Source organism: Lathyrus oleraceus, chromosome 3 (assembly GCF_024323335.1).
Source record: "Lathyrus oleraceus cultivar Zhongwan6 chromosome 3, CAAS_Psat_ZW6_1.0, whole genome shotgun sequence".
NCBI classification, from domain to species: domain Eukaryota; kingdom Viridiplantae; phylum Streptophyta; class Magnoliopsida; order Fabales; family Fabaceae; genus Lathyrus; species Lathyrus oleraceus.
In genome coordinates, this window is record NC_066581.1 from 221,544,936 (window position 1) to 221,617,024 (window position 72,089).

The following is a 72,089-nucleotide window of genomic DNA, read 5'->3' on the forward strand; positions in this document are numbered from 1 at the left end:
ACTTATTATATGGTTAACCCCTCACTAGTATGTTGAAACCTTCCTCACATGGCAGAATGTTGGTTTAAGTCGAGTTTTCTCCCTTTGATAACAAAAGACCTTAAGGCTTTTGTTCAAAATCAATTCACCAATAATTGTGATTTTTACCCCGAACTATGAGGTTTTGATCCTACCTTTGTGATGGTACGTAGGCAGTGGGTTCATCCATTCAAACAACAAAATTGTAAATATAATCTATTCTCTTCTCATCCCTCCAATCTTTTGCACATATTTTCACAAATACCAACCTACAACACATATTTGCAAAAAGAGGTTCCCTTAGAGTACTTAGGATGTTTTGGGTGCGTAAAATCTTCCCATTTCATAATCAACCCCCTTACCTAGATCTCTGACATTTTTATTAGTTTTTGATTTGATAAAACTTCTTACTTGGCTTTTGTTCGCTATTTAGCCTTTCCTTTGGACAAATAAATGTGTGGTGACTCTGCTGGGGAACAATTTCCTAGTGGGTTTAGCCTACTTTTTACTTATGTGTGTTGTATGTTTATATTTATTGGTGACATACTTTTGTGCAAAATTGGGATGACTGTATTGTTTGTAATGTATGAATTACTTGATATATTAATTGCTTGTATGCTTGGTGGTTTCTTGTGAGATGAGTTCTATACCCAAACTCGAGTGAACATATGATAAGAGAATGGCATACATAGTCTTGTTGACTTCTGTGGAGTTATTCCTTAATAAGTTGACTTGCAAGCCCATTCACTTGGTAGAGGTCTTGTTGGGATAAATAATGTCACACGAGTAGTCGTGGTTAGGCATTACTCTTTCCAATATAAACCTCAGAAGCCAAGGACCTTAGATACCTAGCCCATCTTGCCCTATTTTAGGATGTAGTGCGAAGGTCGTTCAAGTGTAAGATTTGATACGATTGTTATGTGATACTACACTCATAAGAGTCTCTCTTGAGAATATTTTTGGAAAACGAGTAGTCGTTCTATCTCATAATATCCGATAGATGAGATAATGACTATGAGGCCCTTTTTTAGAACATGATTGTCAGGTTTAACCATAGTACACTCCCTTTGGGTGGTTCTTAACCGAGACTCCATGCTCGTGACTTACAACAAACCCTTGATTCGCAGTTGATCCGTTCTCGTATATCCTCAATATCAATGGAACTTGGGTGTTGATAAGTTGTAAACCATAACCGACCAAAATGGATGATTGATATTGATGATGACGTGAGCCATCCCGTGACCTTTGTGTGGTGTACTTGCTTCATCCTTGAGTGTGATTGTTGCATCCATGCATTCATGCATTCATTTGCATCCATATTTTCAACAATAAATTCTTTAAAGGAACTTAAGAGGTATATTTAAAGATTTCCAAAGACATGGATAAGCAAAGAAAGAATACGAAGAAGTACAGTTTCAGACAACCCAACTTTTAAGAATTAAGGAGTTTGACATCTTATGAACTAGAGCCCTTGGAGTTCAAAGCTCGCCATGTGAAGTTTCTGTCTATTCTTTCTACCAAGGTGGATGAAGGTTTGATGAGTGTGTTGGTGCAGTTCTATGATCCTCCATATCATTGCTTTTGCCTACACTTGAGGAGTATACCTATCATGTGAGTATACCTATTTTGGATCAGTTGTCGTTCAGTGGCCTGGAGAAGATCCCGTCTTCTCAAGAGATTGCTGATATGCTTCACATAGATGTATTTGATATTGTTGCTCATTTGACTACAAAAAAAGTGGAATTCAAGGTATCCCATCTGATTTTCTCATTGCCGAAGCTACTTTGTTTGGGAAGGCCATAAGTGAGGACGCCTTTGAAGCCATATTTGTACTTCTCATCTATGGGCTAATGTTATTTCCCAACATCGACAATTTTGTGGATGTGAACGCTATTAGGATTTTCTCTTCTCTTAATCTCGTTCTGAATCTGTTGGGTGACACTTATTTCTCTTTGCACATGAGGAATGCAAAAGGTGGTGGTTCCATTGTGTGTTGTCTGCCTTTGTTGTACAAGTTGTTTATTTCGCACTTGCCTCAGACGCTTGCCTTCAAGGAGAACAAGGGATGTCTACGGTGGTCTACGAGACTTATGTATCTCACTAATGATGATATCTCTTGGTATAATCGTGTTTATGATGGTGTTTAGATTATCAATTCTTGTGGTGAGTTCCCCAATATGCCTCTTCTTGGTACATGTGGTGGAATTACCTATAACCCTGCTTTAACTCACCGTCAGCTTGGGTTCCCCTTAAAGGATAAACCTACCAACATTTTTTTGGAAGTCTTTTTCTTTCAAGAGGGTAAAGATCCCCAGAACTTGAAGGGTAGAATAGTCTGCGCATGGCGCAAAGTTCATAAGAAGGGAAGGAATGAGCTTGGTCCGAAGAATTGCATTGCTTTGGAACCCTACACCTCTTGGGTGAGGAAGAGAGGTTTTGAGTACCGTATGTCGTACGACTATCCGAGACCTACCCCTATGGTTATGGTTGGGCGTTCAACCCTTCCTAACCAAGGAGTAGAGGAGTTGAGAGATGAAGACCGGTCGCGTGCATGGGTTCGTGAGCGAGAGGAACTTCATCAGCAGCTCAAAGATAAGGATGCAGTGATAGAATTTCTAGAGTATCAGGTTATTGATGAGCTTGATGATGTGGTTACTTCTCTTCTTCCTTATTCATCTAGGTTCTGGAAGAGGAAGTATGATCAACTTGCCAAGGAGAAGGCCGATATGGAAGCAGCTTATGAGAGAGAGGTGAAGAGACTTCGTGCAGCTTATCTTCCGATCTCGAAGGCTTTGGACGATTATTTTTAGGGCTCCATAGGATGTTCATTCTCCTTTTGTCTTGTATTGTATTTGGTTACCAAAATTGTACTACTTCTTTGGTGTAAAAAGTCCCCAAATACTATTGCTATGAGTATTCTATATATGTTTAATATTTTCAAAATATTTGCAAATAGATCTCTAAAAGTTCCTTTAAGAAAAGCAAACCATATGCACAAACATTGCATGCATCATATGCATAAGCAACTTTTGTTCTGAGCTCTTGATCAGTGGTCTAACTCTTTGCTCTTCATTTATTTTGAAGACAAGCTGACGCACCAGTACAATACTAGAGCCAATCATCCAAGGATAATAGAGCATTTAGAGCAAGAGAACAGGGAATTGAAAGAAGAGATTTATTGGCTGACTGCCATGATGGAGTCAGTCCTGGTTGCCCAAAGTCAAGCTTCACCAACTCCTACAACTTCTCCCGCGAGGACAGTTATTTCTGAACTAGCAACGTCAACTGTCCCTGTTGCAACAACCCATTTTGCGCCGTCTATGCCAACCGGGTTCCCTTGGGGAATTCCTCCGAATTTCGTACCAGAGGGATTTGCTCCTACTCTTGCTTCTCTGCCGGCATCTAGCCCGATCCTGTCTGTGCCACCTCCCGTTGTGCACACCTTACCCCGTGTTGAAGACACCATCTATCATTCCGAGCCATCAGAGGGCCAAGACGTATATGAGAAGATGGATGAGATGAAAGACCAATTCCTTGAGCTACGCAAGGAACTAAAAACGTTGAGGGGGAATGACCTCTTTGGTAAAAGTGTTGCTGAGTTGTGCCTAGTGCCCAACGTGAAGATCCCTATTAAATTCAAAGTACCTGACCTTGAGAAATACAAGGGAAACATATGCCCGCTCAACCATCTTGTGATGTATGCTCGCAAGATGTCAACACAGACTGATAATGACCAACTGTTGATCCACTACTTTCAGGATAGCCTTATAGGTGTTGCGCTCCGGTGGTATATGGGGCTAGAGGGTGCTAGCATCCGCTCTTTTAATGATCTAGGCGAGGCTTTCGTCAAGCAGTATAAATATAATGTGGATATGGCTCCGGACAAGGACCAATTGAGGGCAATGTCGCAGAAGGACAAGGAGACCTTCAAGGAGTACGCCCAGAGATGGGGAGAATTGGCATCTCAGATAGTGCCACCCCTAGAAGAGAAGGAGATGACAAAGATCTTCTTGAAGACTTTGAGCTCATTCTATTATGAAATAATGATTGCTAGTGCTCCCTCAGACTTCACCGAAATCGTGAATATGGGGATGAGATTGGAAGAAGGGGTTCGTGAAGGACGCCTATCCAAAGATGAAGGTTCCTCAGCAAAGAAATATGGGGGCTTTCCAAGAAAGAAAGAGGGAGAGACATATGCAGTATCGTCTCATACAAAAAGAAGGCCCTCCGTAAGGAGGAAGGATGTGCGTCCTGCCAACAACCAACACCAGGTGGCTCATATAGCACCTGCTTTTAGAGAAGTTCAACAACATTAACAACAGGCCTACCAGCCTCGCAACAACAATAACACCAGCACCAACAACTACGAGAGGAAGAGGGTAACTTTTGATCCGATTCCGATGACATATGATGAGCTCCATCCTTCTTTGATCGATAGAAAGCTGATAACTCCACGAGACCCTCCTGCTGTACCAACCAATCCTAAGTGGTGGTACAAGCCCGAACTTCATTGTCTATATCATTCTGGTGCTCCCGGACATGACGTGGAAAACTATTACCCGTTGAAGACAAAGGTGAAAGACCTTGTGAGAAATGGGATATTGTTTTTCGAGGACGAAGGTCCGAATGTGAAGAAGAAACCATTACCCGAGCATGGGAAGGCAATTGTTAACATGTGCCAGGGATGCCCTGGCAAGTACAAAGTCCTGTATGTTAATGATATAAGGCAATCTTTTGTCGGGATGCATAAGTTGTTGTGTGAACACAGCCATTAGAGCATGACCATGATAGGTGCCAGGTGTGCACTATCGACGAGAGAGGATGTCGACAAGTAAGAAAGGACATTCAGGAGATGCTTGATCAGGGAATGATTGAAATACTTCAGAATCACAATGAGGACGAAGCTGATGTTATCACCCCGTTGTTTATATTCCTGAGCCTGTTGTCGTCAAGTATGATGGCAGCAAGAAGAAGGTATCGCCAACTCTTGTGATCAAGCCAGCGGGCCGTGTCCCATATGTATCGGACAAGGTTGTTCCCTACCGATATAGTGTAGTCATACTGGAGGATGGGAAGGAGGTGTCGTTGCCCTCTACTTCTGTGGTGAGTATTTCTGATATCAATGGTGTGACCCGTAGTGGTCGTGTTTTCTCGGTGCAACCGAAACCCCATGAGGATGTCATGAAAAGAACTGTTGTTAATCCTGTCGGTCCCGTGGGGACTTCTTCTTCAAATTTTTTTGTTCCTGTTATTAGGGTGTTGACCCTGTTGCTATTATGAAGAATAATACTCCTATCCTGGTTGGCCAGTCTGGCATATTGAAAGAGGATTGTGATGAGATGATAAGGCTCATCAAAAGGAATGAATACAACATTGTTGATCAGTTGTACAAAATCCATCAAAGATATCTGTCTTATCTTTGTTGATGAATTCTGAGCCACACCGTGAAGCTTTGCAGAGGGTGTTGGACGTGGCATACGTGGATCACGATGTCACAATAGAATAGTTTGATAGCATCGTTGCAAATATAACCGCTTGCAACAACTTGAGCTTATGTGATGCTGATCTTCCCGAGGAGGGAAAAGACCACAATTTGGCTTTATACATATCTATGAACTTTAATGACGATGCCCTATCCAATGTGTTGATGGACACAGGATCATCGCTTAATGTGTTGCCAAAATCCACTCTTGCCAAACTTTCATACCAGGGGCCTCCCATGAGGCAGAGTGGAGTTGTTGTGAAGGCATTTGATGGATCGCGCAAAACTGTGATCGGCGAATTAGAACTCCCGATCAAGATTGGGCCTAGTGATTTCCAGATCACTTTTCAGGTCATGGATATTCATCCGTCTTACAGTTGTTTTCTTGGCAGACCATGGATTCACGAGGCAGGCAGCGTGACATCCACCCTACACCAAAAATTGAAGTTTGTAAAGAACAAGAAGTTTGTTGTGATAGGGGGAAAGAAGGCTCTCTTGGTCAGCCATTTATATTCCTTCTCCTATATTGACACTAAGGATGAGGTTGGGACTCCGTTCCAAGCCTTGTCTACTGCTGAGCCTTCAAGGAAAGGACTTTCTTCATTTGTCTCCTATAACGATGCGAAGTTTTCCATTGAGCATGGCGCAACTACTGGTTTGGGGAAAATGATCAAGTTGGAGGATAATAAGTTCCGAGCTGGCATAGGGTATTCTTCCGATGTTTCCAATGAGCGTGGGCTATTCCAGAGTGGAGGTTTCATCCACACAATTGAAGATCAGGAAGTTGCTGCCATTGTTGAAGATGATGAAGAGGAAGACCTTGGCAACTTTGTCATACCTGGCGGGATTAGCAATAATTGGGTCGATGTTGATGTTCCAACAGTTATCCATAAGTCAGTGTAATATATTCATTTTAATTAAAAACCCTTCTCCCACGCCAAAAGGAGAAGTGAAGACATTGTTGGCACAATTTGATTAATACAATGATATTCATTTAATAATCGCATGTGAAATGTTTGTTTTTCCAAAATTATTTTTTCTTTTTGCTTTTTGCATGAAGTTGGTGATCACCCTAAAAAGAGAATAAAATCAATCTTTTCATCTGCATAATGATTTGCTTTGTTCGAATTTTGAAATCTCTTTTATACTCAAAATCATTATGCAGGTTAATCAAACCCATTCAACATAATGATCCAACACCATCTCCCAACTTTGAGTTCCCTGTATTTGAGGCAGAAGAAAATAATGTTGAAGAGATTCCTGATGAGATTACTCGTCTGCTTGAGCACGAAGAGAAGATCATTCAGCCGCATCTTGAGAATCTGGAAACAGTCAACTTGGGGTCTGAAAACTAAGTTCGTGAAGTGAAGACTGGGGCACTCCTTGAAGAGTCTATTAAGAAGGGGTTGATTGAGTTGCTACGAAAATATGTCGACGTCTTTGCCTGGTCATATGAAGACATGCCTGGTCTAGATACTGATATCGTGCAACATTTCTTACCGTTGAAGCCTGAGTGTGTACCGGTGAAGCAGAAGCTCAGAAGAACTCATATTGATATGGAAGTGAAGATTAAAGAAGGACTTTAGAAGCAAATTGATGTGGGGTTTCTGGTGACTTCTACATATCCTCAATCGGTGGCCAATATTGTGCCTGTGCCTAAGAAAGATGGAAAAGTCCAAATGTGTGTGGATTACCGTGACTTGAATAAAGCTAGTCCGAAAGATGATTTTCCTCTACCACACATTGATATGTTGGTAGACAATACAGCTAAATTCAATGTCTTTTCTTTTATGGATAGATTTTCCGGTTATAATCAGATTAAAATGGCACCCGGGGATATGGAGAAGACAACATTCATCGCACCTTAGGGAACATTGTGTTATCGAGTTATGCCTTTCGGTTTGAAGAACGCTGGAGCCACGTATCAAAGCGCTATGACTACCTTGTTTCATGATATGATGCACAAGGAGATTGAGGTGTATGTCAATGATATGATTGCAAATTCGAAAACGGAAGTTGAACATGTAGAACACTTGTTGAAACTTTTCCAGCGTTTGAGGAAGTACAAACTCTGCCTGAATCTGAACAAGTGTACATTTGGAGTCCGTTCTAGAAAGTTATTGGGCTTTATTGTCAGTGAAAAAGGTATTGAAGTTGATCCTGCCAAGGTCAAAGCAATACAGGAGAGGCCTGCGCCCAAAACTGAGAAGCAAGTTCGAGGTTTTCTTGGCCGCTTGAATTACATTTCGAGATTTATATCCCACATGACTGCCACATGTGCGCGTATATTCTAGCTCCTCCGGAAAGATCAGTGTCATGATTGGACCAAGGATTGCCAAAAGTCCTTTGACAGTATCAAAGAATATTTGTCTGAGCCTCCGATTCTGTCTCCCCCTGTTGAAGGGAGACCATTGATTATGTACTTGACTTTGCTTGATGATTCCATGGGATGTGTATTGGGTTAGCAAGATGAATCAGGGAAGAAAGAGTATGCCATATACTATTTGAGTAAGAAGTTTACTGATTATGAGTCTCGGTACTCAATGCTTGAGAAGACATGTTGTGCTTTGGCTTGGGCTGTTAAGCGCTTACGCCAGTATATGTTGAATCATACGACTTGGTTGATATCCAAGATGGATCCAATCAAGTATATCTTTGAGAAGCCTGCTTTAACTGGGAGGATTTCCCGTTGGAAGATGTTGTTGTCTGAGTATGATAATGAGTATCGAGCGCAAAAAGCTATTAAAGGTAGTATCCTGGCTGACCATTTGGCACATCAACCAATTGAAGATTATCAGTCTGTTCAGTACGACTTCCCTGATGAGGAGATTCTGTATTTGGAGATGAAAGATTGTGATGAGCCTACGCTCGATGAAGGGCCAAAGCCTGGTTCCCGATGGAGTATAGTATTCGATGGTGTTGTTAATCAATATGGAAATGGTATTGGGGCAGTGATTATTACTCCTCAAGGCACACATTTTAATTTTACAGCAAGGCTAACTTTCAAATGCACGAATAATATGGTGGAGTGTGAGGCTTGTATTATGGGTTTGGAAGAGTGTATTGATCTTAGGATCAAACATCTTGATGTTTATGGCGGTTCGACCCTGGTTGTTAATCAGATTAAGGGTGAATGGGAGACGAGTCAACCTGGCCTCATCCCATATAGAGATTATGCGAGGAGGATTTCAACTTTCTTTACTAAAGTTGACTTCCATCACATTCCTCGGGATGAGAATCGGATGGCGGATGCTCTTGCTACGCTAGCTTCAATGATTATAGTGAAGTACTGGATGAAGTCCCCAATATTACTGTGATGCGCTTGGATAGACCAGCTCATGTGTTTGCAGTTGAAGAAGTGAAAGATGATAAGCCATGGTACTATGATATCAAGTGTTTTATTCAGATCCATACTTACCCGCCTGGGGCATTTGTTAAAGATAAGAAGACTTTGAGGAGATTATCCGGTAATTTTTACCTCAATTGTGATGTGCTTTATAAGAGGAATTTTGACATGGTTCTGCTCAGATGCGTGGATAGACACGAAGCAGACCTGTTAATGACTGAAGTCCATGAAGGTTCATTTGGTACTCATTCCAATGGACATGCCATGGCAAAGTAGATGTTGAGAGCAAGCTACTATTGGATGACAATGGAGTCTGATTGCTGCAAATATGTGAAGAAATGCCATAAGTGTCAGATTTATGCGGATAAGATTCATATTCCCCCGACACTTCTGAATGTTATTTCCTCACCATGGCCTTTTTCTATGTGGGGAATTGACATGATTGGCATGATTAAACCAAAGGCGTCGAACGGTTACCGTTTTATTCTCGTAGCTATTGATTACTTCACCAAGGGGGTTGAAGCGGCGTCATATGCAAATGTGACCAGGCAGGTGGTTGTGAAGTTTATCAAGAACCAGCTTATATGCTGAAATGGTGTGCCAGACAAGATCATTACTGATAATGGATCTAACTTGAACAACAAGATGATGAAAGAACTGTGTAGCGAGTTCAACATTACACATCATAATTCTTCTCCTTACAGACCTAGGATGAATGGGGCTGTTGAAGCTGCTAACAAGAACATCAAGAAGATTATTCAGAAGATGGTTGTTATGTACAAAGATTGGCATGAGATGTTGCCATTTGCTTTGCATGGCTATCATACATTTGTCCGCATTTCAACAGGGGCAACCCCTTTCACTCTTGTATATGGCATGGAAGCAGTGCTCCCCGTGGAGGTCGAGATCCCATCAATGAGAATCTTGATGGAAGCCAAGTTGATTGAGGCCGAATGGGTTCAGAGTCGTTTTGACCAGTTGAACTTAATTGAAGAAAAGAGATTAACTGCCATGTGTCATGGTCAGTTGTATCAGCAAAGGATGAAGAAAGCCTTTGATAAGAAGGTCAAGCCTCGTGTGTTCTGGGAAGCAGACCTTGTGCTTAAGAGTGTCTTGTCATTCACGCCCGATTCTAGGGGCAAGTGGACTCCAAACTATGAAGGTCCATATGTTGTTAAGAGAGCCTTTTCAGGCGGTGCTTTGTTACTTACAACTATCGATGGGGAGGATTTGACTCGTCCTGTGAATTCAGATGCAGTCAAGAAATACTTCGCCTAAAATAAAAACAAAATAGCTCGCTAAGTTGAAAACCCGAAAGGGCAACTTAGGCAAAAATGAGTGTCTCGGTGGATTGAAAACCCGAAAGGTCGGTCCAGGAAAAAGTTAGAAACATAAAAAATGAATATATGTATCCCGCTAGATTTAGTACCTCACTCTGGGGAAATCTAGGCAAAAATTAGGGATTTTACAAGTAACTGCATCCTAACAAGACTTTGTTCTACAACAGTCATCTGTCAAAGATTCTCTTTCAGTCATCATCAACTGAAGCTTCAAATACAATGGATTCAGAGTTGGTGGAGAAACGGTCATTATGTTCAATGTATCCTTTTTTCCAATGTATATCACCTATTTCAAATTTGTAAAGATCCATGGAGTCGCGCCATTTGTGGACTACCATTCCATTAAATAAATTTGGGCCTTTATCCAATCCTTTGCACTCTTATTCGTTTCTGTTTAACAAATGTTTTCATGTTTTAATTGATAAATATCATTGTTTTAAACAAATAATGTTTTATAAACTGTGTTTAAGCAAAACGAACATTCACAATGTATGAAAGGATAGTCGGAACGTCTTCAGTGCTCTCCCAAGGATAATACGATTTCCTAAAGGGTAAGACATTTGTTCATATTCTAGCATGTTTATGTCCTCTTCATCAACTTTCAGGTTGACTCCTTACCAGGAAGTGGTTTAGAGCAGTTGGTGGAAGGTCTGTTTCTCTTCTACCCCGCAACATTTTGCCTTCGGGAGTACTAGCAATTTATCCCCAGTAGGGTTGCCTATAGTTCATCCCCTGCAGGTTTGCTTGACCCAAGTTTGGTAATTTGGTTTCCCTCTGTGGTTGAAGATTTCTTCAAGTTAAGAGATACTGAGAGAAATGTGTTGCTTCCTTCCTCAGTGGAGAAATTTGTTTTGTCTCCCCTTAGCAGAGATGGTCTATCCGGCACTTAGGAGGGAATATTTTAATTAATAAGTATCTGTCCGGCGTTAAGCCCCACGGATTTGTATACCTTTCCTCGATAAGTTCCCCAGTAGAGTTTCTTCTACGACGAATCTTATCAATCTTCAGTCACTCGTTCCTGAGAATGGACGAGAAGTCCTTGGCAGTCGGAAGTTGTGACCTTTTCCTGTCCCTGGCGGTGGTCAATGTCTTCTAGTATTTGATCATCCCCACTAGAACTGATTTCACTTGTAGGTTGTGTCTTTCTACTTAAGATGTTGTGTCGGTTGTCTATCCATTGAGTCTCCGACCCGTTTGTGTTAGATATATCTGTCTGTCAGCATTAATCATACACAAGTCATGCATATACACGCATAACCATATCATTCAGATATTCATATTGCATTCTTTTCCATATATCTTTGCTTGTTATCTCCTGCTATTGGTGAAATGTTCTTCCCCAAGCAGATGTTTGTGTCTGATCTCTGCACATAGAGTCAGGCCCATAGGCAGAAAGTGTCTATCTTTCCTTCTGTATTCCCCACTGAGTTTTGCTCTCGTGGATGATTATTGTTTCAGTTCCCACCCCAATTATGTATTGGGATGGAATTATTCCCCTGAGTTATATCCTCATAGGGTTGAGTCTTGTTTAATTGTGTCTTTCTAGTATAGATTGACTTCTTTCTTGTTATCCCTTGCAGTTCCTTGTGGTTCAGTTGTTCAGTTGCTCGGTAACCAGTAATTGTTCATCCTTTTCCCTAATGGATCTTGCGCACTTCTACCTAGTAACCCGTAGTTGTAAGTCCTATTTATGTGGTTTTCTACCTAGTAACCGGTAGATGTAATCCCCTTTTTGTTGGTTTTCTACCCAGTAACCGGTAGATGTAATCCCCTCTTTGTTGGTTATCTTTACCTAGTAGCCGATATTGATATTACTTCGATCTTGAGTGTACCACCTAGTAGTCGGTGATATATCTCTTAGATATTTGCTTTTTATCAAGCAATTCATCCCTATCGAGTCATCTTTCATTTACCCTTTTGTTTGGTAATGATCGTTTTTCCTCCTGATTGGTCATCATTTTATACCCAGTAACCGGTATCCCGATGTCTTTTCATTTCGGTTGAGTTATCCTTCATTAACCCAATAATCGGTTATGGATAATCTTCCATGCGAGTATGTTATCTATGTTATGACGGTAATAGATAATATATCTCATGCGCTCCTCAGTCAAAGTCTTTTTTTTCCCAAGTTGAGTAAGATTTGTATTTCCTAGTGAGATCGAATGTCCATCCTTTATGTCGAGTTCGCTTTTTCAAGCCCTCCTTTCGGATGATGAGTGTTTTGGATTTGTTCCCAATTCACGCCTAGTTGGTCACCTATTATATGCCCAGTAACTGGTATCCCTGGTGTTCCTTCCTTCTGCTCCCTATTATGACTTTTTGTCCCCTATGGAGTCAGATTTTTCTAAGTTGAGATGTGCCTTTTGGGTCCTCCTCAGATGTTTCGAAAGATTGATATCTCTCACCCTTATACCGGTCTTAGATATTCTTTCTCCCCGAGCATGTTGTTCTCTCGTCCAGTAACCGGTGTTTTGATAGCATGTCTCTCTTCGAGTTTATGACCCGGTAGCCAGTAATATCTCGTTGCTTCTTCCTCAGCTGATGACCTTTGTGGACATTTCGGTCTGAGTCTGAATTTTTATCCGATGTATCCTTTGTGGATAGTTTTGCTGTATTGGCATATTCCCCAATATATGCATCTTTGCGTCAGCTCGAGTATTTCCATCGGTTTATTTGCGTGGAATCCCTTCGTTTCTCCCCACAAGTTTTTAAGTCGTGACTTGCTCACGCATTTTACCTTATTTTCCCAAGAGTCTCTGTCTCCTTAGTGAGTGTGTTACTCCTATGGGTTTTCAGTTTCTCCCAATTTCTTTTCCTTCGTGGTAATTATTCACCATGAAGATTTTATTTTTACATGCATACATTTGCATCATGAGGTCTCTTAGGGACCAAAATTCTTCTCTTTGTTATTATTTAAGCCCATTTTACCTCGTCGAGACTAAGATTTTAACCTCCATATCTCCGGATAGAATGACCTTAAATAGGGGCATCTGTAAGACCCTAATTTTGACCCTAAGATCCCTCATGGCATCATTTGCATTGCCTCAAGGATCATAGCATGTTTGGCTCCTTAACCCTAGGGGTGGAACTTGTGAAAGTGGTTTGAGACCACCAAGCATGCTTGTATTGTATATTTTTGCTTTTCTTATTTTTTTTACTAACCAAAAGCACAAAAACATGTCACTAACCCTTTTTGTTTTGAAGCTCAAGTGATTATGTGCTCTCATGCTCCTAGGAGGCTCATAAGTTCAATGAAGTGGCTAAATGAAGATGGGAAAAACCATGAACTGGTCCACAAAGCTTTTAATCATCATATATGTCTCCCAAGTATCTCAATTTGTCAATTTTATCAAGATAACCCAAAGGGCTTGAGGATTGTTTCCCAAGGAAACCCTAATTCAACTATGCTTTGACTGTGCCTTGCTCATGAAGCAACCTCAACCTATGATCAAATTTAATCAAGGTAAGTTCTTAAATTCATAATTTTATGCATAGATGAGCCTATGTGAGAATCCTCAATCATTCATTCATCCATATTTGGAGTTTGGCTTTGAGACGTTGACCAGTCAAGTCATCTGACTAAAGTTAAGATCACTGAGATACAACATTTAATGTGTTTGTCAAATTAAGATGACCCCAAGAGAAACATTGTTCTTAAGAACTATATGAACAACTTTCAAGTTCATCAAAAATCCATTTGAAACTTGTAAGGTCATCATTCATTTCAAAACATTTTAGGTCATTTTGACTGAAACCCTAATTTTCGGTCAATTTCCCAAGGACCTAATTTCCTTAATATTTATTATTTTTAGGTGAGACCAATTTCATTGGAAAGCTAATATGTCTAATTCAAATTTTATGTTGGAAAAAATTTCATAATCCTAAAATAAATACATGTGATAATACAAAACATTATAGGTCACTTTGGACCAAATCCATTGAATTTGAAAAATGTCCAACTTCAAGTTCCCATAACTTTCTCATGAAAACTCCAAGTGATGCAAAATTTGAGTCTAAATTGAGCATCTTGAAACATCCTACAACATAAGTTGTAGGTTTTTCCATTGGAGGCTTGCATCATTGAAACAAAAGGGCTTGAAGATGCTTGCTTTTGATAAAAAAATTCAAAGGGGGACCTAGACATGTTTTGTACCTTAACCTTCACAGCCAGTTTTCATAAATTTCCAATTGCCAAATGAACTTTTTTCCCAACATGACTTTTGTTCCTTATTTCAAGGGCTTCCCAACCATTCAGTCACATTAATTTTTTTGACTTTCCATGAGTGAGTTTCGAAGAGCTTCATGTTTATGTTCATTTTTGAATTTCACATTACAACTTCATGTGCAAGCAAATGCCAGACCAATTGCACGTCCAATTCAATTACATTTGACCTCAACATGGATTTCCATTCATTTTTAGGCCTTACATGCGCCGGTACAGGCCCATGCAAGGAGAGTTCAAATTTCATGCACACGAGCCAAGCATTGCATTGCATCACATTCCACCTATAAATAGAAGTGCAATCTCATTCAAATGGTAACCAAGTGGAGATTTGAAGTGCTGCTGAATTGAAAACCAAACCCTCACTAAAGGAATTTTCAGTTTTCTATTTCAATTTCAAGCGTGAATTTCAACATCATTAGTTGATCTTCCCAACTCAATTCCTTAACCTTGCATCAGCATCAGACTTCCAGATCAAAATTGGATCAAGAGCTTGGACAATTCATGCTGTTTGAAGCTCCATTTCAGAGGTATATCACCAAACTTTCTTGATCTATATCTTGTTATATAATGTGAATCTCTTTGGTTTGTGTTGTTTTCTGAAGCCCTCATGCATGAGGCTGGCCAGTGGTGGTCTTAATTTTGCAAATTGTGCGATTTCAGTTCATGTACCATGATCTTCAAGCTCATGTTTTTCACTAAATAGGAACTATGAGGATGATCCATGGTTACAGGGGTGATGTACATCACCTCAGCTTCATTTTGATACCTTCCTTTTTCATTTTCATTGAGGTTTGATTTCCTGCGCGTGGTGGCCGGATCTGGTTAGATCGCCGGAGAAGATGGTGGTTTCCACCACCATCCCCACGTGGAAGCCTTCAGGTCCATTGGATCATGATGAAATGTTATAATCTTGGCCTTTCATTGTATTGACCTATTTTAAATCAAAGTGTAGCGCGTTTGACCAAGGTGTATCATGTGACCGCGCCTCTGAACCCAAGCATTACTGCTACGTCAATTAATGAAAGGATCTTGTGGCTGCGCATTTTTGCTATTTTCTTATTTTCTGTTAATTCCATTTTAATTTCTTTTATTTTCAAAAATTCTTAAATATATTATTTCGAGACACAAAAATATGAGACCATTGCCAAAAATTTACTTGAAAAATCTAGTTTCATATTTTGGTTTTTTATTATTTTTGTGACTTCATTTAATATTTTTTGTGAATTATTTGGGTTTTAATAGTTTTAATTCATTTTAAAATACTTTCTGATATCTGAAAATTCCAAAAATATTTTCCTAGCACATACGATTCATAATAAGTCAATGAAAAATAGTCTCATCAATTTCTTAATTGATTTGAGATTTTCATTCATATTGTGTTATTTTTGTTGTTTTTAATTGTTTTTAAATAGTTTATGATTTCAAAAGTTATTGAGAAATTTTGTTAAAGTTTGTTTGACCATGTTAGACCTATGAGAATTTAATTGGACTTGTTGAAGTTGATTAGAATTGAATTTGAGGTTTGACCATATTTTGTCCATTTTATTTTTGCATTTATTTTGAATTCAAAAATACCAAAAAAATATGTTTGACTTGTTGACTTGTGATCTTCATTTCTCTTCTGTTTAGCATTGGTTGATGATGATTTGATTCACTTTTGACCAATTGTGTTTGACACTTGAATTATCCTTCCATTCATTTCATCTTCATCCGATTTCTTTTTATTTTTGGCCAATGAGTTAATGACTTATGGTTAGTCTTGACAAATGAGAGGTTTAATCTTCTTTGATCCAAATCAAACTCAACTTGATCTAAGATCAAGTGAGTTGTTTTGTGTCCAAGATAGGTTGCTTCTTGGTCAAGCAAAAAACCTAAAGCCCATACAAGGCCATTCTCTTTTCTTTTGGCATGGTAAGTTTTTGGAGCATGGCTTACTCGTCATGATCTCTAACTTGTGTTTATTTGCCGATAGTTTTATTGACCGACCTTAGATAGGTGTGACTACTACATTAGTCCACTTACGATTGCTCAAGCATTTAATTTCTTGCACTTTTCTTTAATGCACTTTTTTCTTGCTCATTTATTCATATTTCTTTTCATTTTTCTCACTTGAGCACATATTTTATGTTTATGTCATTTTCCTTTTGCTCATTTGAGCTCATTATTGTATATAAATATATTGTTGTCTTGTGTTGTTTTGCTTTTGTTTTGTGTGAACCTAATGCAAAAAGGAGAAAGGACTTTGAATTAGGACTTACCCATGCTTAAAGAAGTTCAAGAGCAACTAGGCCTCATGCCTTTAGAATGCTAAATTTGTTGAAGAGCAACTAGGCCTCATGCCTTTAGAATGCTAAATTTGTTGAAGGACATCCTTTCCAAAACTTATTCTTTGTCCATTCCTCTTATTGTGTTGTGAACTTTTTGATGTTTGCTCCTGTGTAATAGGGATTCCATCTTGAGATAGTAAGGAGGACCATTGTCATGAGTATCCAAGTTAAGAGAGACAAGCCAAATGGAGATCCTAGGAGCTTAAGTCTAAATTGTTTGATTGCTTGTGTGATTGCTAAGTCAAAAGGAAAAGAGTATCTTGAATCAACTTTATGATTTCAAGAAAAGGAACTCCAAGGGTTTTATCTTCTCTCTTATCTTTGTTTGCTTTAGGACTAGCCCTTCTCTTCTTCTCCTCACTCTAACCCAAGCCAAAAACCTTGTCTAAACTTTGACATTGTTTTTCAAACTAGAAACCTAGGCCTTATGCCTTTGACTTTTCAAAATCTTTTCATCAATACTCATTGTGAATGAATCTTAATCCAACTTTGACTTCATTTTGTAAATAAATCTAATTTGTAAATACAACTCACTTCATGTTAATTTTGTGGTTCCAATGGCCACCCTTTATTAAAACCTTTTCAAAAACATTAGTCATAGGTTTGAGTTATCATAGTGGTTGATGTAAACCTCACCTTATCCTTAGTGATTGGATTATAAATCTTCCATACTTATTATAGGGTTAACCCCTCATTAGTATGTTGAAGCCTTCCTCACATGGTGGATTGTTAGTTTAGGTCGAGTTTTCTCCCTTTGATAACAAAAGACCTTAAGGCTTTTAATCAAATCATTTCACCAATCTTTGTGATTTTTACCCCGAACTACGAGGTTTTGATCCTACCTTTGTGATGGTACGTAGGCAATGGGTTCATCCATTCAAACAACAAAATTGTAAATATGATCTATTCTCTTCTCATCCCTCCAATCTTTTCCACATATTTTTACAAATACCAACCTACAACACATGTTTGCAAAAAGAGGTTCCCTTAGAGTACTAAGGATGTTTTGGGTGTGTAAAACCTTCACATTTCATAACTAACCCCCTTACCTAGATCTCTGACATTTTTATTAGTTTTTTATTTGATAAAACTTCTTACTTGGCTTTTGTTTGCTTTTTAGCCTTTCGTTTAGACAAATAAAAGTGTGATGGCGACTTAAATTGTATGTTTACTTTTGGTTTAGTCAATAAACCTAAAGGTGACGAAACCCCGCTACAAACCCAAGTTGACTAATTCAATCTGCTCTTCGAACGATAGTTCATCACTCACTTCTTCATCACTTTCCTCCTCGCCCTCAAACACAGGAAATTCAAAATTTGGAGAAGGAGAAGGATCATTGTATTCAATGGGGTTAGAAACCAACCTGCATAATGATTTGATATTTTGATTTTAGAGAAATGAATTTGTGACCAAATATTATGCAGATGGACAATTATATTATTTATTTATGTTTTTTGTGAATACCATTTTCAGAATAAAGCAAAAAGTAAAAACAGAACATCATAGATGTGGATGAATAAAATTAGATTTATTGATGATCAAATTTTGAAATGCCTAACAATGATCACTTCTCCCTTAGGCATAAGAGAAGGATATTTTTTAAAACAAATAAAAGCAATTACTTAGGTTTATGCAAAATAACAGGAATATCAACAACAGTCCAATTATTGCAAGCCTTTTCATGTGTCACAAAATTGGTGAAGTCTTCCCCTGTAGCTAAGTATTGTTCATTTCGATGAATGAACCCTCCGCTACGAAAGCTAAGTTGCATACCCTCTGATCTTGAAGTAGACAAACCTTGCTGAAAACCCAGACCGGTTCTACCTTTGTTGTCGGAGACCTCTACCATGCGCCCCCACTGATCAACATTGCCTTTTTCAACAATCTTCCTTGCATCTTTCAATGAGGACATAGGTGCCCCAACTCTCTTTTCAGCAACAATAGATAAGGCTTAGAACGAAGTTCCAACCTTATCCTCAGCTTCAACATAACAAAAAGATGACAGGTGGCTAACCATTAACGCCCTCAGCTTCGACACAACAATAGATAAGGCTTAGAACGAAGTTCCATCCACTTCACCTATCACTGTTTTGCGTGAACCGTCAAAAGCTTTGACGATTACACCGCTATACATCATAGGCGCTCCTTGATATGACATCTTTGAAAGAGTTGATTTTGGCAGCATATTCAATGAAGACCAGGTCTCAACTAATACATCGGACAAAGCATGATCTTTGCAATTCATGGAAATATGCAAAGCCAGATTATGATTCCTACCCTCCCCGGGGAGTTCTTCATCACAGAAACTGAGGTTATTACAGGAAGTGATGTTAGCTACTTGTCGCATTACGCGAAAAACCGGCGGGGAAACGAAACAACAGAGCCGCCACCGTGCGTTATTTATCCCAAAAGAGGGAAAGGAATTGCTCGAAGTAAACCTGGAAAAGACATGGTCTCGCGACCAGAGAAAGATGGGATCAGGAGTCGGTTATGCGAAGGGAAGGTATTAGCACCCCTACGCATCCGTCGTACTCGACGGGATCCACGCACAAAAGAATAGAAGAAAGGTTGCTAAAAACTGCTTACAAACTGCACAAGACTGGAAGGAAACACAGAAAGACAAAAGAAACGGAACTCGGCAGGATATCGCATCCTGGGCCTACGTAGTCTGTCAGACACAGACATCAGAGTCGACGTAGTTCGGGACAGGGGAAACGTGCTCGCTAGGATGTTGCATCCTATGCATACGTATCTTCTCTGACCGGAGAAGAATCAGAGCACTCGTAGCTCGGCTAACGCACGCCAAACAAAACACAAACAGGAAACCGACTGCCAATCGCTGGATTTATGTCAGACTCCACACAAACAGGCAAACATGGAAACCGAAGGCCAATCGCTGGACTTACATCAAACTCCGAACCAACAAACACACACAGGACACCAACTGCCAACCGCTGGACTTACGTCAGACTCTAACAAGCAAACAAGACACAGGAAACCAACTGCCAATCGCTGGACTTATGTCAGACTCCAACACACACAAAGGGGTTGAGAAAGAAAAAGGGCGCCCGAAGAGATCAGCTCATCTCCTGCCTACGTACCTTATCTGGTATGAGGATCAGGGCGACGTAGTTCCCCTACGCAGGGAAAGAACTTCTATCCTAACCAGAGACTAGGAAATGACAAACTAAAAGGGAGCCTGACTCGAGCCTAATAGTTATCATGTAATCCACAATGGTCCTAGGTTGAGGTTTCTATCTAACTTGCACAGGGAGCAAGCTAACCTAAACAGCACAGTCAAACACATACAAGCACAATAAAGCAAGCACACACACTATATGCACACAATTGGGCTCATACAAGGCTAGGCTGTAAAAACAAGCCAACTGGAATGGGGTGTTTTTAGCTCTTAACCCTAACATTGAGAGGTAGGGTGAAGCAGATGAAATGGGAAGTGAGGGTAAGACCTCACAGCTCTTATCCCTGGCCTGGGAGAGCATCAGACAATTGAAAGTGTGGGAGTTCAGAATGTAGGAACTCTTCTCCACAGATGACTGACACAACATGATCTTGGGTTCTTATTCACAGGGCATCAACACATGGTGTGTGAGCAAAGTGAATGACACACTGGGTAGCAGGAGATAGATTACACATCTCTTTTATCTGCCAATTGCCTCTAAAGAGGTCTTTACCTGCTTGGCACAAAATTAAACAAACACAAGCATTGCCTCTTAAGGAGGGCTTCAGACAGGTGCCTGCCCACATAACAGGACAGGTCTTCCAGACTACATGAAGTCAGAAGAATTATACCTCAGTGGTAAGCAAAGCACAAGCTAGCCATGCAAGTTCAAAAGAACTTAAAGCAACTTAGGTACCTGTGAAAAATCTAAACCAATCAGTTCAACTGTACAGACAAACAATCAACAGGCAATAACAAACAGACAGACAATGTTCACAATGTGCAAGCCACAAGGCAAACTCAAATGAGTTAGCATCAACCTACAAAACACACAAGTGTTAGTAATCAAGAGCAAACATCAATGCTCAAATGAGGAAGCATCATCAACTATGGACCTAGATGTTTAAACCTGAAATCAAAGCCCACATGTAAGCCACAAATCACTAGGTCAAAGCCTAGGGTCAAAGATGGAGAAAAAAGTCAAAACAGAACCTCAAACTTGACACCAAGTAACTTCAAACAATTATTGACATATCCTAAAAAGGCTCATATCAAAATCATTAACCAAATGCATTTCATGATCAAGTGAAGTCAATGGTGATTTCAAAGCATCCAAATGGTCAACATGAATGAAAAATCTCAATCAAAACAGAAATGATTCCAAAAAATCTGGAAAAAATCATGAGCAATCTAGACATCCATAACATATATCACACAAACAATCAGAAGTATTGGACATTATTAGGCATGGCAATCACATAGCACAATCAAGACAATCACATGTGTGACACAAATTGTCACACCAAGTTAGCATGAGCATAAAACAGAATGGGAGCATGGGAAAAATCTCAAACTAAAGCCATAATGTTCATCAACATGTCTAGAACCCACACCCAAAATTTCAGAGTCATTGGATAAGAAACAAGCATTTTATGAAGGAAAGATCAAGGCAATAGCATGAACGGATACATGTTCAATCACCCTAGGACAAATCATTTTTTAATCCAGGCACAACTTTGCAATTTATGATCATAAAAAAGTAAACAGGATAAGGAACACATAGCAAAGAATTGGGGATCAATTGGAGCATTTTTCAATTTTATATGATTTTTGGAAGTTTGGAAAAAAATTGAAAATGTAAATGAACAAGCCTTAGAAAATAGGAGGGAAAAGGTGAAAATGATAAGGCATTTGAAAAAACTCCTCCAGCCGGATTCGAACCATGGCCAATTTCAAATGTGGCGCCTAAGTGAAACGATACAGTTTTGCCTCTAAAACCCTAGTGCATGGCGCGTTTCAGAATTTCGTAGCTACTGCATGAGTTTCGTAGCAAATTCGTAGCCAAACCGTGGCCATTTCTGGAAACTCATGAGCTTCATATGTGGAAGATGAAGATCATGAAGATCTTCATATGAAATTTCCAGAAAATAAAAAATGTTCCAGAATTCAATAATTTTTACACCAAACGAATCATCATGCTACGTACATGCAAGATCTAGCCATAATTCATGCAAAAACAACATATATTACTCAAATCGAAGAAATTAAAGTTGAACACTCAAACTTCAATCATGCATAACGTCCACAATACAACACCATTTCACTCAAAATTTGCATCAGAATCATCACCATTCAAGGATCTACAAAAATATCCTAATGAAATTGAGAATTAAAGAGGTCGAATCCTGACCTTCTTGATGAGCAGAACTTGGAATCGCGTGATGCCAGGCTTGTAAGGCTTCTAATCTTCTCTAGGATGCTTGTAGAGGTAATTGATGATGAATTTGAAGCTCAATTGCACACGAATCCAGCTTAATTTGCAAATGCCATGGATGCTTCAAGCTTTGAATATGAACAAATATGCCACGATTTTTCTTGATTTCACGTCCAAAACTACTCAAATATGCTTCATGAATATGAATCAAGTAATAGGAATAGCTCTTGTGTGGTGAAATTGAAAAAAAGTTTGAGAGAAAATTTTGGGAATCTTGAAATTCAGATCTGAAAAGCTTGCTAATGATGAAAACAGTTATGATTATCTATATATATGCTATGCTAATGATGTTTAAATCATGTTTAAGCCTAATGCAAATGTGATTAACAACTTCTAAGGTGTAAGTGAAAAATGACATCTTCAACTCTCATGCATGAGAAGCACGTGAACAGTGCCAAATTCTGGCCCAAGTCCTCTTAAAATCAGTCCATGCACACTTTTGAAATGGTTTTTTATGCCCATGATCATCCAAAATGATGTTATGCAACTTTCTTCACAAATCTTCATGAATAAGCCAAAGACCATGCAAATGAAATTCATGTCATATAATGGTATGCTTGGAAAGTACATGTTACGAGGATCAAAATGCAAAAAGAACCACTCGTTTTGGAGCTTTGGTTAAAAAGTTATGCTCATTTGAACTTTTGAACACACTTTTCCATGATTGGACCATATCTCCTCAACCACACATGAGAAATTCATGATCTTGGACTTTTTGGAAATGGGAGAGAAAGATCTTCAACTTTCATGTTGGACGAAGTTTCATTTGTAGCTTTCTTGATGATGTAATCTTGAGTTGAAGTTGGTCCAAAACCTTTCCAGTTTTGGAAAGTTCAAATTACAGGTCACTTGCTATTTTTGGAAAGTCTTGACCTGACTTCAAATTCTTCAATGTTGATGTTTGAAATGTCAAATGAGACTTTTTTGAACATGAATGGAGCATTACTAACCACCTCCCACCTCCAAATCCACAATTGACTTTGTTGTTGACTTCTGTTGACTTCTATGGGCCTCAGGTGACTTGCACATGCACTGCTGAGTTCTGAGCCTTCAACACTTGACCTAGCTACTTCAAAATGATCCTTGAGTCATGTGAGCTCATTGGAACCACCCTAGGGCTTTGATCTCATGGAGAATGCTCTTGTTGCCTTGCACAGTTGAATCTCCTGACCAGCCTTGCCTGATGAGATGTGATGGACCATGCAATGACAATGCAATGTTAATGTGATGTTAATGACCTAAAAATGAAATGTATATACAAATGGGAGGTGCAAATTTGAGGTGCTACAGCTGCCCCTATTCAATCAACTGGGAACCTGAACGGATGAGAGCAACGGCTGTCAGACCTTCAAGGTAAATAGGGATTGAATACCAAAGAACCGGAGAAATTTGCACTCTGCGGGAGATGACACATAGAAAAGCCAAACCATTTACCGATGGCGGCTACACGACAAATACTTCAGGAAAGCGAAACCATTTACCGATGGTTACTTAGCTGGGAACTGGATATTTGATATTTACCGATATCAACTTTAGCGAGACCATTTACCGATGGCTGCTGGGAAACAACATTCAAAGGAAGCAAAACCATTTACCGATGGTGGCTTCAACTAGGAACTTGATATTAAAAGGAAGCAAGACCATTTACCGATGGTGGCTTCAAAGCAACTTTATATTTACTGATATCAACTTCAGCAAGACCATTTATCGATGGCTGCTCCGACTGGGGATTCGATATTTACCGATATCGAAGAATGCGAGGCCATTTACCGATGGCGGCTAAAATGGGCATTCGATATTTACCGATATCGAAGCAAGACGAGGCCATTTACCGATGACATCTCCAACTGGGGAGGAAAAAGATATTAGCAACTGGAACCAGACAAGACGTTTACCGACGACTCTACTGGGGATCTTTGGTTTTTATCAAAGGAAAGACACCAAACCAGACATTTACCGATGACTGGGAAAAGGACTCGATGTTTACCGACATCGAAAGATGATGTTTACCGACACCAAAAGGGGACTACCAGACATTTACTGATGACTGGCAAATAGGAATATACAATCAGACGTCAACGGACGAATGGGAAAAAACTCAACGTTTATCGACACCAACGGAGAGGTGACGAGACATCAACGGATGACCTGGGGAAAGAGATACAACCATACGTCAACGGACGAATGGGGAAAAAACTCAACGTTTATCGACACCCACGGAGAAGTGACCGGACATCAACGGATGAATGGGAAAGGATACAACTCTACGTCAACATCCGAATAGGAAAAAAAAACTCAACGTTTATCGACACCAACGGAGAGGTGGCTAAACATCAACGGATGAACTGGGGAATAGAGAGATGTTACGAACATCGAAAGATGATGTTTACCGACATCAAAAAGGGATAACCAGACATTTACCGATGACTGTGTGGTACTCGATGTTTACCGACACCGAAAAAATGGTGTTTACCGACACCAAGGAAAGAACACACACAGGTGTAGACAGGATACTTACCGGTATCACAAGAATGACATCTGCAATATGTCAGGGCAAAGCTAAACACTTGTTGGGGATCTCACTGGGGAGAATCAAGCTTTCCTTCCATGGACAAGTGAGGAAATAAACCTCTATGGGGAATTATCCATCCTGAATGCTGTCAGGAGCAATTGTAGCAAATGTGTCGTACAAATGTTGAACAACAATCCGCCTCTGCCGGGGATATGGTCTGATTAGATTTAACACATGAATGCATATGTTTGTATTTTTCTATGGCGTAATGCTCCATATTGAATGGAAATGCTACGCGATTTGAGGATGCCATGATTACTTCATGCAAGATGCAAAATGATGAAAACTCCTGCTGGGGAGCCAACGGATTGCTCTGCTGAGCACACAAACTGAATAGATTCTCCAACTCTATGGGGGAGACTCTGTCTGGGGAATATGCCAACTTCTCAAACATGTTGGGGAATAGAATTGCGGCCGGGGAAAGGATAAATCCCACCGGGGACAACCTTCACCGAATCCAATCCGCTCGAAGACTCCGCTAGGGGAACAACCAATGCTCACCTCCGCTGAGGATAGCTGCCAATCCACAGGTAGGTTAAACTCTACTGGGGATAATTTCCACCGAACCTGATCCACCTGGGGAACTCATTGGGGAAAACCATCAACACAAACCTCTACTAGGGAGATCTGCTAGGGAAAATATTCACGACCCTGATGGGGAGAGGCATACTCTGTTGGGGAAATAATAGATCAGACCATGCTAGGGATACAGTATTTCAAACCCGACTGCTGAGGAATAAACTACTCACTAACACTTCCGCTGGGGATACAACATCCTTCAAACTCGGTGGGGATTAACAATCTTCAGACTAGCTGGGGAAACAATAGCCTTTGTACCTGCTGCTGAGGAACACACTACCCACAGACGCCTCTGCCGGGGAAGAACAATTATAATAGCTTTCAGACTTGCTAGGGGAAACAGCCATTTCCAAGCCTACTGGGGAAACATCCTCAATCCTGCTGAGGAATCCCTGATCTTGACTATGCTGAGGAGACAAGTCCTGAACTTGCTTCATCTGCTGGGGAAGATCCCCACCCTCTCACACTACTGGATAGTGCTGACAACATCCTTGATCAAACCGTGGCTTATCTGCTTCAGCCAGGAATCAAAGTCGATAACCTGCAACCACAAGACAAACATGCCCCAGGGGATTGAAAATGGGCCTGAAAAGGCAAATACATCAGAAAGCAATTCCTAGGAAGAGGTAATTGCACACAAAAGGAAAAATTTATCCTAATGGCAATGTGAATACGGCATCCACTATTTCCCAATTCTGTTATGACTCACAGATCATCAGTTTTCTCCCAAATTTCCTTGCTTTCTGAGAAGAATGACTGGACCGGTCCTATCCTTCGAGATGGTAGACACTTAAGCGTGATGAAGTACAGATAAATCAGACTGTAGTCTTCGCTCTAATCCCTCTTTTGGCTGGATCGCCCTTTCGGGTTTTCAATCCACCGGGATACCCATTTTTGCCTAAGCCGCCCTTGCGGGTTTTCGACTTACCGGGTGTACATATTCTTTTCATTTTTATCCCTAACTTTTGCCCGAACCTTTTCTCTTTTTTTTTGTTCGCCGAGATGCCCTTTTTTGCCTGGACTCTTTTATTTTATTTTTTGTCCAGCGGGTCAATTTATGCGAAGTATTTTTTGACTACATCTGAGTTAACAGGGGACGGAAAATCTTCACCATCCATAGTTGTAAGCATTAAGGCTCCACCGGAGAAAACCTTCTTAACAACATATGAACCTTCGTAATTAGGAGTCCACTTGCCCCTATTATCTGTACCGGGAGGAAGGATCCTCTTCAAAACTAAATCACCAGCCTGATAGCTTCTAGGACGCACTTTCTAATCAAAGGCTCTCTTCATCCTTCTCTGATACAACTGCCCATGGCACACAGCTGCTAGCCGTCTCTCTTCGATAAGGCTCAACTCATTAAACCTTGTTCGAATCCACTCGGCTTCGTCAAGCTTAACATCCAACAAGACCCTTAGAGAAGTAATCTCCACTTCAACAGGTAGGACAACTTCCATACCATACACAAGGGAGTAAGGGGTTACCCCAGTCGACGTACGTACTGAGGTACGGTACCCATGCAAAGCGAACGGCAGCATCTAATGCCAATCCTTGTACGTCACGACCATCTTCTGCACAATCTTCTTAATATTCTTGTTTGCTGCCTCTACAACACCATTCATCTTCGGTCTGTAAGAAGAAGAATTATGATGTTCAATCTTGAAATCTCTGCAAAGCTCTTTCATCATCTTGTTATTGAGATTCGAACCATTATCAGTGATGATTCTCTCAGGAACCCCATAAAGACAAATGATTTCTTTCTTGATAAACTGGGCAACCACTTGTTTTGTAACATTAGCATAGGAAGCTGCTTCCACCCACTTGGTGAAGTAATCAATCGCAACCAGGATGAAGCGATGTCCATTAGAAGCAGTGGGCTCAATCTTCCCAATCATATCAATCCCCCACATCGCGAATGGCCAAGGCGAATTCATGACATTCAGACGGCTTGGTGGTACATGTACCTTGTCAGCATAAATCTGGCATTTATGGCACTTCCTAGCGTACTTGAAACAATCGGATTCCATAGTCATCTAGTAATAACCGACTCTCAACAACTTCTTGGACATTGCATGACCACCAGCATGGGTACCAAAAGATCCTTCATGCACTTATTGCATCAACATGTCTGCTTCGTGTCTATCCACGCATCTGAGCAGAACCATGTCAAAGTTCCTCTTGTACAACACATCATCCTGATTCAAATAAAAGCTTCCAGCTAGCCTTCTCAGGGTTTTCTTGTCATTCTTTGACGCACCTTCAGGATACTCCTGGCCCTTGAGGAAGTTCTTGATATCATAGTACCACGACTTCTCATCAACAACAGACTCAGCTGCAAAGACATACGCAGGCCTCTCGAGTCAATTCACCACAACATGTGGCACATGATTCCACCAATGAACTTTGATCATAGACGATAAAGTAGCCAAGGCATCATGCATATGATTTTCATCCCGGGGGACATGATACAACTTCACTTTTTTGAAGAACGTCAAGATCCTTCTAGTGTAATCTCTATAAGGAATCAAATGCGGCTGATTGGTATTCCAATCTCCATTAACCTGGTTAATCACTAGAGCGGAATCTCCATAAATGTCCAGAGTTTTGATCCTCAGATCGATGGCTTCTTCTATCCCCATGATACAGGCCTCATACTCAGCCTCGTTGTTGGTGACGTCAAAAGTCAGTCTGGCAGAAAAAGGTATATGAGCACCTTTAGGATTAATCAGTACTGCCCCAACACCATTGCCATTCATATTCACAGCCCCATCAAACATCAGTGTCCACTTGTCATCAGGATCCGGTCCTTCCTCGACAAGAGGCTCTTCACAATCTTTCATCTTCAGATACATGATGTCTTCATTAGGGAATTCAAACATCATCGGCTGATAGTCATCAATCGGTTGCTCGGCAAGGTAGTCTGACAGAATACTACCTTTAATGGCCTTCTGCGACGTATACTGGATATCATATTCTGTTAGAATCATCTGCCAACGGGCAACACGTCCGGTGAGAGCCGGCTTCTCAAAGATGTATTTCACTGGATCCATCTTAGAAATCAATAAGGTAGTATGGTTCAACATATACTGTCTCAGTCGGCGAGCAGCCCAGGCCAAAGCACAACAAGTTTTCTCGAGCTACGAATATTTGATTTCACAGTCGGCAAACTTTTTGCTAAGCTAGTATATGGCATGCTCTTTTCGACCAGACTCGTCATGCTGTCCCAATACACACCCCATCGAGTTCTCAGTCACTGACAAGTACATTATTAGAGGTCTCCCAGGAACTGGAGGTATAAGGATTGGAGGTTTCTGTAAATACTCTATTATCTTGTCAAAAGATTTCTGACAGTCATCATTCCACCCCATTGCTTGATTCTTCCTTAGCAATTTGAATATCAGTTCACACGTGGCAATTAGGTGAGATACAAACCGTGCAATGTAGTTCAATCTCCCTAAAAACCCACGAACCTGCTTTTCTGTTTTCGGTTCAGGCATTTCTTGAATAGCTTTGACTTTCGCTGGAACAACCTCAATCCCTTTCTCACTGACAATGAAACCCAACAGCTTTCCGGATCTCACCCCAAACGTACACTTGTTTGGATTCAGCCTCAGTTTGAATTTTCTCAGTCTGTCAAACAACTTCTGCAAGTTTACCAGGTGCTCCTCTTCTGTCTACGACTTTGCAATCATATCATCCACGTACACTTCAATCTCTTTATGCATCGTGTCATGAAAGAGAGTCGTCATAGCCCTCTGATAGGTAGCACCGGTATTCTTCAGCCCAAATGGCATCACTTTATAGCAGAACATGCCCCAAGGTGTAATGAATGTCGTATTTTCCATGTCTTCTGGCGCCATCTTAATCTGATTATATCTAGAGAATCCATCCATGAAAGAGAAAACCGAGGATTGAGCCGTACTATCAACCAATACATCAATGTGAGGTAATGAGAAATCATCTTTCGGACTCGCTCTATTCAAATCCCAGTAATCGACACACTTTCTGACCTTACCATCCTTCTTAGGCACGGGAACGATGTTGGCCACCCACGGGGGGTAAGTAGTAACTGACAGAAAACCCGCGTCCAACTGCTTCTGAACCTCTTCCTTGATCTTAACAGCTATATCAGGACTCGTTCTCCGAAGCTTCTGCTTGACTGAAGGACAATCTTCTCTGAGAGGTAGTCTATGCACCACAATATCGGTATCCAACCCAGGCATATCTTGATACGACCAGGCGAATATCTCCACATATTCTCTCAGCATCTCAATCAACCTTCTCTTGACATCTTCCTTCAAAGCAGCCCCGACCTTGATCTCTTTTCTGGCGTCCTCAGTACCAAGATTAATGATCTCCAACTCCTCCTGATGAGGTTGGATGACCCTTTCCTCCTGCTTCAATAATCTGACCAGTTCTTTAGGGAGTTCACAGTCTTCCTCACTCTCCTCTTCAGCTTGGTAGATGGGATTATTGAAATCATACTGAGCCATAACAAAACTGTTCATAGTGGAGTCCGTAAGGTCACTTCTGCATGTTTAATGCTTTATTTTAGAAAAAAGAGTCCAAGAAAGTCACAAAAACAAAAACATTGCCATTATTATTTTTTTGAAAATGAAAACAAAACAGAAAGACAGGGATCACAAAATTGTTTGCAAAACGTCCTTTATTAATGATTTCATTGGAAAACATGATGAGGCCCTACAATGAACCACTACGCCTTGGGCAAAACGTAGGGTTTTGTGCAAAATGAAAAACAAAAGAAAATTACTCTGTTTGAAGAGTAACTTGGACCACTTCTTCTGCTGTCCAATTGTTGATCGTCTCCCCTGGTGCACACGGGCGAACCCAGTTGTTCAGATCACAATCACTGTCACAGTCTTCACTACCGGTTGCAAAGACGTCGCCATGATTCATCAGCCCAGCGCTGGTAAAGGAACTCGGCCCTTTCTGCTCTCCCTGCTCTGCCTGTAGAGGTTGATAACCAATACCGAACTTGTCTTCTTTGACAGGCAGGTACACCATCTTGCCCCAGCCTTCCGTATTGCCCGAGTTGACAACCTCCACAGCCTGTTTGTATGATGCAATTGAGGCACCTGGCTTCTTCTGCTCAGCAAAAGCCACTCTCTCAATAGCAAAGGTCTCAAACGCCTGGCATAGAGTTTCGTGGATCTCGCCATCCACCTCCACATACTTGAAAGAGGATAAATGACTCACCAGATTGTCCTCCTCGCCGCACACAGTCACAATCTGACCGTTCCAGACATACTTCAGCTTCTGGTGGAGAGTTGACGAAACTTCCCTAGCCCCATGTATCCAGGGACGCCCCAATAAACAACTATATGCTGGCTAAATGTCCATTACATAGAAGACAATACTGAACACCTCCGGGCCAATCTTCACTGGCAAAGTGACTTCACCAAAAACAGACCGTTTGGATCCATCAAATGCACGAACAATGAGATCACTGGGAGTGAGGATAACCCCTTCAACATCTATCTTGCTCAAAGTCTTCTTGGGCAACACGTTCAAAGACGAACTAATATCTACCAACACATGAGACAATACTGCGCCTTTGCACTCCATAGTTATATGCAGGGCCTTGTTATGATTGCGACCTTCAGGTGTCAGATCCAAATCTGTGAACCCCAACCCAGGCCTCGTTCTCACATTGGCAATCACACCCTCCAGCTGGTTGATAGAGATCTCTTGAGGCACGTAAGCCAGATTCAACATTTTCAGCAAAGCATTACGGTGTGCCTCAGAGCATAACAGCAATGAGAGTATGGAAATCTTGGACGGAGTTTGATTCAGCTGATCTACAATCTTGTAGTCACTCTTCTTAATAATCTTCATAAACTCCTCCACGTCTTTCTCGAACGAGCCCTCGGGCGCCTCCTTCCGAACAAGTTCTTCCTCAACCACTGCTTGCTTACCTTTAGCTTTGGCGAGTGCCTCAGCATTGTTGTCTCTCAAAACCTATGGTGTGAACAGACGACCACTCCTTGTAAACCCTCCTGGTCCCCCAACATTATCTACAACTGGACCCACAGTCACTGGAACTCTACCTGGCAAACCAATCGTCACGGGAGCTTGATTCATTGGTCTGGTCTAATTTTCAGCCCTTCTGTTGTTGCGGTAGGCATTATCATACTTCTACGGCATGGCCCTACTATTCTCGACAGACCTTCTACCAGAAGCAACAATAGTAGTGGGAGCACTGACGGTTACTGGCGTAGAAATGGTAACAGGAGTACCAACGGTTACTGGTGCGCTGACGATTCTCTGGCCACGTCCCTCAGACGGTTTGAAATAAATGGTGACAGTTGACACCACCCCACGATCTTTCACGGCCCGACTAAACTGCAGACAACCCTTATCAATCAAACCCTGGATTCCAGCCCTCAACTGTATACATCCATTCTCTGCCTCTTCACATTCTGAACAACCCTGATCACAGCCCGGGAACACTCCCCATTCAACAGACGCTCTTTCACAACAAACAACGACGTCTGAATATCATCAACACTGACTACCAAATCCAGGGCCTCCTCACCTTCCACATTGTTCACCCTATGCGCACCGTGTTGAGGTATAGGATTGTTCACAACATTCGGCACAGGAGCAAAATTGATTGTTTTAGCGTCGATTAAGTCCTGGAACTTATGATGAAAAGCCCGGCAATTCTCAATATGGTGCCCCGGTGCACCAGAATGGAAGTCACAACGAACATTGACATCATACCCAGGTGGTATCTTCATCAACGGAGCCATAGTACGCAACTCAACAAATCCTAACCTGAGCAGTTCGGGCAGCAACTCATCATATGTCATAGGTAACGGATCGAAGCGACGATTCGGCATTCTCTGTCTCGGCTGATACGGACGTTGCTGTTGTTGTTGTTGTTGTTGTGGTTGTTGTACTCTCTGTTGTTGCTGTTGTCGTGGCTGAGGTGCTGGGATGGTTACAGCAGCAACCTGGCGGTACTGGCCTCTGTTCACACTTCTACGATGTTGCACCGCATTAGTTTCACCTTCCCTCCTTCGGGGTGCCCCAGAAAATGGCTTCTTTGAAGACGAGGAACCAACATCTTGAATCTTTCCGGCTTTAATAAGACTCTCTGTCCTCTCTCCACAAATCACAACGTCAGAGAAACTATCGAATGGGCAACTTCCCATCCGGTCCATAAACACACCTTGCAAAGTCCCAATAAACATATCGGTCAACTCCTTTTCCAGCATAGGAGGTTGCACCCTTGTAGCTAATTCCCGCCATCTTTGGGCGTACTCCTTGAAACTCTCACCGGATTTATGACATAGGCTCTGCAACTGAGTCCGGCTTGGCGCCATGTCCACATTGTGTTTGTATTGCCTCAAAAAGGCCTCACCCAGATCCCTCCAACTTCTGATAGACTCTCTTTTTAGCTCCATGTACCAATCCAAGGAAGCTCCAGACAAGCTATCCTGGAAGAAATACATCCACATCTTTTCGTCATCCGTATAGGCAGAGATCTTCCTGAAATAAGCTTGCACATGGGTGCGAGGACAAGAAGTACCGTTGTATTTATCAAAAGATGGCGCCTTGAACTTGTAGGGAATTCTTAACCCATCCACTAGGCCCATATTCGCAACATCAAACCCCAAAGAGTTCTGACACTCCATGGCTCTAATCTTCTCAACTAAGGCATCAACTTTCCGATCCCTCTCATCAACTTTAACAACCTCGTCGTCTTCACTGAGCAGTGTGAACATGTCTTCCAGCCTGTCAACCAGCGGAACAGGATAGCGAACGGGAGCACGGGTTGCTCTGACATTAGCAGTCTCTGGAGCAATAGGTTGAGCATTAATTCTGATACCCCTCAACTCATCACCCACGGCATAGTCATTGACGGGAGCAGCAGCAGCAACATTATCATTCACAAGAACACCCACTGGCGAAGCACGACTAGGAGGTGGGAGCACAGCTTCCTGCCTCTGGGCTAAGGCACGCAACTCCTCTTGCCCTTGAACAACCCCTTGCATCATGGTCATGAATTGGGCCATGTTAGCCCTCATCTCAGCTAACTCTGCTTTCACTTGGTCCATGTTCCTCTGTTAATTCAACCGGGTAGAGTAGCGGTGCGGACGTTGATCAGTAATCCTGCCTAAAACAGGAACCAGAGTGAGAAGTCACGATCAAGAACACCTGTAATGCAAAATGATATGTGTATGATGCTAATGATGCATATGATGCACATGACATGTTCATTTCCCAGGCATTCAAGAGCCCAATTCATCCTTCAAGAAATGGCAACCTGCAACAATGAACAAACAGAAGCAGACTACACAGGATAATGAGCACGAGGTGAAACATCAACAACCTCATCTATAGATGTGAGCAACAAGAGTCATACAACGGTATTCAAGCAAAGATCCAAATGATCAGAGTACAACAATGAATCCCATCCAACAATCCTGGGGGTGATTCTCAACATAAACAACAGATACAAGCTAGGAAAGATGTCCTCCCGGAATGAGAGTCTTCAGATATTGGCATTGGTCTATCAACAGGTCACATTCTGAACACTCAGCCAGAGGAGTGAGCTTTTCCTTCAATTGTCTTCTGAGCTCCACAACTTCTCCTCCAAGCTGACTCTCTGATGCATGTCTCATGTCTACCTCCTTCTTCAATTGGATGTCTTTGTCTCTAAGCTGCTTTTCCAGGTCTCTTATCTTCTTCTGATAACTAGCTTCCGCTCTCTGCAACCTTAAGCACTCACGGTGTTCTTTATTCAACAAGGCCTCCATCTCCTCATAAGACCTCTTCTTGCTCTTCAATCTACTAGCATCTTCACTCTACATGCCTTTGAGTTGATGAGCCAAGTTCAACTTATCAGCTTTGGCTTTGTAAAGCTCCATCTGGGTATCTTGTTCCCTCTCCTTCCACCGACGATTCTCCATCAAGGCTTGCTTGTAGTGCTCAGCAGGCACACTCTCAGCAAGGATCAAAGGTGGTTGCTCTTGCAAAGACTCCATCCTATCATAAGGCAATAACAAAGTCTCAACTCTCTTCTTCACCCACTCAATGTAGTCAGGCATAGCAACTGCAAACTTCTTCCCCAGAACAACTCCATCCTTGACACCAATGGCCTTCCAAGCTCTTCCTACTTGCTCCAATCTAGCAGGGTCACTCCGCTTCTCAAAATACACACTCTCAGCTATCTCAGCATCAAGTGGTCTTCCATTCATCACAAACCCCAACTGGCGAAGAGAAAGAACTGGGTTGTAATTGATGCAACCCTTAGTCCCTATGAGTGGCACATTACGACACTCTCCACAACTCATGATTACATTACGCACATCCATCCGGTAAGATTGCCACCTGATATCATAGGAGGTAAGAGACATAACCCTCTGAGTCGACTTACGAGTGCTCTGAGTATCTACAAAAGGTCCACTGACTGGCAAGAGAGACAAGAACCATCTGAGTAGTAATGGGAGACAACATCTAATTGAAGGTGAGAAAAACAAGAAAGGGGGGTTTGAATTGTTTTGGAAAATAAGCGCTTTTGGAAAATAAAATCACACAGGATTTTATACTGGTTCGCTTATAACACAAAGTTACTCCAGTCCACCCGGCCAAGGTGATTTCGCCTTCAACAAGGACTTAATCCACTAATCTTGAAAGATTATTACAACCAACGTCTAAGAGAAAGATCTCAGAGTCCTCTCAAGTATACAGACTGCGCAGAGTCACTTAAGGAATATAAAAACAACTTAGATAAAAACAGAGTTTGTAATCTAGAGTGCTTCTAGGATAAAGCAAGTATTACAGCAGTAAGAGAAAATAGAATATTTCACGTTCTGAGCAAAAGCTCGTGAAACTTCGAGAGAGAGAGAGAGAATATTTCAATGTGTTCAGGTGTATCTCTCAATGCTGTTTGCTGTCCTTTATATAGAGGTTAAAGGACCGTTGAAATTGATGGCAGATGATTTTGTCTTGATTAGGAATCAATGCCATAACTTCTGTTGTTTCTTGCCAAAACAACTTTGTCTCCCTGAATAACTTCTTTCCAATAATAGTTCCTTTCCATTTAAATTCCAACTTGACGTTATTCATTCTGAATTAGGAAATCCATTATCAGAGTCTACGTAATTCTGTTAATCTGAGATCTTGCTATGTGGCCTCAGAGCTTCTGATGTTTTGATCTCTTAGGGTTCTGATGATGTCTTCAGATGACACTGAGAGCTTCTGGAATTTGGATATGCTTTTGTTCAGAGTCAGAACTTCTAGAGCGTACTCCTTGTTCAGATGCCTCTGATGTTTTGCTGTTTTGCTCAGAGTTAGAACATCTTGAGCGCCGTACTACTTCAGATGCTTCTGATAATTTGTATCTGATATGATTCTGTACCTGATGACGCAATCAAATTCCTTTCTTTTTGTTTAGATTCCTGCACAGTTAGAAACGTTTTGTTAGAGTGCCATTTTTGGTTTCGTCCTTTGTTATCATCAAAATCTTGGAATCTGTTGTAGAACAATTTTTGTTCTTACAATCTCCCCCTTTTTGATGATGACAAAACAAACTCAATTAGCAGATGAAACAAAAAAATCAGATCAGATAGAAGTGAGCTCCCCCTGAGATAGGCTAGGGAGTTCATAAGTTCTTACCAGAGCTTCCAAGCAATGAAGTTTCTTGATACCTTCTGCAATTTCTTAAGTCCAGTGTTAGAAGGATTTATTTTTAAGGAATAGTATGTTTGCAGAGTGCTTAAGGTATTAGGCAATTTTTTTCATCAGAGCTATATTTGATTTCTCCCCCTTTTTATCAGAATCAAAAAGACTTAAACAAAATAATCAACAAAACATTGTATATATTCAGATAACAGACATCAGAGATAAGGGAAAGAAAAACAAACATCAGAAACAAAGATAAGCAAGGCAACAAGCAAAAGATCCTAAGTGCCTAAGGGTTGGGAGGAGGAGGCATTCTCTGAAGCAGTTGACTCAGCAGGTTCTGGATATTGTCGTTGACGGTGTCCTGTTTGTCCATTCTGGCTTTGAGTTCCTTCTGGTCTTTCTGAAGTTCTTCAAGCGTCTTGAGAACCATAGGAATGACAGTAGAGGACTCCCCCTGAGTCAGAGCACTCTGTTCTTCAGCAGCTCTGGCTTCAGCTTCTGCAGCTGCCTTTGCTTCAGCTTCAGCAGCAGCAGCAGCAGCAGCGTCAGCTAGAGCTTTGGCCTCACCTTCCTTGGCCCTTTGGATTTCTGCTTGTCTGGCTTTTTCTTCTTTTTGCCTTATGGCTTCTTCTTCAGCTTCTCTGGCCAGACGCTCCTGTAGTCTTGCCTCAGCATCTCTGATGAAGTCGTTTCTAACTTGCTCAGAGATGTGCTTCAGCTTGAAGGCCTCTGAAGTCATCCGGCCAATGACTCTGTTCCAGTGTGTCCTTACAGAGTCAGGATCATCACTGATGCCAGAGTTTATGGTCAGAGACTTGACCTTTTGTACTGAAGCCCCTGCGAACAGCATAATGGCTTCCTCTAGGGTAGGCAAGGAATGTTCAGGTTCAGATGTTTGAGGTGGAGAGGTTGGAGGGCTTAGGTTTAGTGTTTGAGGTTCAGGTTCAGGTTCAGGTTCAGCGGAAGGGTTTGGAGGGATAGTGTCAGAGGTATGAAGGTCAGAGGGTTGAACTTCAGAAGGAGTGATGGTTGGTTGTTCTGTGGGTGGTGAAGTTACTTCAGGTGGAGGTTGTATTGGTTATTGAGAGGCAAAGTTTTGAGCCTGAAGTTCGGCTAGGGTTGGAGAAGTTGGGTCAGAGTGTTCTGTATCTGAGGAAATGATAAAATAGGGAGGTGATTCTGGGGCTGAAGATGAGGAAGTGGTGTGATTTAACTGTTCAACTTCGGATTGGGGTAAGGAGGTATTGTCAAGGTTGAATTTGGGTAAGGGTTGAGAAGTTCTGGTGGTGGAAGGAGGAGTTTCAGAGGTGGTGTAGATGGGTGTAGGTAGAGGAGTAGAAGAAGCCAATGGCTGTGCAGAGGGAACAGTAGAGGCAGACTTACCAGAAGATTCTTGCAGAGGTGCTGGAGGTCTTGATTCAGAAGATTCTCCTAGCTTTGCTCTCTTCGCTTTTGAAGACTTCTCAGATGGACCTCTTTTGAACTTCACGAAGTCTGATTCTGAATCTAGCAGATCGTCTAATCTGAAGTTTGAGATGTCCACTCCTTCATCCTTCAGACGTTGGAGATAATGGAGGATTGCCTCTTTGGGTTCATTCTTGTAGAACCTTGCGAGACCATTTGGCATATTCCTCTGATCTTTTAAAGCTTCCCAGGAGGTGTCCAGCGTAGGTTTGACTTGAATCTTCTTCAGAATTCCCATGCTCTTCAGATTTCTGGAGTTTAGAGGCCTTCTAGTATATATTGCCAAATCTTCCATGAGTTTGTTTTTCTCCAGATGATCTACGAGCCCATTTTCTATCAGAACATCAGAGAGAAGTCTTCCCAGAGGGATGTAGGTTTTGGGTTTCATGTTGTTCCTGGTCTCCCGTACGGAGTCTCTGAGATATTTGAAGAGGAGGGCTGGGAGGCAAAGCTTCAGACCCTTATGAATACAGTACAGAATACACTTCTGATCTGTATTGATGTAATCTGATGAGTTGGATGCTGGGCGATGATGAATAGTTCCCAAAATGATCTTGAGCCACACTCGGAGATTCTGATGTAGTTCTTTGTTCTTTGATGGGTTGCCTTCTGTGTTGTGTTTGAAGATAGTGGGGTTGATTTCATGAGCAATGTACTTTGACCTAGGATTGATGTCGTAAATCCTTCTTCCTCCAGCTTTCTCCATGTTTAGCAAAGAGGTTATTGACTTTTCAGTAATCACGATTTTTACCCCCAAAACATAGGAGACGATGAAATGGTCGTCAGCGTCAGCAAACCTCCAGAATTCCTTGATGAGGTTTGGGTAAACAGGGCCATAGAGTCGTTGAAAGTAGTTTTCCCAACGTTGTTGACGGAGTTCTTCAGTTAGGTCTACTCCATTCCTCTTCATGTTGTTGAAATCCACAAGAGATTCACACAGAACTTCCAGTTTTTCAAAAGGAGTTGCAAGATTGATGTGAGCTTCACGGTCAAGAATATGAGGCTCCTTGTAAACTGGTGTTATGGTTACGCCTGTAACTGTTGGAGTAGGAGTACTTGTGCTTTGAGCTGCGTTGCTGGAGTCCATTTGTTGAGAGTAGTTGAATACTGATTGTTGTTGAGAATCCATTGATGATGAAGAACAAGATGAAGATGAACTGCTTGTAGAAATGCCTGAGAGAGCTGGTTTGAGAAAGTGAGTGAGAGGGAAGTGTGTGCACAAAGTGAGAGAAGTGTTTATATACTAGAACGAACTGCATGCAAAACGACACAGAAAAAAGAGTTTAGCACAAAAACCAAGTTAGCACGCTTAGAGGGAGAAATGATTATGGTTCATTAATGAATGTCTAATCCCAACAGTATGCACACTGCTCGAGGATATCTCAAACTTCTGTCCTTTGAATTTCTTCTGGACAGCTGTCTAGAAGTTCCAAGGTTAGACGCAATTCACTGCATGTGTTGATGTATCTGATCTTCAGGAATACCAAAGGATTGGTTCCTGGAGATTTCTAACTCAGATATCTTCTTAACTTGGTAGAAGTATCAGAGTCAGAGGCAGAAGCTCATTTGTTTATGTCAGAGTCTCATTTTACATCTTCAGAGGCACAATTTATTCAGGGCAATTTTGAATGTTCAGATTTTCTAAGATAAAAAGAAATCTATATTCAGCTAAAGGCTTAGTAAAGATATCTGCCCATTGATGATTTGTATCAATGAACTTCAATGTTACTATCCCTTTCTGAACATAGTCTCTGATAAAATGATGTTTTATTTCAATGTGCTTAGCTCTGGAGTGTAAAATGGGATTCTTACTTAAACAAATGGCAGCAGTATTATCACAGAAGATATGAATGTTACTCTCGAAGATTTGCAGATCTTCTAACTGATTCTTCATCCAGAGCATCTGAGTCGTGCACAATGATGCTGAGATGTATTCTGCTTTTGCAGTTGATAGAGCGATAGTTGACTGTCTTTTGCTGGCCCGGGATATTAGATTATTTCCTAGGAGCTGACAATTTCCAGATGTGCTTTTTCGTTCCAATCTATCTCCTGCATAATCTGCATCACAATAACCCGAAAGTCTATACTCTGATGTTTTCTCATACATCAGGCCCAGGTTAGGAGTTCATTTCAGATATTTGAAAATTCTCCTAACTGATGTTAAGTGAGTTTCTCTAGGATCTGATTGGAATCTGGCACATAGACAGACACTAAAGAGAATATCAGGTCGAGTAGCAGTTAGATAGAGAAGGGAGCCTATCATACCACGATAGAGCTTCTGACACACCTTTTTACTAACTTCTTCCTTTTCAAGAATGCATGTTGGATGCATGGGAGTCTTTGCAGAGTTGCATTCAGCCATGTCAAATTTCTTCAGAACATCTTTTATGTATTTGCTTTGATGAACGTACGTGACTTCTGAAGTTTGGTTAATTTGAATTCCTAGAAAGAACTTTAGTTCTTGCATTAAGCTCATTTCAAATTCTGCCTGCATTAACTCAGAGAATTCTTGACAAACAGAGGCGTTAGCAGAACCAAAAATAATATCATCAACATATATCTGACATATCATGAGATCATTGTTAAGGTTCTTACAGAAGAGTGTGGAGTCAACTTTCCCTCTGATAAAATTGTGTTCCAGAAGAAAGTTACTTAAACGTTCATACCAAGCTCTGGGAGCTTGTTTAAGTCCATATAAAGATTTTTTAAGTTTAAAAACATGTTCTGGAAAATTTGGATTTTCAAAGCCTGGAGGTTGGTTGACATACACTTCTTCTGATATATAACCATTAAGGAATCCGCTCTTGACATCCATTTGATATAATTTAATAGAATGGTTAATAGCAAAAGATACAAGAAGACGAATAGATTCTAACCTTGTGACTGGAGCAAACGTTTCATTGTAGTCAATACCTTCTTGTTGACTGTAACCTTGAGCTACCAGTCGAGCTTTGTTTCTGACGACTTCTCCTTTCTCATTCAGCTTGTTTCTGAATACTCATCTGGTTCCAATAACGTGAGTGCTTCAGGGCTTGGGAACAAGATCCCAGACATCATTCTTTGTGAATTGATCTAACTCTTCTTGCATAGCTGAAACCCAGTCGTTATATTGAAGTGCTTCATCACAGGACGTAGGCTCGATCAGAGACACTAGTCCCAGAGGCGTTTCTTCAGAGGTCCTGAAGGTAGATCTGGTTCTGACAGGTTCGTCTTTGTTGCCCAGAATCAATTCTTCAGATACGTTGATGCGACTTTTAGCTTTCTTTGGGATTAGTAGGGAATGAATTTCCTCAGAGTTCTGAGTGGCAGTTGCTTCTGGAGCTTTATCAGATCCTGCAAGAGTGATTTCTAAATCTGCAAAGTTTTCAACTAGCTTTGACTTTTCAGGGTCAAGCTTATCGTCAAATCTGACATCAATTGATTCTTCCATAATTTTGGTTTCTGTATTGTATACTCTATAGCCTTTAGAGCGTTCTGAGTATCCTAACATAATACCTTTTTGTGCTTTGGAATCAAACTTGTTCAGATGATCTTTAGTGTTTAAAATAAAGCAAGAACATCCAAATGGATGGAAATATGAAATGTTTGGTTTCCTTCCTTTACACAGTTCATAGGGAGTCTTTTATAGAATAGGTCTTATGGAGATTCTATTCTTAATATAACACGCTGTATTTACAGCTTCGGCCCAAAAGTGCTCAGCCACGTTCGTTTCATTGATCATGGTTCTGGACATCTCTTGGAGTGTCCTATTCTTCCTCTCTACAACTCCATTTTGTTGTGGAGTTCTAGGGCAGGAGAAATCATGGGATATTCCATTAGAGTCAAATAATTCCTCAAAATATTTGTTTTCAAATTCCCCACCATGATCACTTCTGACTTTAATAATTTTAGAGTCAAATTCATTTTGCACTTTGGAGCAGAAACTAGTGAATACAGAGTGTGACTCACTCTTGTGCTTTAGGAATTTCACCCATGTCCAGCGACTGAAATCATCAACAATGACTAGTCCATACTTCTTTCCATTGACTGATGCTGTTTTCACAGGACCAAATAAATCAATGTGAAGAAGTTCCAGAGGCTTAGAGGTGGTAACAATAGTTTTCTTTTTGAAAGAAGTTTTTGAAAATTTTCCTTTCTGACATGCTTCACATAGAGCATCTGAAGAAAACTTCAGTTTAGGTAGGCCTCTGACTAACTCGAGTTTATTTAGCTGAGATAGTTTTCTCATGCTAATGTGGCCCAAGCGTCTATGCCATACCCATTGCTCTTCGTGAACAGACATCAGACATTTTACATTTTGTTCTTTTAAATCAGAAAGATTAATTTTATAAATATTGTTTTTCCTCTTGCCTGTGAATAGGACAGAACCATTGTTTTGATTTATGGCTTTACATGTTTTTTGATTAAAGATCACGTCATAACCGTTATCACTTAATTGACTTATGGATAACAAATTATGCATTAATCCTTCCACGTAAAGGACATCAGATATAGAGGGAAGAGTACCATTACCAATAGTTCCGGAGCCTCTGATCCTTCCTTTCTGATTTCCTCCAAAGCCTACAAATCCAGCGTCTTTAAGTTCCAGGCTTTGGAACATAGACTTTCCTCCCGTCATGTGTCGCGAGCATCCAGAGTCCAGGTACCATGACTGGTGTTTGAACTTTGCTGCATAGGATATCTGCAACATAAACAATCTTATCTTTTGGTACCCAGAGTCTCTTGGGTCCTTTCTGATTAGTTTTCCCAGAGTTTCTTATAACTTTGGGTTTTCTAGCATTTTCAAATTTTTGTTCTTGTGTGTGTGTGTAGTGATATGAAAATGGAGATTTGAGTTGGTCACTAGTAGAAGTTTTATCTTCCTTAGGATCATACCCAATTCCCTTTTTATTGTTTTGACTAACTCCATAAATCATGGATGCCATAGCACTCCTTCCTATCCCATTTTTCAGAAATTCTTGAAAGGCTTCTTCGTATTTATAAATTATCGTATTTGAAGTCTGTGGAGCTTGAGATAACGCTTCTTCCAGTTCTAAACGATTTTTATTTGCTGCATCTCTTTGTAATGTTAAAGATCTGATTTCATCTTCTCGTTTTAGAATTGTCATCTCAAGTTTGCCACATTCTTCAAATTTTTCTTCAAGACAACCTTTTATTGCTTTAAACTTTTGTTTTAATTTCTGATATGAGTTAAGAGTTTCTGACAAGCATGATTCTAGATCAGATCGAGAGAGTTCAGAAAATACCTCTTCAGATTCTTCATCTGAACTGTTCCTGGATGTGGTAGCCATGAATGCCACATTGGCCTGTTCATCAGAGTCAGATTCTGATGAGTCAAATTCGCTATCATCCCAGGTAGCCATTAATCCTTTCTTTGTCCTGAAGGTATTTTTCTTGAAACTTTATTTTCTGGAACTATCTTTCTTTAGCTTGGGGCATTCATTCCTGTAGTGACCTGTTTCTTTACATTCATAACAAGTAATATCTTTGTTAGTTTTACCTTTTGAGGTTGATTCTGATCGATCCCCTCTGGGTCTTGGTCTTCTGAAGTTGTTGTTCCTCTTTTTCCAGAGTTGTTTAACTCTCCTGGTCAGGAGGGACAATTCTTCTTCCTCATCAGAATCTTCTTGTTCAGAGTCATCTACATCTTCTGTCTCGGCCTGGAATGCTTTGGTTCTGTCAGATTTGCGTCTTTCAGATCTGGACTTTAATGTTATAGACTTGTTCTTCTTCTGAGGCTCATCTTCCTCTAGTTCTATCTCATGGCTTCTGAGGGAACTGACAAGTTCTTCAAGACTGATATTGTTCAGATCCTTAGACAGCATCAGAGCAGTGACCATGGGTCTCCACTTCTTTGGCAAGCTTCTGACTATCTTTTTGACGTGGTCTGTAGTTGTGTACCCTTTGTCTAGAACTTTGAGACCTGCAATAAGAGTTTGGAATCTAGAGAACATTACCTCTACGGCTTCGTCATCCTCCATTTTAAAGGCTTCATATTTCTGGATAAGCGCCAGAGACTTTGTCTCTTTGACCTGAGAGTTTCCTTCATGAGTCATCCTTAGAGAGTCAAGTATGTCTTTGGTTGTTTCTCTGTTGGTGATCTTTTCATACTCGTTGTAAGATATAACATTGAGAAGTATGGTTCTGGCCATGTGATGATTTTTGAAAACTCGCTTCTGATCATCTGACATCTTACTTCTGGGAACTTCAACTCCATCCTCTGTGACAGGAGGTTTGTATCCATTTGTGACAATGTCCCAGAGATCAGCATCATAGCCTAGAAAGAAGCTCTCAATCCTATCTTTCCAGTAGTCGAATTTTTCTCCATCAAAGACAGGAGGCTTAGCATTGTAACTGTCTCTTTCATTTGTGTGGGCCATGGTTTTTCTCGTTCTGGATCTCTCTACACTGTTAAGTGTTTGATTAGAAAATCAATAACAGAGCCGAAGCTCTGATACCAATAGAAGGTGAGAAAAACAAGAAAGGGGGGTTTGAATTGTTTTGGAAAATAAAATCACACAGGATTTTATATTGGTTCGCTTATAACACAAAGCTACTCTAGTCCACCCGGCCAAGGTGATTTCGCCTTCAACAAGGACTTAATCCACTAATCTTGAAAGATTATTACAACCAACGTCTAAGAGAAAGATCTCAGAGTCCTCTCAAGTATACAGACTGCGCAGAGTCACTTGAGGAATATAAAAACAACTTAGATAAAAACAGAGTTTGTAATCTAGAGTGCTTCTAGGATAAAGCAAGTATTACAGCAGTAAGAGAAAATAGAATATTTCACGTTCTGAGCAAAAGCTCGTGAAACTTTGAGAGAGGGAGAGAGAATATTTCAATGTGTTCAGGTGTATCTCTCAATGCTGTTTGTTGTCCTTTATATAGAGGTTAAAGGACCGTTGAAATTGATGGCAGATGATTTTGTCTTGATTAGGAATCAATGCCATAACTTCTGTTGTTTCTTGCCAAAACAACTTTGTCTCCCTGAATAACTTCTTTCCAATAATAGTTCCTTTCCATTTAAATTCAAAGTTGACATTATTCATTCTGAATTAGGAAATCCATTATCAGAGTCTATGTAACTCTGTTAATCTGAGATCTTGCTATGTGACTTCAGAGCTTCTGATGTTTTGATCTCTTAGGGTTCTGATGATGTCTTCAGATGACGCTGAGAGCTTCTGGAATTTGGATATACTTTTGTTCAAAGTCAGAACTTCTAGAGCGTACTCCTTGTTTAGATGCCTCTGATGTTTTGCTGTTTTGCTCAGAGTTAGAACATCTTGAGCGCGTTACTACTTCAGATGCTTCTGATAATTTGTATCTGATATGATTCTGTATCTGATGACGCAATCAGATTCCTTTCTTTTTGTTTAGATTCCTGCACACTTAGAAACTTTTTGTTAGAGTGCCATTTTTGGTTTCGTCCTTTGTTATCATCAAAATCTTGAACGGCTGCCATCTCTCATAGTGAATAGACTCCTGAATGAACCTGAGAAATGATATGCATGAGGATATTAGTTTTTTTTTCTTTTTATTTTTTCATTCTTTTTTATTGCGTTATTTTTTTTGAAAATAAACATGCTATGATGCAAATGATGCAAACACGATTGGCTGGCTGTGTATCTCGGAGCACAGGCTCAAAGCTTCGGCTTGTATTCGGAACCACAAAGTCATCTGAGACCCATACTGCAGAACCAAGTCACCAACAGAACCCAAGAGTCACCAACAATTCACCAACAAGTCACCAACGGTACCTGTAATAATGATCATTCCCTCCCCACTCACGGGTGTCATCTAGGCCAGGGTAAGGTCAAGAGAAACGCAGGATAAACAACCCTTTCATAGAATATCATCATGTGCACACCCGATGTATGCACCAATAATACCCCATCAGGATCTGAACTGCTCGTGATATCAAGTTCCGCTAAGTGGCGCAATACCACCCGCTTCCCAAGAATCACTTTATTCCTAGGTGTCCTAGAGTTCACTCATAGCCTGGGTATTGGGCCTTTTACCTCTTGTAACTCCCACCCCACAGAGAGACAAGCACACAGCCAGCACATATGAAAATATGATGAATCCAAACATAAATGCAAACATAAATAAATGAATGCAATAAATGAAACAGTAAGAGCAACCAAACCCTATTCTAAAGAGCGCTAGGAGTGACTCGCTTAGGGAAGATGGACCAGCAAGAGGTCAACTTCTCTCTTTCCCCAGCAGAGTCGCTAGCTATCGCATTATACGAAAAACCGGCGGGAAAATGAAACAACAGAGCCGCCACCGTGCGTTATTTATCCCAAAAGAGGGAAAGGAAACGCTTGAAGTAAACCTGGAAAAGACATGGTCTCGCGACCAGAGAAAGATGGGATCGGGAGTCGGTTATGCGAAGGGAAGGTATTAGCACCCCTACGCATCCGTCGTACTCGACAGGATCCACGCACAAAAGAATAGAAGAAAGGTTGCTAAAAACTGCTCACAAACTGCACAAGGCTGGAAGGAAACACAGAAAGACAAAAGAAACGGAACTCGGCAGGATATCGCATCCTGGGCCTACGTAGTCTGTCAGACACAGACATCAGAGTCGACGTAGTTCGGGACAGGGGAAACGTGCTCGCTAGGATGTCGCATCCTATGCATATGTATCTTCTCTGACCGGAGAAGAATCAGAGCACTCGTAGCTCGGCTAACGCACGCCAAACAAAACACAAACAGGAAACCGACTGCCAATCGCTAGACTTATGTCAGACTCCACACAAACAGGCAAACATGGAAACCGAAGGCCAATCGCTGGACTTACATCATACACCGAACCAACAAACACACACAGGACACCAACTGCCAATCGCTGGGCTTACGTCAGACTCCAACAAGCAAACAAGACACAGGAAACCAACTGCCAATCGCTGGACTTATGTCAGACTCCAACACACACAAAGGGGTTGAGAAAGAAAAAGGGCGCCCGGAGAGATCAGCTCATCTCCTGCCTACGTACCTCATCTGGTATGAGGATCAGGACGACGTAGTTCCCCTACGCAGGGTAAGAACTTCTATCCTAACCAGAGACTGGGAAATGACAAACTAAAAGGGAGCCTGACTCGAGCCTAATAGTTATCATGTAATCCACAATGGTCCTAGGTTGAGGTTTCTATCTAACTTGCACAGGGAGCAAGCTAACCTAAACAGCACAGTCAAACACATACAAGCACAATAAAGCAAGCACACACACTATATGCACACAATTGGACTCATACAAGGCTAGGCTGTAAAAACAAGCCAACTGGAATGGGGTGTTTGTAGCTGTTAACCCTAACATTGAGAGTTAGGGTGAAGCAGATGAAATGGGAAGTGAGGGTAAGACCTCACAGCTCTTATCCCTGGCCTGGGAGAGCTTCATACAAATGAAAGTGTGGGAGTTCAGAATGTAGGAACTCTTCTCCACAGATGACTGACACAACATGATCTTGGGTTCTTATTCACAATGCATCAACACATGGTGTGTGAGCAAAGTGAATGACACACTGAGTAGCAGGAGATGGATTACACATCTCTTTTATCTTCCAATTGCCTCTAAAGAGGTCTTTACCTGCTTGGCACAAAATTAAACAAACACAAGCATTGCCTCTTAAGGAGGGCTTCAGACAGGTGCCTGCCCACATAACAGGACAGGTCTTCCTGACTACATGAAGTCAGAAGAATTATACCTCAGTGGTAAGCAAACCACAAGCTAGCAAAGTAAGTTCAAAAGAACTCAAAGAAACTTAGGTACCTGTGAAAAATCTAAACCAATCAGTTCAATTGTACAAACAACAATCAACAGGCAATAACAAACAGACAAACAATGTTCACAATGTGCAAGCCACAAGGCAAACTCAAATGAGTTAGCATCAACCTACAAAACACACAAGTGTTAGTAATCAAGAGCAAACATCAATGCTCAAATGAGGAAGCATCATCAACTATGGACCTGGATGTTTAAACCTGAAATCAAAGCCCACATGTAAGCCACAAACCACTAGGTCAAAGCCTAGGGTCAAAGATGGAGAAAAAAGTCAAAACAGAACCTCAAACTTGACACCAAGTAACTTCAAACAATTATTGACATATCCTAAAAAGGCTCATATCAAAATCATTAACCAAATGCATTTCATGATCAAGTGAAGTCAAAGGTGATTTCAAAGCATCCAAATGGTCAACATGAATGAAAAATCTCAATCAAAACAGAAATGATTCGAAAAAATCTGGAAAAAATCATGAGCAATCTAGACATCCATAACATACATCACACAAAAAATCAGAAGCATTGGACATCATTAGGCATGGCAATCACATAGCACAATCAAGACAATCACATGTGTGACACAAATAGTCACACCAAGTTAGCATGAGCATTAAACAGAATGGGAGCATGGGAAAAATCTCAAACCAAAGCCAAAATGTTCATCAACATGTCTAGAACCCACACCCAAAATTTCAGAGTCATTGGATAAGAAACAAGCATTTTAGGAGGGAAAAAGTGAAAATGATAAGGCATTTGAAAAAACTCCTCCAGCCGGATTCGAACCATGGCCAATTTCAAATGTGGCACCTAAGTGAAACGACACAGTTTTGCCTCTAAAACCCTAGTGCATGGCGCGTTTCAGAATTTCGTAGCTACTGCATGAGTTTCGTAGAAAATTCGTAGCCAAACCGTGGCCATTTCTGGAAACTCATGAGCTTCATATGTGGAAGATGAAGATCATGAAGATCTTCATATGAAATTTCCAGAAAATAAAAAATGTTCCAGAATTCAATAATTTTTACACCAAACGAATCATCATGCTACATACATGCAAGATCAAGCCATAATTCATGCAAAAACAACATATATTACTCAAATCGAAGAAATTAAAGTTGAACACTCAAACTTCAATCATGCATAACTTCCACAATACAACACCATTTCACTCAAAATTTGCATCAGAATCATCACCATTCAAGGATCTACAAAAATATCCTAATGAAATTGAGAATTAAAGAGGTCGAATCCTGACCTTCTTGATGAGCAGAACTTGGAATCGCGTGATGCAAGGCTTGTAAGGCTTCTAATCTTCTCTAGGATGCTTGTAGAGGTAATTGATGATGAATTTGAAGCCCAATTGCACACGAATCCAACTTAATTTGCAAATGCCATGGATGCTTCAAGCTTTGAATCTGAACAAATATGCCACGATATTCCTTGATTTCACGTCCAAAACTACTCAAATATGCTTCATGAATATGAATCAAGCAATAGGAATAGCTCTTGTGTGAAGAAATTGAAAAAAAGTTTGAGAGAAAATTTTGTGAATCTTGAAATTCAGATCTGAAAAGCTTGCTAATGATGAAAACAGTTATGATTATCTATATATATGCTATGCTAATGATGTTTAAATCATGTTTAAGCCTAATGTAAATGTGATTAGCAACTTCTAAGGTGTAAGTGAAAAATGACATCTTCACCTCTCATGCATGAGAAGCACGTGAACAGTGCCAAATTCTGGCCCAAGTCCTCTTAAAATCAGTCCATGCACACATTTGAAATGGTTTTTTATGCCCATGATCATCCAAAATGATGTTATGCAACTTTCTTCACAAATCTTCATGAATAAGCCAAAGACCATGCAAATGAGATTCATTTCATGTAATGGTATGCTTGGAAAGTACATGTTATGAGGATCAAAATGCAAAAAGAACCACTCATTTTGGAGCTTTGGTTAAAAAGTTATGCTCATTTGAACTTTTAAACACACTTTGCCATGATTGGACCATATCTCCTCAACCACACATGATAAATTCATGATCTTGGACGTTTTGGAAATGGGAGAGAAAGAGCTTCAACTTTCATGTTGGACAAAATTTCATTTGAAGCTTTCTTGATGATGTAATCTTGAGTTGAAGTTGGTCCAAAACCTTTCCATTTTTGGAATGTTCAAATTACAAGTCACTTGCTATTTTTGGAAAGTCTTGACCTGACTTCAAATTCTTCAATGTTGATGTTTGAAATGTGAAATGATACTTGTTTGAACATGAATGGAGCATTTCTAACCACTTCCCACCTCCAAATCCACAGTTGACTTTGCTATTGACTTCTATGGGCCTCAGGTGACTTGCACATGCACTGCTGAGTTCTGAGCCTTTAACACTTGACCTAGCTACTTCAAAATGATCCTTGAGTCATGTGAGCTCATTGGAACCACCCTAGGGCTTCGATCTCATGACGAATGCTCTTGTTGCCTTGCATAGTTGAATCTCCTGACCAGCCTTGCCTGATTAGATGTGATGGACCATGCAATGACAATGCAATGACAATGCAATGTTAATGTGATGTTAATGACCTAAAAATGAAATGTATATACAAATGGGAGGTGCAAATTTGAGGTGCTACACTACTATATGATCAAACTGATCCACCGTAACATCATGTTCCACGAACGCTTGCTTTAGAACTCTTTGCAATGCTTCTCTGTGCGCTTCTGAATTCATTAGTAGAAACAACACTGAAATCTTTGATGGGGTTTGGAGCAGCTTCTCCACCATGTTAAACTCACTCTTCTTTATTAGAGTGACACTTTGAAGCAATAACCGGATCTACAGCAGGCACTTCCACCTTCTTATTGACAGTTGATTCTTCCTTATCTTTTGGGAAAACCGGCCCAAACACTCGACCGCTACGGGTCACTTTAGTAACATCAGCATTACTCACTACATAACTGGTCATTGGCGACAGTACTTCTTGACCATCTTTCAACATTGTCACATTATACTGATTTGGAACATCTTTATCGGATGAATACGGGACTAGGCCCCCTAACCGTATGATCAACAACGATACCGATCTTTGACTGTTGCTGTTACTATTACTACTGTCGTACTGAATGACTAATCTTTCCAAATTCTTGAAAATGGGCACTATGAAATTCACATTGTCATCTACATGACGGGTTTGAACAATTTCAATCATGCCTTCATCCATCAACCATTGGATGTCCCTTTTCACTACCACACAACCCCTCAGGTTGACACTACAGATAACACAACCGTCATGGTCATTCTCACAATCACTCCCCATACAAATGTCCTTATGCATCGTCACTAAAGACCTTCTGATGAAACGGACATTGAACACTTTGAACTCCCTAGGACAGCCGTCTACAATGTTAATAGAAGAATTTCCATGAGTGGGCAGTCGATTTGCTTTCACGTTCGGCGCACGGTCCTTGAAGGAAACCATTCCACTCTTTATTAGCTTATGAACTTCGTACTTGAGCGGATAACAGTTCTCAATGTCATGTCCAGGTGCCCCTTGATGAAAAGCACAACGGAGTACAGGTTTGTACCACCATGGAAGTGGTTATGGAATTAATGGAGGATTAGGTGGGTTACTCAATCTATCGGGATAAATTTTCTGTTTTATGTCTCTAACTTTTGCTTGGATCGCCCTTTCGGGTTTTTAATCTACCAAGACGCTCATTTTTGCCTAAGCCTTCCTTTCGGGTTTTCAACTTAGCAAGTTGTTCTTTTCTTTTTTAGGAGAACTATTTCTTGTCTGCATCGACGTTCACAGGACGAATGAACTCTTCACCATCCATAGTTATAATAATTAAAGCTCTACGGGAAAAGGCTCTCTTAACAACATATGGGCCTCCATAATTAGGAGTCCATTTTCCCCTAGAATATACTTTAAAAGATAAAATCTTCTTGAGCACAAGGTCACCTTCTCTGAATATGCGAGGTCTGACCATCTTATAAAAAGCAACTGATCATACCTGGTGTGACACCACTCAGCCTCGGTCAACATGGCTTCTATCAAGACACGCAGCGATGGGATTTCAACCTCTACCGGCAGCACATCTTCCATACCATAAACGAGTGAGAAAGGGGTTGCCCCTATTGAAGTGCGGATGGATGTACGATACCCGTGCAAAGAAAATGGAGCATCTCATGCCAATCGTTTTAGGTCACATCCCCATTCATCTTTGATCTGTAGGGAGAAGAATTATGATGTGCAATCTTAAAGTCTTTACAAAGAGCTTTTACCATATTATTGTTCAAGTTAGATCCATTATTAGTAACGATCTTAATTGGCACACCATACTGGCATATAATCTGATTCTTGATAAACCTCACAATAACTTGCTTGGTTACATTCACATATAATGTCGCCTCAACCCACTTTGTGAAGTAGTCAATAGCCACCAAAATGAAACAATTTCCATTTGAAGTTGTGGGCTCAATCATGCCAATCATATCAATTCCCACATGGAAAAGGGCCATGGGAAGGAAATGACGTTAAACAGTGTTAGGGGAACATGAATCTTATTCGCATAAATTTGACACTTGTGGCATTTCTTCACAAACTTGTAGCAGTCAAATTCCATTGCCAGCCAATAGTAACCTACTCTCAACATCTTCTTTGCCAGAGCAGTGAGCAGAACCTTCATGAAACCTTCTTAGACTTCAGTCATCAATAAATCAACTTTATGTCTATCCACACATCTGAGCAGAACCATAGCGAAGTTTCTCTTGTATAACACATCACTATTCAGGTAGAAGTTTCCGGCTAATCTTCTCAAAGTCTTCTTATCTTTCAAAGATACCCCATGTGGGTAAATATGACTTTGAAGAAAACACTTGATATCATAATACCATGGATTTTCGTCTTTGACCTCTTCAACAACGAACACATGAGCTGGCCTATCAAGACGCAACACAGTCAAGTTGGGGACTTCATTCCACTACTTCACCAAAATCATAGAAGCCAGCATTGCAAGAGCATCTGCCATCCGGTTTTCATCTCGAGGGATATGGTGAAATTCAACCTTTGTAAAAAGAGTTGAAATCATTCTCGCGTAGTCTCTATATGATATTTGTAAGACCCCAATTTTGACCCTAAGATCCCTCATGCAATTTCATAATATGCCTTAGCATTGGGATCACACCTTGGCATCCTCCTTACCCCTCTTTCATTGGGTTTGTTTTGGGAGAGATCACCAAGCACCATGTGATTAGATCATACTTGTATATTATCATTTTACTAACCAAAATACCAAAAATATGTCTTTGCATGTGCCTAACTTTTTGAACGTAGGGCATGATCCTCATTGACCTATCAAGATCACATCTAGGGTTTGAAACCCTCATGGCTAAGAGCACAATCAAAGATTGATCCACAATGTCTCAAAACATCATATATGAGTCCCAATGATATATACATGTTATATTGATGAAGTATTCTTCAAGAGTTTGGATGTGATTTTCCTTGGAAACCCTAGTTTGATTGGGTATCTTGAGTAACTTCTCCGACAAGCTATCTCATAAATTGATCAAATTACTCAAGGTAAACTTCTATATTCATCATCTTATGCATATATTATCTACGATGAGCCTCAAAAGTCAATAGAATTAAAGGTTAACAAGTTGGTTGATGGTGGTTGGGCAAATGAATTCATCCGATTAAAACTGGGTCTCCCTATACCCTATCTCCTACACGTTTCACCATATGAAAATTATTCCAATAGCAAAGTTACTCTAGATTACATTACAAACAACTTTTATGTTGAGTCCTAAATCTAGTTTTGCTTTCAAAATCATTTTCTATGTTGAAACATTATAGGTCATTTTGTCTAAACCCTAATTTGAAAGTCAACATCCCAAGGCCATAATTTGCTCAATTTTTATGAGACTAAATATTTCTAAATTGCACAATCAAATTCAAGATGTCTACTTCAAATTTTATGTTTGGAGTGAGAGCTAATTCAACTTTTATTTGCATGTGATATGAGGATACATTATAGGTCATTTTTGACCTATACCATTGAACAAGTGATTTTTCCAAACTTCAAAAATGTATAACTCAATCATTCTAAATTCAAAATCACATGAAATTGGTGACTATTTTAAAGGCCTTTAAAAGAGCTACAACTTTGATGATGACCACACAAGTCTAACATCTTCCCTCTGTGTAACCAACCCCCTTTCCTGTAATCTCTGACATTTTATTAGTTTTGATTTGAAAACTTCTTACTTTTGGGTTTAAGAATGATAGAGTTATGCATTTCTGAAGTTTTGGTATGATCCTCATTAACCTATCAAGATCACATCTAGGGTTTGAGACCCTCATGGCTAAGAGCACAATCAAAGATTGATCCACAATGTCTCAAAACATCATATATGAGTCCCAATAATCTGTACATGTTATATTGATCAAGTATTCTTAAAGAGTTTGGAGGTGATTTGCCTTGGAAACCCTAGTTTGATTGGGTGTCTTGAGTAACTTCTCCAACAAGCTGTCTCACCAATTGATCTAATTCCTCAGGGGACACTTCAAAATTCATCATCTTATGCATATATGATCTTCCATGAGCCTTAAAAGACAAGAGAATTTAAGGTTATTAAGTTGGTTGATGGTGGTTCGCCAGATGAATTCATGTGATCAAAACTGGATCTCCTTAGACCCTATCTCTTACACAACTTTCATGTTGAGTCCTAGAGATAGTTTTACTTTTAAAATCATTTTCTATGTTTAAACATTATAGGTTATTTTGTCTAAACCCTAATTTGAAAGTTAACTTCCCAAGGCCATAACTTGCTCAATTTTTATGAGATGAAAGATTTCCAAGTTTCGCAGTCAAATTCAGGATTTATACTTCAAATTTGATGTTTGGAGTGAGAGATAATTCAACATTTATGAGCATGTGATATGAGGATACAATATAGGTCATTTCTGACCTATACCATTGAACAAGTGATTTTTCCAAACTTCAAAAATGCATAACTCTATCATTCTTAATCCAAATGACATGAAATTTGTGACAAGTTTGAAGGTATTTGAAATATCTACAACTTTGATGAAGACACTTTTCTCATTTGAAGCTCACATAAAAAGTTAAGCACTGTGGAATATTGGGATATATGACTTGTCACTTAGAAAAAATTTCAATATATTGAAATTTCCAAACTTCCACCTCAAAATTCACCATGATCCAAGCTCCAAATAGAAAAGTGTTCAACATCAAACTTTCTCCCCTTGATCTATGCTTTCCAAATAAACCAATTTCATGCATTTTGGATGAGTTTATCTAGGTCTGCGCATGGCTTTAACATAGCTGCATGATTGGAAGAAATCAAATGCCAAAAATCACATTTCACATTTCCTTGACATCCATGCATGGTTTGAACTTCAGAACAGATGCAAGTGGATCAAATTGGATTGCTTCACGGGCTTGTACACGCCCATGCAATCTTGTGCATGAAGTGTCCAAATTTAGCGATTTTTCAAGTGTGCAAATATCAGTCCCTATTGCTATAAATACAGGCCCTTGAAGCTCAATTCGAACACACCTTGCTCGCCAACTTTGCCCCTCAATTCAAACCCTCACATTTCAAAGGAAAACCTAATCATTTTCAACTTTAAAATTGAGTTTGAAACTCACCGTTTGGAGATTCAAGAACTCCAGGATCCAAAGCTTTGTACCATTGCCAAACCTCTCCTACAAGCTTCTCATGTGTGATCAGATCAATTTTGAAGCAAGCAACATCAAGTTCTACACAACATTAAAGGTAAATTTCAGAAAACTTCATCTCTTTGATTCTCACTCAATTCTCCTCAATTCTCATCAATTCTCTTGGATCTTTGGTTGTCTGAAGTCCTACCAATATAGGCAAGAAGATTGAGTTGCTTTGAGGTCAAATCGAAGCAACTCAATTGATATACCTCAAAATTCAACTCCAACTATCTTTCTATATATTTGGAGTTAGTTGAGATTGAGGTCTCACAGACTTATGTCTCTCACTAATGATGATATAGTTTAGTATGATCCTTCTTTGAGCAGTTTGGAGATTATTGATTGTTGTGGTGAATTCTCTAATGCGCCTCTCATTGGTACACAATAAGGAATTAACTACAACCTTGCTTTGGCTCGTTGTCAACTTGGGTTCCTCTTGAGGGACAAACCTAATAACATGTTTTTAGAAGGTCTCTATAAAGAGGGTAAAGATCCCCAACATTTAAAGCAGGAGATTGTGCATGCTTCACATAATATGCATAGGAAAGGAAAATCCGAGCTTGGTCTGCGCAATTGTGTAGCTTTGGAAGCTTACACTCTTTGGGTGAAGAAGAGAGCTTTGAGTTGAAGATTCCTTATCCCTGTGAGAGACCTATATCTATGGTTGTGATTGAGCCATTAACACTCCCTAACCAAGATGTAGAGGAGTTGGAAGACACACTCGCCAAGATTAAGCAAGAGAAGGATATGTGGGAAGAGCATTTTAGTGTTTTGAGCAAGAAGCATGAGGAGTTGCAGTTCGAGTCTAAGGACAAGGATGCACTTATTGAGCTACATGAAGACAGAGTGACAAAGAGACAAAGAGAGCCAAAGGTTTCATCTTCTAGCGTGGCTTAACCTTCAATTGCTTGAAAGAAGATTGTTGATCAGCTTGTCATCGAGAAGACTCAGATGAAGGCTTCTTTTGAGACCGAGATTCGACGCATTCGCAGGAAGTACACACCTACAGCCAGATCTTATGACGTTGTTATTAGGGATCCTTAGGATGACTAGTCTCGTTTTCTCTTGTTTTTTTATTTGGTTTCTGAAGTTGTACTTAGTGTAATCCTTCCAATTATATAAATAAAAAGATATATATATATATATATATATATATATATATATATATATATATATATATATATATATTTATATATATATATATATATATATATATATATTTGTATATAATATAGTAAGTTCCTTGAAAAATAAAAATAAACAAACAAGCATCGCATCTCATTGATGTTTCTTCTGTGCTTCAGCCAAGCTAACTCATCGGTACAACACTCGCGCCAATCATCTGAGAATCAAGGGATATTTGGAGCAAGAGAACAGAGAATTGAAGAATGAGATCGCTCGACTGACTGCCATGACGGAGTCAGTATTAGCTGCTCAGAGTCAATCTTCTCCAACACCCGCAACTCCTCCTCCTCAGAGGACTGTCATTTCTAAAGTGGCTACTTCTACCATGCTTGCCGCTACCTCTCATTTTGCGCCTGCTATGCCTGCCGGATTCCTGTGGGGAATGCTGTATAACTTTTTACCCGAAGGCTTTGCGCCTACTTTTGCCTCCATGCCGACATCTAGCCCGATCATGTCTGTGCCACCTCCTATTGTGCACACCTTACCTCGTGTGGCGGACACCATTTATCATTCTGAGCCGTATGAGGGTCCGGATGTTTATGAGAAAATGGAAGAGATGAAGGATCAATTTCTTGAGCTACGCAAGGAATTGAAGACATTGAGAGGTAAGGATTTGTTTGGGAAAACTGTTGTTGAGTTATGTCTGGTGCCGAATGTGAAGATTCTGGTGAAATTCAAAGTACCTGACTTTGAAAAATACAAAGGGAACACATGTCTGCTCAGTCATCTAGTGATGTATGCCCGTAAGATGTCTACCCAAATTGACAGCGATCAACTATTTCCAAGACAGTTTGATCGGCGCTGCGCTCCGTTTGTATATGGGGTTGGACAGTGCAAGCATTCGCACTTTCGACGAATTGGGAGAAGATTTTGTCAAGCAATACAAGTATAACGTGGATATGGCGCCAGATAGAGACCAATTTAGGTCTATGTATCAAAAGGATAAAGAGACATTCAAGGAGTACGCGTAAAGGGGGAGAGAGTTGGCTGCTCAGATCACTCCTCCTTTAGAGGAGAAAGAAATGACAAAAATCTTTTTGAAGAACCTGATTTAATTTTATTATGAATGCATGATTGCTAGTGCCCCTAGTGACTTTACTGAAATGGTAAACATGGGGATGAGGCTTGAAGAAGGTGTCCGTGAAGGACGTTTGTCAAAGGAGGAAGCATCATCGAGTAAGAGATGTGGCAGTAGCTTTGGGAAGAAGAAAGACAGCGAATCTAATGCAATAACCAGTGGGAGGCAGAGGAGGCCTCAGATCAGAAGGAATCAACCATCCCGTCAACACCATCATCAAGTATCCTCAGTAATTCCAGTATTTTCGAATAATCAAACAACACAAATTCAGCAACAACAACAACGTCAACAACAACAACCGCAACAACGCACAAACACCTACAACAACAACAATACCAACAGCCATCATCAACAAAAGTTTGACAGGAAAAAGGTCTTTTTTGACCCGATTCCTATGACTTATGCAGATCTTTACCCGTCTTTAGTTCTCAAGACCCTACTCCAACCAAGAAACCCGCCACAAATTCCAGAACCACTTCCATGGTGGTACAAGCCTGAACTCCGTTGTGCTTTTCACCAAGTAGCACCCGAACATGACATAGAAAACTGCTATCCGCTCAAGTATGAGGTTCATAAGCTGATAAAGAGTGGAATGGTGTCCTTTGAGGACCGTGAGGACCGTCCTTTGAGGACCAATTCCGCTAATGGGAACTCTTCTGTTAATATTGAAATTTTGGTATCAGATATGAGATGTCGAATGTAATGTCACGACACTAATATTTGAATTACACTAACAGAAGAAATATATAGAAAAGTAAAGCAAAAGACACAAGCAATTGTTAACCCAATTCGGTGCAACTCACCTACGTCTGGGGGCTACCAAGCTAGGAAGGAAATTCACTTAAATAGAATCAGTTCAAAGACTCTCCGTACACTTCAACAAGTTACTGTCTTTCTCACCTAATCTCTACCCGTGCAATTTCTACCTAAGCACTCTTAGATATGAGAACCCACTTACTTCCATACAATCACACCTGTGATCTTAAACAACAATCCCTTGAGAAAAGAAAACACTTTTCAATAAGATATCTTGATTTTACTTCACAGTTTCAATCAAGAAGACACACTCTTGATCTTGCTTAACAACTTTGATCAAGAAGACACACACTTGATCTTGCTTCACAGCTTTGATCAAGTAGACACAAACTCTTGCTTAACAACTTTAGAGTGACAAATTACAACGACAAATCAATCCAATTCAATCATCAAAAGATGACTTGAATGGCTTACAAGTCTCACGACTAAACAGTCACAATCCATAGCTCTCTCTCTATATTTCGCTCAGTATTGTCTGTGTGTCAAAACAGGTTTTCTAAGTACCTTTTTATAGAAGCTTTCAGCTGGGCTTGGACAACTTGAAAACCCTAAATCAATTTTCCAATTAAATATTTTCATAAGAGCTGGATAGATCTCCTTGGAACTCCGTTGGAGGAGAGAATGCATTATTGGTTAGTCACCTGTCATCTTTCTCTTATGTTGAAGCTGAGGATGAGGTTGGAACTCCGTTCGAAGCCTTATCTATTGCTACTGAAAAGAGAATTGGGGCACCTATGTCCTTATTAAAAGATGCAAAGAAGATTGTTGAAGAGGGCAATGCGGATCAGTGAGGGTGCATGGTAGAGGTCTCCGACAACAAAGGTAGAACCGGTCTTGGCTTTCAGCGAGGTTCATTAACTGCAAAGTATGAGGATATGCAACTTAGCTTCCATAGAGGAGGGTTCATTCATGGTAATGAACAACACTTAGTTGTTAGGCTAGAGGATGACGAAGAGGAAGATTGCACCAATTTTGTGACGCTTGGAAAGGCTTGCAACAACTGGACTACTGTTGATGTTCCTGTTATTTTGCATCGATCTAAGTAATTGCTTTTATATGTTTTGAAAAATCCTTCTCCTATGTCTAAGGGAGAAGTGAACATTGTTTGGGCTTTTATATGTTTTGTTTTTACTTTTTACTTTATTCGGAAAATGGTAATCACAAAAAACATAAATAAACGATATAATTGTCCATCTGCATAATGTTTGATCAAAAATTCACTTTTCTAAAATCAAAATATCAAATCATTATGCAGGTTGGTTTCTAACCCCATTGAATACAATGATCCTTCTCCTTCTCCAAATTTTGAATTCCCTGTGTTTGAGGCCGAGGAGGAAAGTGATGAAGAGGTGAGTGATGAATTGTCTCGTCTTCTTGAGCATGATGAAAAGATCATTCAGCCTTTCGAAGAGAAGATTGAGTTAGTCAACTTGGGTTCCGAGGATGATGTGAAGGAAGTAAAGATTAGGTCTCGATTGTGTCCAGATGCGAAGAAGGGGTTGGTTGATCTTCTTCGAGAGTATTCAGATGTCTTTGCTTGGTCCTATCAAAGACATGCCTTGTTCGGATTCTTAGATTGTGGAGCATAGATTTCCATTGAAGCCAAAATGCCCGCCAGTCAAGCAGAAATTGAGGAGAATGCATCCTGATATGGCAATGAAGATCAAAGAAGAAGTGCAAAAGCAGATTAATGTCGGTTTCCTCGTGACCACTTGTCGCAACCTGAAAAATAGAATGCGAAAAAAAACAACCGGCGAAGAAAGACAGGAGAGTCGCCACCGTGCATTATTTATCCCAAAGGAGGGAAAGGAAACGCTCGAAGTAAACCTGGAAAAAGGAAAGGACAAGACAGGGTCTCGCAACCAAATCATGGGTTCGGGAGTCGGTTATGCGAAGGGAAGGTATTAGCACCCCTACGCATCCGTAGTACTCTACGGGATCCACTTTTGTAGTTCTTGTCTAAAGGGTGTGAGTTTATCTTGTGATGTTTACTAAAAAAAGGGGTTAAATGAAAATGACTCACACGGATGTCGCATCCACTGCATACGTATCTCATCTGAATATGAGAATTAGAGTCTTCGTAGCTCGGCTACCTAGGGGTTAAGGGTAATTGTGCTCGCTAAGACATCGCGTCTTATGCCTACGTATCTCATCTGGAATGAGAATCAGAGCAAGCCGTAGTTCGGCTAACTACGGCGTTATGGATTGGGTTTTGGACGAACGACGTTACTATGCAATCTACCGGATGCTCTACCTTTGGAGACTTACTCGCCTGTAGTAAAAGGAGTTAACGTGTTGCTTTGGGTTTTAGGGTTTGGGGGATGCTCAAGGGCAAAAGGGCAGTCCTCGACAAAGGAACCGCGCTACCTGTGGGGATACGAACACATACAAAACAAACATGCATAAAGTAAATGAGCCAACAAGGCAATCAGAATAAATCTCCCAAATGGTATCCCACGAGCAAAGTGGAATATCCAGCGAGCTATCCCTGCAAAAGTCATGTGAGCCTTCACAAAAACTCAACAAAAGGGTTAGTGAAACACGGTAAGGATTAAGCATTCAAGACATTATTTATACATTCATATACATTTAAAACCCGGTGGCAAAAACCTAATGAAATTCATCCATCATACCTCATACATTCAGATGATCCAAATTAAGAGCATAAAGGTAATGGGAATAAGGGCAAACCTGATTGGAGAGCTTGATTGAAATGGAGTTTCACCCGTGAGGTTTACAAAACAATCTTTAGGGTTTATGTGAGACAGAGGTGATTCTGTGCAGTTGAGTTCCCTTCAGGGTTTTGGAGGCTGCTCTGAGTTCTCTGTCAGGTTTCTATCCAGGTTTTGTCCCAAGGAAACCTCAGAGTGTTTCGCTTCTCTTCCTTTTTGAGAGAGGTCCAAGTCTGAGATTTTTTCTTTTATATTTTATTTTATTTATTTATTTATTTATTTAATTTAATTTTTTTTTTCGTTTTCGTTTTTTCTTTTTTCGTTTTCGTTTTTTTTTTCATTTTTTTTTTTTAAATAAAGTTTCTTGGATCTGATTCTGGTTGACATGATGAAATGCAATATGAAATGTTAAATGACCTAAAAATGAATGCATGAATGAGGAGGGCAAATTTTGGGGTGTTACAGCTGCCCGTATTCAATCATCAGCTAACCCGAGCAGGATGAAAGCGAATAGCTTATCAAACAAACAGGGTGAGCTGTGATTGAATACCAAAGACAGACCGAAAATTTGCGCTCTGAGAACACCACAAAAATGCTGAAATACACCGCGCTGTTTATTTTTCTTCCGATCCTCTAGCTGAATCTGAATCAGTCTTTTGACTTAATCTGGAGTTTCGATCCTCTGGCTGAATCTATACTCAATTTAGTCCTCTGGTTGGATGTTAATTTTGATCCTCGGGCTGGTTACGGTTTCAATCTTCTGGCTAGATCTTCTTCGATCTTCTGGCTAGATCTTCTTCGATGTTCTGGCTAGATCTCCTTTGTTTCGATTCTCTGGCTGAATCTATTTTATTTGATTCTCTGGCTGAATCTACTTCGATCTTCTGGCTAGATCTGAATTGTTTCGATTCTCTGTCTGAATCTATTTCCGGTCTTCGGGCTAGACCTGACTTCGATCTTCTGGCTAGATCTTCTTTGTTTCGATTATCTGGCTGAATCTATTTTCTTTCGATTCTCTGGCTGAATCTATTTTCTTTGATTCTCTGGCTGAATCTACTTCGATCTTCTGGCTAGATCTGAATTGTTTCGATTCTCTGGCTGAATCTATTTCCGGTCTTCGGGCTAGACCTGACTTCGATCTTCTGGCTAGATCTGGATTGATTTGATGATAAATTCCCATCATTAGGATCTCGCATCTGAGGCATGCGCTGGTTAACTCTCTTTCGAAATCTGCGCCCAATCTTCATGTTAGATATGCAGCTTCGAGAATATCCCACTCTTGAGCTTCGTACATATTCTTCAGGCTAGAACATGTTGTAACGACTCTTCGATTAGACTTTGTTTTTAAAATGCGATCCGCGGGCTAGATCCTCTTGTAAGTTGATTTTCTATTGAGCTGTCAACCTGTTCCTCCAGCTGGCTTGCTGGGGAAATAACGCTCGTAGTCGATTCTCTGGCTGAATCTTCGAAATGACCCTCAGGCTGGATCTCTAGAAAACGATTCTCAGGCTGAATCTTCGAAATGACCCTCATGCTGGATCACACACACACTTGATCCTTTGGCCGAATCTTATGACTTTGGTTGTAAAGTAATTTTTCAGTCTTCTTTGAAGAACCTGTTTATCAGCTTATGTGTATGTTTGATATGCATGCAAATGCAAATGCAAATGTTATGCATGGTGCAAAAGAAAAAAGAAATCTGCTTGGGGAAGCAACTCTGGCAGGGAGCGGATCGCTGTATCAATCCTTGAATGCTCTGTGGGGAACGATCCGTCTGCCGGGACCGGGGAGCCACCGAAAATAAATCGGCCTTTTTTGAAAAGTTCACCTTGCTGGGGAAGTATCAACCATGGAAACTTTTCTTGGCGAGGCTCTGCGAGGAGAGTCTGTGAGGAAAGCACTTCCTGGGGAAATGTCGTACGAATCGACCTTTGCTGGGGATATGAACTTGCTAATCGTCCTCAAGCTGGGGATTAAAACAAATATGTTAGAAATAATCTGCTCGGGGAATGAGATGAACACTGGGAAGACCACCCTCTTGTCTGTTGGGTATGCAACTACTCTGCTGTTGCTGGGAAGATACAGTCTGGCACTGTCAACTCTACTGGGGATATACAGTCTGGATATTATCAACTCTACTGGGGAACCTGCTCTGCTGAGGAGAGACTTTGTCAACCGCTTGGGGAACTTGCTCTGCTGAGGAGAGACTTTGTCAACCGCTTGGGGAACCTGCTCTGCTGAGGAGAGACTTTGTCAACCGCTTGGGGATGAGGATTCACGACTTGGCATCCGGTTCCTGTGACCTGCAATCACACACGTATGTTCCGGGGGAATTACTCGGTTTGAATTCACCGTCCAAGATTAAGCACATTCAAAGCAATTTTAAATGTTTTCCTGTGCAAATCATCTGCAAAAGCCACCATTATATTCAGATGCAATATGTTTCATCAAGAATTCAGACATCTTTTGCAACCAAATTGATAAATGAAAAATAAAGAGGCTTTTTTAACTGAATATTCGACTTTTGTTGGTTGAAAAAATTTGTGCCAAGAATAGGCGAGCACATCAGGAAGCTGATCCCTGAAAAGAGATGATCGGTATAAATTGAACAAAAGGAACTATCCTAATGGCAATGTGGATACGGGGTCCCACTGAGTTTCGACTCTGCTATGGTTCGTATGACCTCAAGATGCTCTGCTCATCTTGCTTTCTGAAGTGGATGATTAGTCGATCTTTAACCTTCGAAGATTGCCGGATTGAATGAAACAGTGATATAACACGGATGAACTCAGATTGCAGTCATTCGCTTATTCCCTAACTTTTGCGTGGACCGCCCTTTTGGATTTTCAATCCACCGGGATACCCTTTTTTGCCTGAGCCGCCCTTTCGGGTTTCTGACTCACCGGGTGTACATTTTTTTTGATTTTTATATCTCTAATTTTTGCCCGAACCTCTTTGTTCTCTTTTTTTTGGTTCGTCGGGATGCCCTTTTTTGCCTAGACTCCTCTTTTTAATGTCCAGCGGGTCTATTTTATGCGAAGTATTTTTTAACTACGTCTGAGTTGACAGGGGATGGGAAGTCTTCGCCATCCATGGTTGTTAGCATCAAAGCTCCGTCAGAGAAAAACTCTTTTAACCACGTATAGACCCTCATAGTTCGGTGTCCATTTGCCCCTGTGATCTGTGTTGGGAGGAAGAATTCTTTTGAGTACCAATTCACCGACTCGATACTCCCGAGGGCGCACTTTCTGATCAAACGCTCTCTTCGTCCATCTCTGATATAGCTGGCCATGGCTTATAGCTGCTAGTCTCTTTTCCTCAACTAGGCTTAGCTGATTGTATCGAGAACGGACCCATTCTGCTTCGTCCGGCTTCATTGTTGGTGCAGGGAAAAGTTATTCTGGCACAAAATGGCATATGAACCCCCTCCGGTGTGGTCAACATTGCACTAACTCCGCGACCATTGACGTTGACCGCCCCATCAAACATCATAATCCATTTGGATTCAGGGTCAGGCCCCTCCTCCGGGAGTGGTTCCTCGCAATCTTTCGATTTGAGAAACATGATGTCCTCATCAGGAAAGTCGAACCTCATAGGTTGGTAATCATGAATCGGTTGCGCAACAAGATAGACTGACAAGACACTTCCTTTGATGGCTTTTTGTGAAGTGTATTGGATGTCATACTCTGTCAGCATCATTTTCCACCTAGCAACCCTGCTGGCTTTTTAAAAATATACTTGACTTGATCTATCTTTGATATCAATAGAGTCGTGTGAGTCAACATATATTGTCTTAGTCGGCGAGCAGCCCATGCCAAAGCGCGACAAGTTTTCTCGAGCAGTGAGTATCTTTGTTCACAGTCGGTAAACTTTTTGCTAAGGTAGTATATTGCATGCTCTTTTCGACCTGACTCGTCATGCTGACCGAGCACACAACCCATTGACCTTTCTAACACAGTCAAGTACATGATCAACGGTCTTTTCCTCTCGGCCAGTAGGCTGGCCCCGATCTTGATCTCTTTCTTGTCATCTTCGGTACCAATGTTGATGGTCTCAACCACCTCCTGATAAGATGTGATAGCTCGGTCCTCCTGTTTCAACAACCTGGCTAACTCCTCAGGCAATTCACAATCTTCCTCAACCCCTTCTTCGGCTTGATAGATAGGATTGTCAAAGTCATACTTGGCCATAGCAGTGTCGTTGGCAGTGAGATCCGGGTGATCAGTTTTACGAGGTGTTTTTTGGAAAGAAAAACGAAAAAGAAACATGAAAAAGAAACATTGCCGTTTTTGTAAAAGTAAAAATAATTGAAAGAAAGAGAACACAAAATTGTTTGCAAAAGCTGTCCTTTATTGATGATGAAAATAATTGCGAAATGTAACTAAATGGATGGCTCTACAAATGAGTCATTACACCTTGGTCAAAGTGTAAGACTTTGTTATGCATGTGATAAAAGGAAAACAATAAAAATTACTCCTTCAGTAGAGTAAACCGGACGACTTTTTCAGACGACCAATTGTCGAGCTTTTCTCCTGGGACACACGGGCGAATCCAGCTATCTAAGTCACAGTCGCTGTCTGCCTTGTCTTCATCTGCAGCATTGACGGTGTGGGGAGAAACCAAACCCCCGCTGGAGAAAGTACCAGCTTTATTCTTCTGAGACCCCGGAGTATACCCCAATCCAAACTTGTATTCTTTTATGATTGGCTCCACAAATTTGCACTAGCCTTGGGCATTACCAGCCTTAACCACTTAAACAACTTGCTTGTATGAAAAGATAGAAGTCCCGACCTTCTCAGACTCAGGTGAAAAGACAGCTTCGGGCACGACCTCACTGATGTTAATAGTTTCGAAGCCCTGACACAGCATCTCATGCATCTCGCCATCCATCTCCACATACTTAAATGTAGACAGGTGGCTAACAAAAATATCCTCTTCACCACAGACAGTGACGATCTGACCTTCTAGTCCATATTTGAGCTTCTGGTGGAGAGTAGAAGTAACAGCACCGACAGCATGAATCCAGGGCCGACCTAGCAGACAGCTGTAGGCAGGCTGGATATCCATCACATAAAAGGTACTTTTGAATACCTGCGGTCCAATCTTAACTGGCAACTCAACTTCGCCACAAACAGCTCGCTTAGAGCCATCAAAAGCCCTCACAACCAAATTACTCGGCCTCAAGGTGGCGTCGTCGCAATCCAACTTCATAAAGGCTTTCTTTGGAAGAACATTCAGAGAAGATCCTGTATCAACCAAAACATGGGAAAGCACCATCCCTTTTCATTCCATTGTGATATGCTAGGCTTTGTTGTGATTCCTGCCCTCAGGTATCAGGTCATAATCGGTGAAACCTAGCGCATGACTAGTGTGTACATTCGAAACTACCAACTGCAGCTGGTCAACAGTTATCTCTGGTGGGACATATGCCATATTCAGTACTTTCAACAAGGCTGCTCTGTGCACCTCAGAGCACATCAATAGTGAGAGAATGGAGATCTTTGAGGGTGTCTGATTTAGCTGGTCGACTACCTTGTAGTCACTTTTCTTGATAATCCTCATAAATTCATCCACTTCCTTCTCGAATGCGGTCTTAGGAGGAGCTTCCTCGTTAGTAACCTCTTCGGTGGTTACCTGTTTTCCTTTAGCCTTGGCAGTTGCCTCAGCTTCAGTATTCGTGCGCAATGTTGATGGTGCAAATAGGCGTCCACTGCGAGTGAAGCCACCAATTCCTCCAACATTGTCTACAGCGGAGCTACCAATGTCAATGTCTTCTTCGTTAACTTTCTGCCCCTAGCAGTAGATATCAGCCCCATAGTGCCACGGGATAGCACTGTCTTTCTCATACGGAACAGGTCCTGGTACCGTGATGGTGACCGGACCAATCAAAGTCGGTTGAGGGTTGTCAGAGTAAATTGGTGCTGGACTTTCTGGGAAATATATTGTCATCGGAGCGGGTCTCACGGGAACATATATTTCTTCAGGAGTGAAATAAAACGTTACTGTCGACACATCATTCTTCACTGGACGGGTCTGGTCGAACTGAAGACAACCTTCATCTATCAGTTGCTGAATACCCCTTCTCAAACTATCACATCCGTTCTCGGCGTCTTGACAATTTCTGCACTCTTCCCCACAGCCCGGGAAAATCCGTCCTTTGAAGAGTCGGTCTTTGACCACCGATAGCGAAGTCTTCACTTTAGTCACATCAGAAACCAAATTCAAAGTTTCCCCACTATCAAAAGCATTAATCCTCTGCCCGCCGTGAGATGGCATCGGGTTTTGGATAACATTAGGCACCGGAGAAAAATTGATAGCATGGACATCTCTCAAATCTTTTACCTTTAGCTGGAGAGCCTTGCAATTATCTGTAGTATGGCCAGGTGCGTTGGAGTGAAAAGCACATCTGACGTTGACATCATAACCTCTAGGCAGATTGTTGGGATCGACCGGTGGGGCCAGAGTTTTCAACGTAACCAGATTCATGTCAATCAACTTGGGAAGAAATACAGAATAAGGCATTCGGATTGGCTCAATGACCCGGTCCGCCTACCTTGGACGTTGTTGGTAGGGTCTCTGCTGACCCGGATTACCTCCTTGTTGTTGATTGTTGTACCTGGGTTGCTGTTGCGGATGATACTGCGGTTGAGGAACAGGTGTTGGAATAGTGACTGCGGCCACTTGATCTTGATAATAATTAGGGCGTCCTCTGCCCCTGCCTCTGCCGGCATATACAACGCTCGTCTCACCTTCTCTTCTTCGCTGACCGTTACCAGCAAACGGTTTCTTGGGAACTGATGAGTTGGAAGCACTGTTGTCTTGAATTCGGCCCATCTTCAACAGACTCTCGATCCTTTCTCCAGCAATCACTATCTCTGCAAAGCTGATTGACGGGTAAGCAGCCAATCTCTCGATATAATTGCCTTCAAGAGTGTTCATGAACATGTCCGCCATCTCCCTTTCAGACATAGGGGGTTGGACGGATGCAGCAATCTGTCTCCAACGTTGAGCATATTCTCTAAAGGTTTCCTTGGCAGTCTGAGACATTCCTTGCAACAAGGTCCGATTTGGAGCCATGTCCAAGTTGTATTGATATTGCTTGACAAAAGCCTCTGCCAAGTCTTTCCAGCTCTTGATGGTAGTACGAGACAAATGAGAATACCATTCACGAGAAGCTCTAGTTAAACTGTCTTCAAAATAGTACATCCACAACTTTTCATCTTCTGTGTGAGCTCCCAACCTTCCCAGATAAGATTGGAGATGAGTGCGTGGGCAAGAAGCCCCGTTGTATTTCTCAAAAGTAGGGGGTTTGAACTTGTGAGGGATCCTTCCTCCCTGAACCAGACCAAGATTGGTGACATCAAAACCTAAGGAATTTTGAGACTCCAAAGATTTGAGCTTCTCAGCAAGCTCATCCATACGGCGAGTGGTCTCGAGGGCTTCGTCGTACATAGAGAATTGATCATACTGACAATCTTCAGTAACGGGGCGCCCGTTAACCCGAATCCCTTGATTCACATTGTACCTTCTGCCAATACCATTCCCAACATTTCCCGTGTTGCCAACATTACCCGGGTTTCCATCAACATTTGCATTACCCGCGTTTCCAGGGTTATCAGCGTTCCCAGGGTTACCAGGGTTCCCCTCAGCATTTGGTATCTCCAAATCTGGATCGGGCCTCGGTTGCTCAACCAATTCCCTCAACTTTTCTTGGCCTGCTGCCATACCAATCATCAATGTCATGAACTGATCCATCCTTTCACGCATATCAGCCAGTTCTTTCTGTATCTGGTCCATTGCTAGTTGTGGATGGTTTTCCTTTGTCGGGTACCTGTGAACTCGCTTGGGACCAATAACTGCCTGATACAGGGAACAAACATTAGACACTGCGGTGACACCTGCAAAACAAACAAGGGTTCATATGTATGGTATTCGATGCACTGCTTATTCGATTTTAAGGCCCCCCCTTAAAAAGGGAATACCCTGCAAATGAATAAGCATGAGATGTTGGATGCAAATATGCGGATGATGTTATGCAATGCAAAGGCATGTCAATTAGGATTGCTGGATCCGCTTGAACATCTGTCAGGTTGCACTGCCTGGAGAGAAATTAAGAGGATCAAGCAAAGCACACCAAACAAAGGGCATGGGATGAATCATGTTATCCTTAATATCAACCATCCATTTTTGGTGGATTTTAGTTTACACCTTATCAACACCCAAGTTTCATTGATATTAAGGATACCTGAATGGATCAACCATGAATCAAGGGTTTGTTGCAAGTCACGAGCATGGAGTTTAGGTTAAGAACCACCCAAAGGGAGTGTACTAAGGTTTAAACCTGCCAAACATGTTCCACAAAAGGTTTCCATAGTCATAATCCCATCTTTCGGATATTATCGGAGGAACGACTACTCGTATTCCAAAAATATTCTCAAGAGAGACTCTTATGAGTGTAGTATCGCGTAACAATCGTATCAAATCTTACACTTGAACGACTTTCGCACTACGTCCTACGAATAGGCCAAGATGGGTTTGGTAAACTAAGGTCCTTGGCTTCTAAGGTCTATATTGGAAAAAGTAATGTCTAACCACAACTTACTTGTGTGACATTATTGATCCCAACATGACCTCCACCAAGTGAATGGGATTGCAAGTCAACTTGCTAAGGAATAACTCCACACAAGTCAACAAGACTATGCCATTCTCCTATCCTAAGTGCACTCGAGTTCGGGTATATAACTCATCTCACAAACAAAACCAGCAGATACGGCAGTCATATGTACACAATGCAATAAAGTAGGTAAATGTTGAAAGATAAATAACTGTACAAAAGAATAAACACCCAATAAACAAACAACCTACAAAAGCTAGGAGGGACTCGCTTAGGGAAACCAGATCCTAGCAGAGTCTCCAGCTGTCGCAACCTGAAAAATGGAATGCGAAAAAAAACAACCGGCGAAAAAAGACAGGAGAGTCGCCACCGTGCGTTATTTATCCCAAAGGAGGGAAACGAAACGCTCGAAGTAAACCTGGAAAAAGGAAAGGACAAGACAGGATCTCGCAACCAAATCTTGTGTTCCGGAGTCGGTTATGCGAAGGGAAGGTATTAGCACCCCTACGCATCCGTATTACTCTACGGGATCCACTTTTGTAGTTCTTGTCTAAAGGGTGTGAGTTTATCTTGTGTTGTTTACTAAAAAAAGGGGTTAAATGAAAATGACTCGCACGGATGTCGCATCCACTGCATACGTATCTCATCTGAATATGAGAATTAGAGTCTTCGTAGCTCGGCTACCTAGGGGTTAAGGGTAATTGTGCTCGCTAAGACATCGCGTCTTATGCCTACGTATATCATCTGGAATGAGAATCAGAGCAAGTCGTAGTTCGGCTACCTACGGGGTTATGGATTGGGTTTTGAACGAACGACGTTACTACGCAATCTACCGGATGCTCGACCTTTGAAGACTTACTCGTCTGTAGTAGAAGGAGTTAACGTGTTGCTTTGGGTTTTAGAGTTTGGGGGATGCTCAAGGGCAAAAGGGCAGTCCTCGACGAAGGAATCACGCTACCTGTGGGGATACGAACACATACAAAACAAACATGCATAAAGTAAATGAGTCAACAAGGCAATCAGAATAAATATCCCAAATGGTATCCCACGAGCAAAGTGGAATATCCAGCGAGCTATCCCTGCAAAAGTCATGTGAGCCTTCACAAAAACTCAACAAAAGGGTTAGTGAAACACGATAAAGATTAAGCATTCAAGACATTATTTATAAATTCATATACATTTAAAACCCGTGGGCAAAAACCTAATGAAATTCATCCATCATACCTCATACATTCAGATGATCCAAATTAAGAGCATAAAGGTAATGGGAATAAGGGCAAACCTGATTGGAGAGCTTGATTGAAATTGAGTTGCACCCGTGAGGTTTACAAAACAATCTTTAGGGTTTATGTGAGGCAGAGGTGATTCTATGCAGTTGAGTTCCCTTCAGGGTTTGGAGGCTGCTCTGAGTTCTCTGTCAGGTTTCTCTCCAGGTTTTGTCCCAAGGAAACCTCAGAGTGTTTCGCTTCTCTTCCTTTTTCTCAAGTGAAGTCTTGGTATTTATAGACTAATATTGATAGCTTAGTGGGCTTTTGAGAGAGGTCCAAGTCTGAGATTTTTTCTTTTATATTTTATTTTATTTATTTATTTATTTAATTTAATTTATTTTTTTTCGTTTTCGTTTTTTTATTTTTTTCGTTTTTTTTTTTTTTTTAAATAAAGTTTCTTGGATCTGATACCGATTGACATGATGAAATGCAATATGAAATGTTAAATGACCTAAAAATGAATGCATGAATGAGGAGGGCAAATTTTGGGGTGTTACACCACTGAGTATCTGCAATGGGTGGTCAATATTGTGCATGTGCCGAAGAAAAATGGAAAAGTCCGCATGTGTGTTGATTACAGAGATTTAAATCAAGCCAGTCCGAAAGATGATTTCTCTCTGCCACACATTGATATGTTGGTAGACAATACTGCTAAAATTCATAGTCTTTTCGTTTATGGATGGATTTTCCGGATATAATCAAATCAAGATGGCACCCGAAGATATGGAGAAGACCATATTCAATACACCCTGGGGAACATTCTGTTATAGAGTGACGCCTTTAGGTTTAACGAATGCTGGTGCAACATACCAAAGAGAAATGACTACTCTTTTTCATGATATGATGCATAAAGAGATTGAAGTTTATGTCGATGACATGATTGCTAAATCAATTGATGAAGAGGAACATGTTAAGCATTTGTTGAAGCTATTCTAGCGTTTGAGAAAGTATAAACTCCGCTTGAATCCCAATAAGTGTACTTTTGGTGTTCTTTCTGGTAAGTTGTTGGGCTTTATTGTCAGCGAGAAGGGTATTGAGGTTGATCCTGCCAAGGATAAATCAATACAAGAGATGCATACACCCAAAACTGAGAAGCAAGTTAGAGGTTTTCTCGGTCGCTTGAATTATATTTCCAGATTCATTTCACACATAACTGCCACATGTGCGCCTATATTCAAGCTTCTTCGGAAAGATCAGTCTTGTGATTGGACCGAAGACTGCCAAAAAGATTTTGATAGTATCAAAGAGTATCTGCTTGAACCTCCGATTTTGTCTCCACCTGTTGAAAGAAGACCATTGATCGTGTATTTGATTGTGCTCGAAGATAATATTGGTTGTGTCCTAAGTCAGCAAAATGAGACTAGAAAGAAAGAATTTCTAATTTACTACCTCAGTTAGAAGCTCACCGACTGTGACTCGGTATTCTATGCTTGAAAAGACTTGTTGCGCATTGGCTTGGGCTG